This window comes from Lathyrus oleraceus, chromosome 4, assembly GCF_024323335.1.
Source record: "Lathyrus oleraceus cultivar Zhongwan6 chromosome 4, CAAS_Psat_ZW6_1.0, whole genome shotgun sequence".
NCBI lineage: Eukaryota > Viridiplantae > Streptophyta > Magnoliopsida > Fabales > Fabaceae > Lathyrus > Lathyrus oleraceus.
Genome location: NC_066582.1, coordinates 132,519,740 through 132,591,828, shown reverse-complemented (window position 1 = coordinate 132,591,828; position 72,089 = coordinate 132,519,740). Strand labels below are relative to the sequence as shown.

Here is a 72,089-nt window from a genome sequence, read left to right as displayed (position 1 = left end):
GAACAGTGCGAATGGTAGCCGGTTTGACAACTGGGCTAAAAGTTTCTCCACAATCAATGCCAACCTGTTGACCTGCACCATCACCTACAAGTCGGGCTTTATGCCTCTCAAAGGAACCATCAAATTTTTCTTTATGTCTAAAAATCCACATTGATCTAATAACATTAACACCAGCCGGTCGTGGTACTAAATCCCACGTCTCATTTTTAATTAAAGCATTATATTCATCATGCATGACCATTTTCCAATTAGGGTCCTTAAGTGCAGACACTGGATTCCTAGGGATGTGGGATTTTGTGGCATGAGTGTGTAAACTGTAGTATTTTTTGTTAGGTTTAAAAATGCCATGTTGACTCCTAGTGATGGATTTTGTGTTGGCTTGGGCGGTAGGTTGATAGATAGGGGGAAGATTATTTTGCAAGGTATGATTTGATTGTGGGGAGGGGAATGATGAGTTTAGAGTAGGGGTTGAATTTGATTGGGGCCGGTTTGAGGGAGTAGTGGGCCGTATTATTTGAGGGAGTGTATTTGGCAAAGGTGTGGTGTGGGCCATGTTTAGGGAGGTGTTTGGTTTTGAAGGAGGGACCAATGAATTGTTTTGGTCTTGGGTCATGATATGGTTGATGAGATAAGAGGATAAGTCATTGTCGAGAAACATGTAGGTAGTATATTGATGGGTGTGCAGCTTTGCATAGGGAAAGGTGGACTCATCAAACAAAACATGACGACAAATGATTATTTTGTTTGTTGTCATATCGAGACACTTATAACCACGATGATTGGACGGATACCCAAGAAAGACACATGGTGTGGAGCGAGGTTGAAGTTTGTGGATGGTATTTGATGGGAATAGAGGAAAGCACAGACAACCAAAAATACGTAGATGAGAGTATGACGGGTTTTTGTTATATAACATGTAGAGAGGTGACTGAAAATTAATTTATTTACTTGGCAAAATGCTAGAAATATAGGTGGCCATTTCTAGAGTATAATGCCAAAATGAAGGAGGTAGAGATGCATAAATTAATAAAGTTCGAATAATGTTATTAATGGACCTTATTTTTCGCTCAGCTTTACCATTTTGAGAGGAGGTGTAAGGACAAGAGTAACGAAAAGATATGCCAATAAGTTCACACATTTTTCAAAAATTGTTAGACATGTATTTGCCACCATTATCACATTGAATTGTTTTGATTTCCCGTTGAAATTATGTTTTAATGTAAACTCTTAGCTTTTGGAAAATAAACTTGAGATTTTTGTGAAATAGGGAATGTCCACAAAAAAATTGAATAGTTATCCAGGAATAAAACATAATATTTGTGACCTATTGAGCTTAAAACGGGAGATGTCCATACATCACTATGCAGAATATCAAATGACAACAAACTATTATTAAGGGAATTAGTGAAAGGCAATTTGATGTGTTTACCAAGAGGACATGAATTACAAAAATGTGAATGTAATTTGCTAGAGTTATTACATTTGACCAATTTATTTTTGCGAAGAAAAGACAAAACATGTTCGCCCGGATGTCCTGGACGATTATGTCAAATAAATGGTGACAAAGCTGCAAAGGTGGATGGATGCTTGGCTTTATTTTTGGTCATGTGGTTGGTAATGGGGTAAAGGTCACCTTGGCTTTCACATCTCATGATAAGCATCCCCGTCTGAAAGTCCTTCACAGAGAAACCAAACGGGTCAAATTCAACTGAAACATTGTTACCTGTAGTAAATTTACGAACCGACATTAAATTTTTAATTAGATTTGGAGCGTGAAGCACATTGTTTAGGACAAGAGGTGGTGGGGGTTATCTAGATGTGTACTAGCGAGACCATAAATTGGAACATAATGACCATTTCCGACAATGATTTTATTATTTTTTTCTCAATTTAAAATAAGACGAGAGATTACCTTGCGAGGATGTCATGTGAGAGGTGGCTCCGATGTCCATGTACCAAGAGGGGTCTGGCTGAGCAAGATTGAGGTGCTGAAAGCACTTTCAATGTTAGTAGGGCTGGTAGTATTAACATTGAAAGCAGCCTGTTGAGGTTTGGGCCCAAGAATTCCATTTTGTTGGGGCTTAGGACCATTATTTGGTCTATTCCAATTTGAGGTTGGGTAAGGGCAAGGTGGGTAATTCCAAGGACCCTATTGTTTCCAAGGTGGGTAATTCCATGGTTGCCACTGTTGTTGTTATTGTTGTAAGTGATTTCCTCTTCCAGAATTTCGACCACCATGATTCAGTTTCTTTCCTTTATGACCGTGATATGTCAATGGAGATAGTTTGGAGTTTGAAGCATATAATGACGATTTGGGTGCATGTTCGGTGGCCGGAGCTTTGGCCATGAGAGCGGCCGAAACAGGGGAGGCGTGTGATTCGCGAGCGATACGCTGCAACATGGTTGATTCCTCGAGTTCCAGCCGTGATCATGATGTGGCGAAGGTCGGGAGAGGGTCGTGTTGTTGTATATAGGTGACAAACCCAGCGTATGCATCAGTGAGACCGAATATCATTTTAAGCACCAGTCGTGTGTTAGTGACCGGAGAGCCGACGTTGGCGAGTTGATCAGATAGAGTTTTGAGGCGGTTGCAGTGCACTTTTGTCGATGGAAAATCTTCCAGGTTTGTGTTGCTGAATTGATTTTCTAATTGTACAGCACGTGAATGCTTGTTATCATGAAACATAACGGCGATGTGCTTCCAACATTCTTTGGCAGTGTCATCGACGATGAGGATTGATTGGAGAATATCCTGCGAGACGGTTGCGTACATCCATTGCAGTACCACCACATCAAGCCGATTCTAAAAGTTCAGAATCATTAGCCATAAGGTCTGCTGATGCTTGTCTGGCCTGTGCATCCGATGACAGGATGACGTGATCAAGTACGTTGTGAACACGTGCTTGCACCTTGAAGAGGGCAGACCATGAGAGGTAGAGATTAAAATCATTTTCCAACGTCACCAGAATTATGGTTTTGACGTTGTTGATGGCGAAGGCGGAGTGGAAGTTGGGTTTCGCCGCCTAAGGAGGATTGGTTTGAGAGGCTGATGAAGTGTCATCAGAAGTTTGGGAATGAGAGTTTGGTTATATCATGGTAAAACAGAGGATTAGCGGCGGTGAGAAGGGTTTAGGTTAGGATCGTGACAAAACCGATACCTGTCATACCCCAATTTTGTCCGGGCATATTTAAATTTTTGTAAATCTGACTTCATTTTTTTTAATTTGCATCATATGCACAGCATGACATGCATTTCATCATGAATAATACCTGAAATATCAGTCAGAATAAATTTATCGAGAATACAGACAAATTGGTTAAATCGTTTCTCAAAAACATGCAAAATCAGCGGGTAAAAAGTTTCAAATTTAAAATTGCAGACACCGGTATTATTAATCTACTGTTCACGTAGTTTAACATGGTGTGCTCGTTGTATTTTTCAGCGACTGTTTCGATTACATTTTGACCCGCCTGAGCCTTTTAACCGGTGCAAATTTATTTTGGAATTTGAAGAACGCTGTATTTTTTTTAAGTATATTTTGTGCTGATCGTTTTAATGTACCCAATTTAATTTTCTGGACATATTTATACTCGGGTCCTATTTCTAATCGGTTAATATATTTTTTTTGGTTTAGTTATTTAATTAAAGCAATTAGAATTTATTTAAATCAAATATTAATTAGATTTTTTTTAATGATTTTATTTCTTTAAATAAATAGTAATTTGTTTGCAAAAATAACATATTTTGTGCATAGGATTCTTTGTAATAAAGGGAAGCCTACAAAATGCACTCAGATCTCATTTAGATTTCTCACTCAAAATGGAGAAATCCTTCCCAATGAGAGGAGGACACGCGTCCCCCTCTCTCTCTCTGAAAGAGATAATGTCTCCCAACGGTAAAATGGAGAGAGGAGGGTTCACTAGGAACCAGCTGGCATACCACTCATTTATTATCCACTAATACCTCTCACATTCCCAGGGACTCCACCCACCAATTATTCACGCGTCCACTCTGAAGAAATCCACAGAGATTTTCTCACACTCACGAAAAAATCCAGAAAAATCTCTCTTCTTTCTCTCTGCAAACCAAAAGAGAGAAAGAGAAGAAACCTTCCTCGCACCCTACCTTCACCGACGAAACCCATTTCTCTTCAACAACCAACAACCTCCTTCAACCAACCGGCGAAACCCTCCACAAAATCTCCACATGCGCCGCTAAACCACAACCTTCAGTCTCCCAACCACTGTTCTCTCTCCTTCAAACTTCACAACCGTTGGCCACGATTCACAATCGCTCCTCACCGTCAACAAACCACAAACCACCGTAGCCTTTCCGTCACCTCCGCCTTTGCTCAAACCCTTAAACCAAAGCTAAAACCCTCTTCAAATCGCCGACCACCACCAACTCGCACGACTTCCTTCACAGTGATTCACCTTTCGTTGGCGCGTGAAAGTGGTTTTAGGAGGTAGCCTTTGGTCATTTTGACGCGTTTCTGGCTCGGATTCAAGCAGCTCACAACCGCCGCCTTAAATCAATTAATCGCCTGGGAGCTGAACGGAAGGAAGCTGTAGTTTCAAAGTGGCCGCTTGCACCCCTTTCATCGACTCAACTTCTATCCAGGGCTTCAACTTTGGTTCGACATTGCGGTTATGGTAACGGTTTGCATTTCAATCGCCTTAATATTGTACTGTTTGTGGTAGTTACCGTTCCGATTTTAATTCCAAAACTGTGGCGTTGGTATTATTTGTATGCTGTATTACTTTCTTCTGGTGTTTTGGATAGATATGATTTAATCCCGTTGTTTGGTGCTGTACGTTTAAAGTCGTTGCAGTTTCATCCATAGCTTTTCACATATCATAATTTCGGTTATAATTCAGTGTCGATTGCATCCGCAAATGTTCAAATTTTCGTTTTACTTTTATTCGAAATATTGATGATTGTAAAATTAGGAACATAAGTTCGCTCCGTTGATTATATATTGTTGTGTGAATTTTGGGTGCAAGTATATGTGAATCATGAGCCAAGTATGGGGATTGTGCATGTTGTACTGCAGGTGACCATTTGTCAACGTTTTTATTCGTCTTTCATCATTATATAAGTTCTTGATTCCCTCTGAAATGAGTAAAATTGTTTATCATGCTTCATCATGCTAGGTAGACTCATGGTCTTACTGTGGTCCTTAGAGTAAATTAATGGTAATATAGCATAACAATGCCTAAACGCATCAAGAATTTTTAGAGATGATTAGTTGGACTTTTAAGCCATGGGCTCGACTTTGCTGTGTCGTGATACCACCAAATTCTCAATACATTATCAGAATATTTCACCGAGTTTCGAATTTGCGAATAATATCAATCATTGTTATTACGCTCAAACCGGTTCCGAGCACATATTCATCGCCACATACCGATTAAATCAATGTTAATACCCATTTTTCTTTCTCTTTTGATTTAATTAATTGATTAAAATATTTAATTAGTTTAATTTCTATTAATTAATTATAATTAACTTAATTATTTGATTAAATAATTTTGATAATTAATTTTAATTAATTTAATTAATCAATTTAAACAAATTTTAATAAATTAATTTTGTTAAAAAGAAATTGATTAATTTCTCCCACTCTCACAAGCTTCACATTTCAAACAAAAAAAAACTATTTCATACATCATCATTTCATAATCACTTTCAATTTCATTTCATCATCCAACACAAGCCAATTTTAAAAAAAAGGCACAAATCATACAATTCTCGATTTAAATATCGAGCCCACTTTCAAATACCCTTGTAAGTCGATTGCTTTTAGCATCGCCATCAACCTCACATAGCTTACTCTTGGGATTCCTTACAATGAAACCTACTTGGTTATTGATTAATCGAGTAGATGAAATAATACACAAAACAAAATTCATTTCACTCATAAATATGAACTCAAACTATTTTCCAAACCAATTCAATTTCAAAAGAATTTTCTCTCTTAACATAAACATTGGGATGAAAAGGAGAATAGTAAGCTTCCGCTTCACTATCTCTCGACTATTCGAATAATTGGCGTACGCCATATTGCTCGGATTTTCGTCATTCAAATCAAACCCTTTCAATCAATACACTCCTCAAAACCTTTTAATAATTAATCTTTGAATGAAAAGGAGAATAGTGAGCATCTGCTTCATTATCTCTCGATTATTCGAATAATTGGCGTACGCCATATTGCTCGGATTTTCGTCATTCAATTAAAACCTTAACAATCATACAAAATACAAATCATCTTCCTAAATTAGGGTAATACTTAAAATATATCTTTTCATAAACATGGGATGAAAAGGGGATAGTAAGCATACGCTTCACTATTTCTCAAGCACTTGAATAATTGGCATACGCCATATTGCGCGAGTTCTTGTCACCCGATTAAATCTTAAATCATAATATTTCAAATCAATATAAATTCCAAATCCTTTTAATTCCATATTTGGGATGAAAAGGAGAATAGTGAGCATCCGCTTCATTATCTCTCGATTATACGAATAATTGGCGTACGCCATATTGCTCGGATTTTCGTCATTCAAATAAAACCCTAATAATCATACACATTCAAATCACATCTTCTAAATCAACTACAAACCCTAAATCCTTTTAATTCCACATTTCAGATGAAAAGAGGATAGGAGGCGTACGCCTCACTATCTTTCGATTATTCGAATAATTGGCGTACGCCACATTGCTCGAATCTTCGTCATCAATTCAAAACCACAATAGAATAAACTCAAATCATACCAAATCCAAACCTACCAATCCAAAATACAAATCAAATACGATATCTAAAACATATCTTTTACAACTTAAACTTCGGATGATAAAAGATGAGAGGCGTACGCCTCGCCATCCCTCGATTATTTGAATAATTGGCGAACGCCGTATTGCACAAATTATCGACTTCCGACTAAAACACGCTAAATAAACTTGGATAAAGGAATAAGTGGCGTACGCCTCATTATCCTTTGAATAAGCAAGTAGGAGGCGTACGCCTCACTACCGTGCATATTCAACATCCACAAACAAACTTTCAAAATAATCTGAATGAAAAAGGAATAGAAGGCGGGCGCCTTATTACTCCTCGAAAGAATTGGACGATTGGTGAACACCACATTGCTCAATCTTTCGTCGTTCTCCAAAAAACATTTCAAAAACAAATCAAACCTAACTTCTCGCCCCCGAGCGATCGAAACCAATCAAAACCCAAACACATCAATTCAACTCGTCACCCCCGCGTGACCAAGACCTCTTCAAAAGAACACTGTCAATCCTTTCTAATGCGCACAACAAACCAGTGCTAGAGCCTCCCCCGAGAGTAGACAAGCCAGCGTTTAGCCGTTAGAACGCCGACCTACACAGTCGTTCATCAAAACAAAACACACCAAATATTCGTAGTACCCCGAACTACGAATGCTCTGATTTCCTTATTGCACCATAAGGATACGTAGGCACGAGATTGCGAGATCTTGGCGAGCACACTAATAAAAAACCTCCCCGTTCTCCTGAGGTCTTCATCCATCTCTATCCAATATTTAATTACTCGAAGAAAGCGAATAACAGTTAATTAACATTCAAATAGCAAATTGGACTAAAAGGTTCCCGTTGAGTACAACGGACGTGAGGGGTGCTAATACCTTCCCCTTACGTAATCGATTCCCGAACTCGAATATGGTTGCGACGACCATTATTCTATTTTCTAAAAGGTTTTATCGATATTTTTCTATTCCTTCATTGGGATAAATAAAGTTCGGTGGCGACTCTGTTCGAACTATTTTTTCCGCGACTATCGCGAGGAATCGTATTTTTCGAGATGCGACAGATGGCGACTCTGCTGGGGAAAATCATGCTCCAAGCTAGAGAGAGTCAAGCCTAACTTAGTCAATTTGCTATGAATGTTAAAATACTGTTTTTCTTCATTATTTACTTCTTTATATCTTGTTGTATTATTTATGCTATGTGATTTATTCTGCTATTATGTTGGGTGATCTGTGATTTCTGACACATGTTGTGAGATAAGCTCCGTACCCGAGCTTTGAGAAGAACTTAGAACCCGGAGTTGTGTAGTATTGAACCGAGGGGTGTACACCTCATTGGGACAATACGAGAACTCCACCTAGAGTAGATCTGTTCAGAATTTCCATCATAATATGGCTAGCCCATTATTGCGAGGAAACGTTGAACATGGTCCATGACTCTGGGAACCTCATCTTAAACTTAAGTCCATCTTCATGATTGGCGATCGTGTAGTATTGAACCGAAGGGTCTACACCCTGTTCGAACAATACGAGGATCCCACTTAGAGTAGACTGATTCAGAATTTCCATTTCGATGTGGCTAGCCCATTATTGCGATGGAAGACTGAACTTTGTCCATGACTCTAAGTTCTTATCCTGAAAACGAGCAACCTTAGGAGCCATCCTTTGTGTGTGGGGTAGAGAACATAGAACCTCCGTATAGGGTATACCATATGATACTCATGATATCCTGGATCCTAATTATACCTGCATTACATTTCCTTTGCATACCTAAATACAAAATTTCATGCATTTTCATCTCATCAGCATGAATTGCATATCATTTTCATTAAAAAAAGACTCATCCCATCCTTTGTCCATAACCCGCAGTTGAATTCCCGACATTCGTATCGGACTTGAAGTAGTTCTGGAAAGATTATGGATCCATTGGAGCAAAGTCATATTGCATTGAGAGGAGATGTTGACTTGATGAAAAACCAGATAGACCAACTTGTGGAGGCTATGATAGATTTAGCAAAGAGGGAGGACAACATTCAGCAGACTGCAGTGGTTGAGAATGTGGTGTTAGCTCTAGTAAAAAGTCCTACCCAACCTCAGCTTGCGCGAACCCAAGTTAATAACTCGGTTGTACAAGAACGTCATATTGTTCGAGATAAGGGTTCCTCATATCATGATGATGTTGAGTATCATAGCTTTGCATTCTTTGTGCCAGATTCCCATGGGACAAGCCTTGTGGTTAATACTGAACAACTACAAGATGATGAGATTGCTAAAAGATGTTGCGTGCTAGAGAAAAGACTCAAGGCCATAGAAGGACAAGATACTGTTGAACAGAGTGCCTTAGACATGTGTTTGGTATCTGGCCTAGTTATACCTGCAAAATTCAAAGTACCAAAATTTGAAAAATACAAAGGGGATAGTTGTCCAAAGCACCATTTGGTGATGTTTTGTCAAAAAATGACCTCTCATGCCCACAATGATAAGCTAATGATTCACTATTTTCAGGACAGTTTGACTGGGGCATCATTGAGTTGGTATATGAAGTTAGAAAGGAGTCACATTCAGTCATGGTTGGACCTAGCTAACTCCTTTTTGAAGCAGTACAAATACAATTTGGACATGGCTCCCGATCGCATGCAGTTGAAAGCCTTATATAAGGAGAGCAACGGATCCTTCAGAGGGTATGCCCAAAGATGGAGAGAATTAGCAGGTCGCGTTGAACCACCACTCTTAGACAAAGAAGTTATGGAATTATTCAGGGATACCTTACAAAGTCCTTACTTTGAAAGGATGATTAGCAGTGCAGCATCAGACTTCGCTCACTTGGTGTCAATCGGAGAACGTATCAAGTGCAGCCTCAAAAGTGGAAGAATCCAATGCGCTTTGAGTATCCAGAGTATTGAGGATGAATCTATTATCAATTCCCAAAAGGAAGAAGAGGTTGAAGTTAATGCAGTCTGGGAAATCCCACAAGCTCCATATCAGAGACCATCCTCTCCTTATGGTCAGTATCCTACAAATCAAGGACCTCCTCAGTATCAACAACAGATTCCACCTCAACAGCCATACAAACGGCAGAATACTCCGCATCAGCATCGTCAGCATGCTCAACAAAGGCCAAGGAAGCCAGAGAGACACATTGATCCGCTTCCAATGCCATACAGTCAATTACTTCCATATTTGATCAAGAGAGGATTGGTATTGCCAAAGGAGATAAAACCAGTAAGTCCTCCATATCCTCCAAGTTTTGACACCAACTCCCGATGCGACTTCCATGCTAGGGCACAGGGGCATTCAACTGAAGACTGCAAGGTGCTCAAGAGTAAGGTACAAACCCTGCTTGATTCCAAGATGTTCTTATTTACGCCTCGAAGCTTGCAAATCAATAATACTTCCTCGCCTAGCTATGTGGGTCCATCAGTCCAAACTGTGGAAGAGATTTCCGAGAATATGTCTGAAGATGATTGTCATACTAGTCTCGACGAGCAGAACTACCACCACATGAAGAAGGATAGCCCAACAGTGAACCAAACACGAGAGAGTTTCCTCTACACTGGCAACCATTTGGCTACTCCTCGCATTTCATTTGTATTTTTTTTTGCATGTTAAGTACTTATCTGCTTTCAAGTATTGTTGATTTCCTTTAATGGTAATATTAATGAAATGATTATGCATGTTTTGAACGAATCCTTTCGTATTCACTCATTTTTTCCATTGATATAAAAAATATTTCTCCCATTCACTTATCAAACTGTTGTTTTAGCAAAGATTGAAGGGAGAATGACGAAAACGAAATACTCATAATTGTTGATTGTATGCTTTCGGATAAAACCTTGCTGATGATGTACATGCATTGTTTCAAATCCCTAAACACCAGAGAGATAAGGAGTTAATCCCTAGTCAACCACTTCGAGCCTAGAAGTAGAAGTTTCTTTCAGATCTACGAATCCTTACATTTAACCTGGGGAAGGGTAGTGTTCAGTTAATCTGACTACGCATTAAAATTAAAATTAACCCGGGGAAGGATCAACTACATGCCATTCTTCGCACACATCCTGAAGTGTCGAAGGAACCTCGAAAAATACAAAAGTTATGTAAGGTTGTTCTTCAATAACCAATGACTTGGCAGTCATAATATCCCCCAAAAAAAAATCAAAGAAAGAGCCCGCTAAGTCGAACACCCAAAGAGGCGATTTAAGCAAAAATAGGGGCAATCCCGGTGGACCAAAGCTTAAAAAAGTGGTCCAGGCAAAAGTTAGGGATCAAAACAAAGATCAAAAGAGGTCACGAAAACCCTCAACAAAACAAAACAAGATTCGGTGACCATCATACCAAAATCAAAGGGTCACCAACATCCATGAAGAGCAAAATAAGATGACTGCCATTTCAAGAGATCTTACACTTCCAAACTCTCTTAAAAGTTGAGTGTGTGTGTTGACTTAACTGAATGTAGGATTGGAGATCATCATGAAGAAGGGGTGGGTTAAAATAAACTTTGAGCCTTATATCCTTTTGTTCAAAAACCGTGAACCATGCCACGTTACAACCTTCAAAAGACCTAATTGAAGTAAGGTTTATTCCGAAAGCATACCACGTCAGGGTTGCGTAAACTGACTCCTAAATATTTGCTAATCACCTGTATTGTCATCATATTCTCACTGTATCTTTCACACACTAGCCAAATCAGCAATGCGTTTGAACTAATGGTTCATTCGTCACACACTATCACATCACCTCAATAAATGATTTTTCAAACCTGCATGAATGTCGCATTAAAATTACCATTGATTGAATAAACAATTTTTACTGCAAGTAAGTACTTGACATCAAGGAGCTTCGAAGAAGCAATCAGAGAAGAACTTGATCATTCGTCAATGCTGACCCAAATCAAGACTATTTCCTAACCTTATGGATTAGGGGCATGGTATCCAATGAATATGAATTGGTCAGTCAAAAGACAAACTCCAAGCATCAGTTGATCAAGGAGGCAAATTATTACAACATACTCAGTCAATCTGGGGCAAGTCTTTCAAAATCTCAATCAAGGGAAAATTACAGAAAGACTCGTACACTGGGGAAAATTGGTTCAAGCCATGGTATAATCGTTCCCAGGATTTCCTTTCAAAATTTAAACCCTGCACACTGGGGCAGACAAGTTCCAAAGAGCCTTGGGGCAGAGCAAAAGCACAATCATTATGCATTAATTACGTCGCTACGCTCACAAAATTATTTGTAAACCGTCATGGCATACCAGTCAAAGAAGTTGAGGTTCTCTCAAGAACAAATACACAGTCAATCAGCAAATGATCAAACTTGGGGCACCAAAAGCATCCACATCTATCTTCTGATTATCGCATCGTCAAAATACAGAATGTCGGGAAGTCAAAACCTTTCACCAACCAAAGTCCAATCCAAATTGGCAATTACCAAAAAAAACAAAGTCCAATCCATATTGGCAGCTACCAAAAATAAAAGTCCACTTTGTTGCTATCTCTAAAATCAAAGTCCAAGCCCTATTGGCATCTCCTAAACCAAAGTCCAATCCATATTGGCAACCACTGAAAGTCCACTTTGCTGGCATCTTCATAAACTCAAATCCAATCAACATTGGTACCCAGAAAGTCTCACCTTCAAAAAGGGAGATCAGTCTAGAAACAACCAATAATCCTCTTGCATTACCACATGCACTGCATACAATAAACACGCATAACTTTCCTACCAAATAAGGAAGTTGCATATCAAAGATCTCTCTCACAAAAATAAGAAATTGTCATTAACATGCATCATACGCATACACAACGTCATAATTCTTTCCCATCAACCCTTTGATGGACATAACCTGATCCCTCTTTTCCATCAGCCCTCTGATGGTGACATTTCACAACAAATTTTTCCACCAATCCTTTGGTGATGCCACTCCATAGTGAAGTCTCTTTTCCGTCAACCCTTTGACGATGACCAAAATTTTCCACCAACCCTTTGGTGATGCCACTCCATAGTGAAGTCTCCTTTCCATCAACCCTTTGACGATGACCAAAATTTTCCACCAACCCTTTGGTGATGCCACTCCATAGTGAAGTCTCTTTTCCGTCAACCCTTTGACGATGACCAAAATTTTCCACCAACCCTTTGGTGATGCCACTCCATAGTGAAGTCTCTTTTCCGTCAACCCTTTGACGATGACCATACTTTTCCACCAACCCTTTGGTGATGCCACTCCATAGTGAAGTCTCTTTTCCGTCAACCCTTTGACGATGACCATACTTTTCCACCAACCCTTTGGTGATGCCACTCCATAGTGAAGTTTCTTTCCGTCAACCCTTTGACGATGATACTACATATACAATCTTTTCCACCAACCCTTTGGTGATGCCACTCTATAGTGAAGTTTCTTTCCGTCAACCCATTGACGATGACAACTACCTTTCCATCAGCCCTCTGATGATGACAATCTTTTCCGTCAACCCTTTGACGATGACGAATTATTTTCCACCAACCCTTTGGTGATGACTTCTTTTAATTACTTCCATCAACCCTTTGATGATGCCACTCCATAGTGAAGTTTTTTCATCAACTCTTTGATGATGTCACTCCATAGTGAAGTTTTGTTTCCATCAGCCCTCTGATGATGACGGTTACCTTTCCGTCAACCCTTTGACGATGACAGTTGCCTTTCCATCAACTCTTTGGTGATGATATTCCCCAATAATCTCAAAAAATAAAACCCTACAAAAACATCAAATTACCCAATTGCATTCCCACATGCATCACATGCATCATTCCATGCATAATTTTCCTGCCAATTAGGAAGATTCATCAAACACAATCCTATCAATCATCAGCATACCCATGCATAAGCACTCCCGTCAAAACGGAAATTTCATAAAAAATGAATAAAATTACTCGCATTCATACATACACATCCTAAATATCCCCAACAATTGCATCCCTTCATGCATCTAATGCATCATCCCATGCATGGCATTGCCACCCAAAGTGAAACATCATACAAACATAAAATATCAAGATCCAGGGTCGTCCATATGTATCCCGGACTTTCCTCATTTAATTCAATAAAGTTATTATCTTGCATGTACTCGTGGAATTATTTCCCAGCCAGTCATTCTTCAAATTTGTGATTAATAATGATATTCCCCAACATCTTTGCTATCATTGCTCCCCAAGCAGAGGTTACCTTAAAAAGTCTCTTATGAGCTTTTCCATTGCAGAGCATTTATAGTAAATCTCCTCCAAAAAGAGTCTTGTCTAAAATACTTCCCCCAACAGATAAACATCTGAGATACTGCTTCATTTATATGGAGAATCTCAGTTGTTTGTTTGAGATGCTGCTTCATCAATATGAAGAGTCTCATTCAGTTTTTAGAGATATTGCTCTTGTATCCTCGAAGAGTCTTAAATTTAATTAAGGTATCATTCCCTTGTTCGGAATATCTTAATTCTATAAGATAAGATGCTGTTTCGACTCGATACAGAGAATCTCATTTCTGCTGTTTGAGATGCTGCTTCATCAATATGAAGAGTCTCATTCATTTTTAGAGATACTGCTCTAGGTATCCTCGGAGAATCTTAGATACGGTTGAGGTATCATTCCCCTATCGGAATATCTCAATTATATCATATAAGGTACTGCTCCGTTGATCCTCAGAGAATCTCGTGCGTTCAAATTGAGACATTGTTCTGTTAATTATCAGAAAGTCTTAGATACGGTTGAGGTATCATTCCATTATTGGAATATCTCGATTATGACATCCAAGATACTGTTCTGACGATTCTCAGAAAGTCTTAACTCTTTCATTTTACCTAATAATAACTTTTCTTACTGTATTTCTCATTGCATTTTCTTTCTGCATTTCTTCCTTACATTTCAAAGGACAAAATTTGGGTCTTTTCGTATTTAATCATCTTCCACCACGAATGTATGAAGACTGTCGTCATTCCTACTTTCTAGTTCAAGATAATTAAATAGGGGCAGCTGTGATACCCCAATTTTGTCCGGGCATATTTAAATTTTTGTAAATCTGACTTCATTTTTTTAATTTGCATCATATGCACAACATGACATGCATTTCATCATGAATAATACCTGAAATATCAGTCAGAATAAATTTATCGAGAATACAGACAAATTGGTTAAATCGTTTCTCAAAAACATGCAAAATCAGCGGGTAAAAATTTTCAAATTTAAAATTGCAGACACCGGTATTATTAATCTACTGTTCACGTAGTTTAACATGGTGTGCTCGTTGTATTTTTCAGCGACTGTTTCGATTACATTTTGACCCGCCTGAGCCTTTTAACCGGTGCAAATTTATTTTGGAATTTGAAGAACGCTGTATTTTGTTTAAGTATATTTTGTGCTGATCGTTTTAATGTACCCAATTTAATTTTCTGGGCATATTTATACTCGGGTCCTATTTCTAATCGGTTAATATATTTTTTTTGGTTTAGTTATTTAATTAAAGCAATTAGAATTTATTTAAATCAAATATTAATTAGATTTTTTTTTAATGATTTTATTTCTTTAAATAAATAGTAATTTGTTTGCAAAAATAACATATTTTGTGCATAGGATTCTTTGTAATAAAGGGAAGCCTGCAAAATGCACTCAGATCTCATTTAGATTTCTCACTCAAAATGGAGAAATCCTTCCCAATGAGAGGAGGACACACGTCCCCCCTCTCTCTCTGAAAGAGATAATGTCTCCCAACGGTAAAATGGAGAGAGGAGGGTTCACTAGGAACCAGCTGGCATACCACTCATTTATTATCCACTAATACCTCTCACATTCCCAGGGACTCCACCCACCAATTATTCACGCGTCCACTCTGAAGAAATCCACAGAGATTTTCTCACACTCACGAAAAAATCCAGAAAAATCTCTCTTATTTCTCTCTGCAAACCAAAAGAGAGAAAGAGAAGAAACCTTCCTCACACCCTACCTTCACCGACGAAACCCATTTCTCTTCAACAACCAACAACCTCCTTCAACCAACCGGCGAAACCCTCCACAAAATCTCCACATGCGCCGCTAAACCACAACCTTCAGTCTCCCAACCACCGTTCTCTCTCCTTCAAACTTCACAACCGTTGGCCACGATTCACAATCGCTCCTCACCGTCAACAAACCACAAACCACCGTAGCCTTTCCGTCACCTCCGCCTTTGCTCAAACCCTTAAACCAAAGCTAAAACCCTCTTCAAATCGCCGACCACCACCAACTCGCACGACTTCCTTCACAGTGATTCACCTTTCGTTGGCGCGTGAAAGTGGTTTTAGGAGGTAGCCTTTGGTCATTTTGACGCGTTTCTGGCTCGGATTCAAGCAGCTCACAACCGCCGCCTTAAATCAATTAATCGCCTGGGAGCTGAACGGAAGGAAGCTGTAGTTTCAAAGTGGCCGCTTGCACCCCTTTCATCGACTCAACTTCTATCCAGGGCTTCAACTTTGGTTCGACATTGCGGTTACGGTAACGGTTTGCATTTCAATCGCCTTAATATTGTACTGTTTGTGGTAGTTACCGTTCCGATTTTAATTCCAAAACTGTGGCGTTGGTATTATTTGTATGCTGTATTACTTTCTTCTGGTGTTTTGGATAAATATGATTTAATCTCGCTGTTTGGTGTTGTACGTTTAAAGTCGTTGCAGTTTCATCCATAGCTTTTCATATATCATAATTTCGGTTATAATTCAGTGTCGATTGCATCCGCAAATGTTCAAATTTTCGTTTTACTTTTATTCGAAATATTGATGATTGTAAAATTAGGAACATAAGTTCGCTCCGTTGATTATATATTGTTGTGTGAATTTTGGGTGCAAGTATATGTGAATCATGAGCCAAGTATGGGGATTGTGCATGTTGTACTGCAGGTGACCATTTGTCAACGTTTTTATTCGTCTTTCATCATTATATAAGTTCTTGATTCCCTCTGAAATGAGTAAAATTGTTTATCATGCTTCATCATGCTAGGTAGACTCATGGTCTTACTGTGGTCCTTAGAGTAAATTAATGGTAATATAGCATAACAATGCCTAAACGCATCAAGAATTTTTAGAGATGATTAGTTGGACTTTTAAGCCATGGGCTCGACTTTGCTGTGTCGTGATACCACCAAATTCTCAATACATTATCAGAATATTTCACCGAGTTTCGAATTTGCGAATAATATCAATCATTGTTATTACGCTCAAACCGGTTCCGAGCACATATTCATCGCCACATACCGATTAAATCAATGTTAATACCCATTTTTCTTTCTCTTTTGATTTAATTAATTGATTAAAATATTTAATTAGTTTAATTTCTATTAATTAATTGTAATTAACTTAATTATTTGATTAAATAATTTTGATAATTAATTTTAATTAATTTAATTAATCAATTTAAACAAATTTTAATAAATTAATTTTGTTAAAAAGAAATTGATTAATTTCTCCCACTCTCACAAGCTTCACATTTCAAACAAAAAAAAACTATTTCATACATCATCATTTCATAATCACTTTCAATTTCATTTCATCATCCAACACAAGCCAATTTTAAAAAAAAGGCACAAATCATACAATTCTCGACTTAAATATCGAGCCCACTTTCAAATACCCTTGTAAGTCGATTGCTTTTAGCATCGCCATCAACCTCACATAGCTTACTCTTGGGATTCCTTACAATGAAACCTACTTGGTTATTGATTAATCGAGTAGATGAAATAATACACAAAACAAAATTCATTTCACTCATAAATATGAACTCAAACTATTTTCCAAACCAATTCAATTTCAAAAGAATTTTCCCTCTTAACATAAACATTGGGATGAAAAGGAGAATAGTAAGCTTCCGCTTCACTATCTCTCGACTATTCGAATAATTGGCGTACGCCATATTGCTCGGATTTTCGTCATTCAAATCAAACCCTTTCAATCAATACACTCCTCAAAACCTTTTAATAATTAATCTTTGAATGAAAAGGAGAATAGTGAGCATCCGCTTCATTATCTCTCGATTATTCGAATAATTGGCGTACGCCATATTGCTCGGATTTTTGTCATTCAATTAAAACCTTAACAATCATACAAAATACAAATCATCTTCCTAAATTAGGGTAATACTCAAAATATATCTTTTCATAAACATGGGATGAAAAAGAGATAGTAAGCATACGCTTCACTATTTCTCAAGCACTTGAATAATTGGCGTACGCCATATTGCGCGAGTTCTTGTCACCCGATTAAATCTTAAATCATAATATTTCAAATCAATATAAATTCCAAATCCTTTTAATTCCATATTTGGGATGAAAAGGAGAATAGTGAGCATCCGCTTCATTATCTCTCGATTATACGAATAATTGGCGTACGCCATATTGCTCGGATTTTCGTCATTCAAATAAAACCCTAATAATCATACACATTCAAATCACATCTTCTAAATCAACTACAAACCCTAAATCCTTTTAATTCCACATTTCAGATGAAAAGAGGATAGGAGGCGTACGCCTCACTATCTTTCGATTATTCGAATAATTGGCGTACGCCACATTGCTCGAATCTTCGTCATCAATTCAAAACCACAATAGAATAAACTCAAATCATACCAAATCCAGACCTACCAATCCAAAATACAAATCAAATACGATATCTAAAACATATCTTTTACAACTTAAACTTCGGATGATAAAAGATGAGAGGCGTACGCCTCGCCATCCCTCGATTATTTGAATAATTGGCGAACGCCGTATTGCACAAATTATCGACTTCCGACTAAAACACGCTAAATAAACTTGGATAAAGGAATAAGTGGCGTACGCCTCATTATCCTTTGAATAAGCAAGTAGGAGGCGTACGCCTCACTACCGTGCATATTCAACATCCACAAACAAACTTTCAAAATAATCTGAATGAAAAAGGAATAGAAGGCGGACGCCTTATTACTCCTCGAAAGAATTGGACGATTGGTGAACACCACATTGCTCAATCTTTCGTCGTTCTCCAAAAAACATTTCAAAAACAAATCAAACCTAACTTCTCGCCCCCGAGCGATCGAAACCAATCAAAACCCAAACACATCAATTCAACTCGTCACCCCCGCGTGACCAAGACCTCTTCAAAAGAACACTGTCAATCCTTTCTAATGCGCACAACAAACCAGTGCTAGAGCCTCCCCCGAGAGTAGACAAGCCAGCGTTTAGCCGTTAGAACGCCTACCTACACAGTCGTTCATCAAAACAAAACACACCAAATATTCGTAGTACCCCGAACTACGAATGCTCTGATTTCCTTATTGCACCATAAGGATACGTAGGCACGAGATTGCGAGATCTTGGCGAGCACACTAATAAAAAACCTCCCCGTTCTCCTGAGGTCTTCATCCATCTCTATCCAATATTTAATTACTCGAAGAAAGCGAATAACAGTTAATTAACATTCAAATAGCAAATTGGACTAAAAGGTTCCCGTTGAGTACAACGGACGTGAGGGGTGCTAATACCTTCCCCTTACGTAATCGACTCCCGAACCCGAATATGGTTGCGACGACCATTATTCTATTTTCTAAAAGGTTTTATCGATATTTTCCTATTCCTTCATTGGGATAAATAAAGTTCGGTGGCGACTCTGCTCGAACTATTTTTTCCGCGACTATCGCGAGGAATCGTATTTTTCGAGATGCGACAATACCATGTAAGTAATTTAATCCCTGCCTTTTCATTGATAATAATACTCATTATATACAAGTATGACAATATCTATATTTGGAAGCTAATAATATACAATTATGATATATACCAATTATAGAAATATCCTAATAATTATACTAATTATAGAGATATTCTAATAAATATCGCTCCCCTGAAACACGAAGGAAACATGTGATTCAGCAAGAGAACGACAAAAAACACTAAACTAGATAGAAGAACACAAGTAGGAGTTAAAACAATAAATATAAAAAGAAGATCAAAATGAAAAAAACCAGTACATGGAAAAAAATCATATACAAAGTCTTATTTAAAAATACCAATACAATGATATACACGAGTTACCTCACTATTAATCAATATCATCTCGAAGTGTTCTTTGTGTTAGAAATGACAGTCTATTTGTGGTGTATTTTTGCGACAATCCTTTTCAGAGTTCTTTTTCATCATTAATGTCTTTAATAAGCTCAAGTGGTCTAGCCATATGGAGGATTTGAGGAGAGAAGATGAAGAAGTTAACACATAAATGATGAAAGTATAAGGTGATTAAACTTTGAGGTGATATTGTAAAACAATGGAAAAGATGAAGAAGAAATACATTATCGATTTTGTGAACTTCGACAATAAAGATAGAAGTGAACGAGTTTCAGCGATGAGGAAGATGAAGTAATGAAAGAAGAAAACTAAAGGTTGGAGTATAATGAAATGCAAAAGATTGTAAGAAAACGTGTAATCGTTTACACTAAGTATGGGAAAAAGTGACATAGACTTGACGTGTTAGGTTGTAATAGGTTAGAATGGTAACATGACAAATTAAAAGTTAGCAAATTTTATGGATTAAATTATCAAAATGAGGAAAAAACGAAACCTCACATATTCAATTGATTAAAAATAAACCATAAATATAATTGATTAGATAAAATAATTTTTGAACATCAAAAATCCTCGTGATAATAAACCAGACGAGGGATTAATCTTTTTTATATTATAGGTGTCACCCTTATTGGCTTCTAATAAGATGATACATCCTTGCTATTCCTACACCACTTCCTACACCAAATATTTACACCGTATACACTGTTCACCGTATTTATACGGTGAACAATGTATTTTAAAAATAAAATAATATTTTTATGAACAGTATTTTGAACAGTAAATGAATCGTACGTGAACAATACATGAACAATACACGTGAACAATGTCTATGAACAGTGCACATGAACAGTGACTTAAAATAGTGAAAAAAGTTGGTTAATTAAATGTAAAAAATTAGTTAATGAAGTGACGAAGTTGGTTAATAAAAGTTCAGATATTAAAAATATTTTTTAGTGATAAATCAAAGTTGGTTAATGAAAAGTAAAAAGTTGGCCAATGAAATAATGAAATTGGTTAATGAACGTCCAGACATTAAAAATAATTTTGAATAGCCACAAAAATTGGTTAATACAAGTTATGAAGTTGGTTAAAAAAATTATAAAATTGATTAATAAACATTCAGATATTAAAAAATAATATATTTTTATATTTTTAAAAAAAATAATATATTATTATAATATTCCACTGTTTACCGTATATGTGAATAGTAGAATACGTTGTAGGTGTAAAAAGTAGCGTAATAATAACATTTTTCTAAGATGATAAATACTTACTAATAATAATATAATTTTTTTTAACAAACCTTCTTTTGTTCGAAAAGTTTTATAAAAATAAAAATAATAATCTAATATATTTAACTACAAGTTTGACGAGACCTTTTTGTTTCATAAACAACATAATTATAAAGTAATGTTCATTCACCAACCCAAACAAGAATAAAAATAAAAATATTATTAAACAAAACACTCACCTAACACATGTAGCTAACGAAAGGGTAACGAAAGCAAGTGATTACGAAGACTTGAGTTAGAAGCGTTGAAGGATTCGAAGCCCAACCTAACGCAGGTAGATACAAAAAGACAAAATTACCCCCGTCTCCTTTTTCTTTTCTCTTATACATAAACATAAGAATTCTCGTCGTTGTTTTGTTTCTGCAACGCGTGTTTGTTTATCTGTGTGCTCTCTGCCACACCACCACAGGCATAACGTTTACAGAGAAAACTCTAATGGCGAACGCTACCTTGGAAGATGTTCCCTCCGTCGATCTCATGACCGAGCTACTTCGTCGGCTCAAGTGTTCCTCCAAACCTGACAAGCGTCTTATTCTCGTTGGTAATTCATTCATCTTTCTCTCTCTGTGCGTCGTTTTATTCTATCGACATTTTGGTTTTTTTCGTTTGTTATTCAGATCCGGAAATTCGAAATGGTCGATGTTTTGTTCCGGAACATGATGTTTGTTGCTTAGGAATGTTGATGCGGTTTTTAGGGTTTTTTTTGTCACTTCACGGTGTTCTTAATTGTCTGTTTTTTTATTTAATGAAGGGAATTTTTTTTTGATTTTTTTGTATAATAGGGATTTCAGTGACAGGTTGGAGTAGTTTCAGTTAATGCAATCCGGCATGATGAACTTTAATATTCAGTTACCGTAGAAGATTATTAAATAGGTTTTCCTTTGTTGTTTTATGTTTTTCTTTGTCTTAACCCTACTGTTCTTGTCTCAGTAATCTGGAGTTCTCCCACAAGATTTGTTTTGTATTGTTGTTTTTTATTCTGTTTTTCAGGTTTTTTTTTTCACTTTTATTAGTTTTTTCATTTTACCGTTACAGTTTTAAGGAGTATCAGTTTGGGATTTGGCTCCTCTATAGCGAGGATAAAATAAGTGATCTCAAAATAGTTAATGAATCAATCAATGATTGATGTTAAGTACTTATGCGTAAACAATCGCACACGTGTTGTGTTGGAATATCAACTGTTGACTTATTTGTGAATGGTTGAGATCATGTTTGTCAGGATCGTGCTATAACTGCTGCGATCGTATGATCTTGCGTGCATGCAACTGTTCTCTGTGTTGGAGCGTTTCAAAGAACGTGGAAGATGGTGGCGCGGTTGATGCTTAGAGGAAAAGCGGTGGATCATGAGATCTGCGCGACCCAATTCCAACCCTTATCTGTCTTAGAGTCTAGTGTTTTGAATTTTCAAATTGTGCCTGTTTACATTGCAACACAAGAGTTAAAATGAAAATTTTAATGTGTTCATAGTTCGTTCCTATATTTTCAAATCGTGCTTATAGCGTCATTTTACTTTAATATTCATGCTTTGAGAATTCATTTATTAATACATATTTGAAATAGATTCGAAAATCCAAGTAGAGTATAACATATAAATGTTAATGCAGGCCCACCTGGATCTGGAAAAGGCACCCAGTCGCCAATCATCAAGGATGAGTACTGCTTATGCCACTTAGCTACTGGTGATATGTTGAGAGCCGCTGTAGTAGCTAAGACCCCTCTTGGTATTAAGGCAAAAGAAGCTATGGAAAAGGTGACGTCTTTTTGTATACAATATTGCCCGTGCTTCCATTGCTTCACAGCGTGTTTCGATAGAATTTCTAATCTGACATTATGCTATAATTTTTCAGGGAGAACTTGTTTCTGATGACTTGGTTGTTGGCATTATTGATGAAGCAATTAAGAGACCATCATGTCAGAAAGGTTTCATTCTCGATGGTTTTCCAAGAACTGTGGTCCAAGCACAGAAGGTATTGCATTGTTTGACATCTGAGCTACTCAGTGAGTTTCTTTTGTTTGAAATATTGGGATTGTGCGTACAAAAGCAGAATGACTTGAATTGCATGCTGTTCTACTACTTACTATAAACCTTCCTTTTTTTCCTTCGTTGCAGCTTGATGAGATGCTGGAAAAACAGGGTGCTAAAATTGACAAAGTGCTCAATTTTGCGATCGACGATGCAATTCTCGAGGAGAGAATTACTGGACGCTGGATACACCCTCCCAGTGGCAGAACCTACCATACAAAGTTTGCTCCTCCCAAGTCTCCTGGTGTTGATGATGTAAGACTGCATCTATACTTAAGCCCTCCTAAATGTTAATTGCCTTATATCAGAAACTTTTCAATAAGCACTTGTACAATTATAAAAGTTGAAATGATCTTATAATTGCTGGGAGTCTTTTAAAATAAGCTTGTGCACCTTGACTTCTATCATACCTCCCTTATCTAACTTCTTCATGAACATCTACTATTATGTATGGACTTTTTTGTAAGGTAGAAATCAAATACTTATATCAGTTGTACGAGCTAGAAGCTTATCCAAGCTCGATCTAAGTATGATTTTTGCTTCTAGAGACTTAAGCATTTGCAAAATTTCTTTAAAAGCTTTTAAAAGTGTCTTTCAGATTTGATTGTAAATGATGAATGAAATGAGGTGCAAAAATATATTGTTATTAATTTTTGTTGGGAAATGGACTTAGTTTCGAGGGAAATGTTGGTTTTAGTTGCTGTCAGTAAGTACTTTAGTTGAAGTGGTTTCCCTATTTAAATGGTTAAGTCATACTACAAGCGGGTTATTTTAAGTTAAGTTCCCGCGACTACTTTCATACTCAAATATGTGTTTTTCAGGTTACTGGTCAACCTCTTATTCAGCGCAAGGATGACACTGCAGCTGTTCTTAAGTCAAGACTGGAGGCATTTCACAAGCAAACTGAACCGGTATGATTCTGAATCCATAAATATGAAACATTTGATGCCACTAAAACATCAAGATTAACTTCTTAAATGCTTTAATTAAATGACGTTAGATTAGTCTGAAAAATATTGATTGAGTTCGGGTGTTCTAGACCGGTTAAACAGTTTTCTTTTTGATTTGTAATGTTTTATGAGTAGATTTGAAACATGTATGGATAGTTTTTCCAGTCTAATTTCCTTTTCCTATATTTTTTAGAATCTTCTTTGTAACTTGTTTTCATGGTCTTAAATAAAAAATGTGCATTGGACACGCAGGTTATTGATTACTATTCAAAGAAGGGCATTGTTGCTAGTCTCCCTGCTGAAAAACCTCCCAAAGAGGTGACTGTGGAGGTGGAGAAAGTGCTCTCGCAATAGAGTTGGATCCTCGGGTTCGAACTGTTGTTGATTTTTTAGGTAGTCTGCAAATTTCTAGTAATACATTCTGAAATTTACATACCCTTTCAACTTTGCTGCAAATGCCGGGTTTTCTCAAACTAAGATTTGAAGAGTTATTTAAATAAATTTTTGCTGAATGTAGCATGTTTACTTCTCAATGAATTGTCTATTCACCAGTACTTCTTTCATTCGATTCGATGTTGAATCTGTTCCATTTTATTTCTTGGGGTTTATCATGATAGGCATATTGATTAGGAATACAAATGCTACTACTCAGCATTTGGTCATTAAAGTCCACAACCACGTCTGATTCCAATATTAGAGAACTAATAAGACCATTTGATTTTTTTCCTAGTCATTTCTCTATGAAAAATAACGTGGTTGCTATTTGATTTGAAGTAATAGTGAACTAACCTTTTGCCATATCCAACCAATTTCCAACCAATATGATCGTGACTCTTTTTATTTCTAATATTAGTTTTCATGCATATGAACTCGCCACAAGAAAGCTCAAAGCAATTTCCACTATCTCCAAATATCTGAAACTTGTGAAATACCTTATTATAAGATTTGGGATCCCTGCAGTAAATTGATTTGTGTTTTATATGAATTTACTCCGTAAGAAGTCTTGAAAATAAAACATGGTACATGTTAGCTCATAATTTCGATGCCCACTTTAGAATTATCAAAATGGAAATTCCATGTGAAGATGTTTCGACCGAATTTGGTATTAGGGGGATTCAGTCGAAAGTCCTTGGATGAGAAGGGCTAGCATGCAGTTAGGACTTAGAAGCATCTTTTTAAATTTTTTTGAAGACGGTTTCGACTGGAGATTCGAAATCCAAATAAAGGAGGGAACTTTGCTCTTATCTGAATCTGTTGAAAGTACCCGTGGAGCATAATAGACAACTACATTCATGCAAAGTGCCATGTGTCTCGACGTGATTGAAGAGTCTTTAGAAACAGTTATTTAGATTAAGTATAAATATAGGGTCTTAGTGTTAGGATCAATGTGTGTCAAAGTGTGTATAAAGTCTGTTAAATTTACCAAGTACCCGTGCGAAGAGGAACCGTAAATTAGGAAATGTAAGTTTATTTACACCATTGTCAGTTATTTTGAAGCAATACAATTTATCTTTATTTTTCCAGAAATACTTCTTCATTTCAAACATTCTCAATACTTCTTTATTTCAAACATTTTTCTTTACTGCTAGTTATCATCATCTCTTTTACAATCCTTCTCTTTAATTTGTATTAGTCTTTTATTGTATGAGTTTTTAATCATCATTACCACAGACACTGTTGAAGTGTTCATATTTACTAGAATTTACTTTAAAACAATTAACAGATGTCTTAGGATCAATCTGATCGATTTTGTAAATAACCAAATTTAGTAATTTGGAAGATCAACGGTTGTTTACCAATTTTCACGGTAAACAAATTGGCACACCCAGTGGGACAGTGCTAACGTTAATTTTTTTTTGAAATTGTTTTTATTTCTGGTTGTTCATACGTTTTCTCCTTTTTCGGGAAAAAATTTGTTGTATGTTATTAAGGAGTGGTAAAGTAGCCATAACCAACAAACATAGACCAAGGAGAGAACCCACTACGAGGATGGCGAATTAAAATGCGTCAGATAACCAAAATTCTCAAAATCCATCAACCAGCAACATACCACCGCCTCTTCTCCAATAGGGACGAACACGACCACAATGCACGTGTCTGAAACGGTTCCACCTATGACGAGTTCGATGCCAACACATTCGATCCCCCATACTGAACTGATTTTAACTTACATTGGGCCTAGGGGGCCTCCATAAACTCCCCCACCAATTGGAAATGTTCCAAACATGCCTTTAGTAACCCCTGGTTTCTCTATACCATTTCGTGGTCGAGAAAAACCATATGGAATGCCAACTTCAGTGATGGTAAGTTTACACAATGCTGGTTCGACTTTCTCAGAACCAGTAGTTAACATAAGTTCTCCAGTACAAGGGTTTGGGGTTAACATGGGTCGAAATAACCAATCTTCAAGTTTGAGACACCAGACACAAATACCTAGCCTTACCAATAACTCCACAACAGTGTGGCGACAACAGATGGCCGAAAGCAACCATGAGATGGTCAAAATGCTGACCCAAACGTTGACCACCGTATTAAATCCTCTGATTCAAAATACGGCTCAGCCGAATCAACAGATGACAGCGCAGGTGGCGCGAATGTCTGAAATTTTTGGGTGTACCACAGCCTCATCGACACCCTCCAAGGGATTGAGTAAGGGAAAACCAGGGGGCAACCTTCGAAGAAGACCTTACTATCAACCAGATCCCACAAAATCAACTGCAACCAGAGATGGTGAATCAGGAAGTAGGAGTCGGACCCCCTAGGATCGAACTACAAATCCCCAGAGAAAGGGATCCAAGGGTAGTAATGGTAAATAGAAACCAAAACGTCGATAATGTCATACGGAAAATTCGACAAGACGATATGGCAGTAGATAATAATCTAGCAGTCATGGTCGAGAGGATTATGGTTCGAAATGGGGTAAACTTTGGCATTCGAAGGCCAAATTATACATCACCTTTGTCGGAATATATCTTACAGGCAGAAGCACCCCTTAGAAAAAAAAATCCCCAAATTCACTAAGTTTTCTGGGGATACTACTGAATCCACTGTCGAACATGTGGCTAGATATTTAATTGAGGCAAGAGACATTTCGAACAACGAGAACCTTAGGATAAAGTTTTGCCCAAGTTCTCTCACAAAGAATGCCTTTACATGGTTCACCACCTTGCCACAAAGTTCGATTCATACTTGGAATCAACTAGAGAGAATGTTCCATGAGCAGTTTTACATGGGACAAACTAAGATAAGTCTGAAGGAATTGGCCAGTATTAAACAATGAGCCAATTGATGACTATCTGAATAGGTTTCGATTACTCAAAGCTAGGCGTTTTACGCAAGTCCCAGAGCATGAACTGGTCGAAATGACCGCTGGGGACATTGACTATTCGATCAGGAAGAAGCTAGGTACCCAGTATTTGAGAGATATGGCCCAACTGGATGATAGGGTTTGATAGTTAGAATGCTTGAAGGAAGAAAAGGCTAGAGCAAATAAGAATAAAAGGGTAGCCTATGTCGATTTCAGCAATGATGATGAAGGGTCCTGTAACGGACCTTCAGACTTCGACGAAAATGAGATCGACCTTTCTGAATTAAAGCAAGGGCCACCTTACACATGTAAGGTTTTGGCTCCGTCAAATGGAAAAAACCCTATTGAAGTAGAAAAGAATGATAAATTTGATGTTACAAAATGTGACGAAATCTTCGATTTGTTAATTAAGGATGGTCAAATGATAGTACCCCCGAGTGCTAAAGTGCCTCCTTTAGAACAAAGAAAGAAAAGAGGGTTTTGCAAATACCATAGTTTTCTGGGTCATAAAACATCTCAATTTTTTCTTTTCAGGGATCTTGTGCAGAATGTCATCCAAGAAGGGAGACTCAAATTTGGAGACAAAACTCGGAGCCAGATGAAGATCGACTCCGATTCTCTGCAAGTGTCTGATGCCCACTATACGGTGCCAGAGGAAGTGAACCTAGTCGAAGTCACTGACGATTACGACATGGCTGAAGTCACTGAAGACTTCATCAATGAACCTGGCATGGCTAAGATTTCTAAACATCTTGATCAAGAATCTTTTAATGATTTCATGCAAAAAGATGTGGGAGATGCCACCGACAAGAGCGTTGATGTCTTCGACGCTGGAATGATTGAAGATTCCGATTTGGTGATAGTCACCAAGGAAGAAATCGGAAGTCATGTTGTGCCCCCGGTGTAGTGATGTGTTCGATAAGAAGGCGGCCCAAAATCTCGAGGGAGTAAGGAGGGCGAAACACCAAGAGGGTCACAAAGCTTTTCAAGATCAATAGGTTGTTCAGCCCATAAGGGCTTTCGATCCAAGGAGATACTATGATCCAAGACGGCCGATGGTGAAACTTGGTGAAGCAAAGCGAAAAGGTTCTGCTACTAAACTCATTTCTTTCAAACCTAGTGCTAAAGCTTCAAATGGGAAGTGGGTAAAGCCAGTAGACGGTAGGAAACACGGCCAAGGGAAATGGCAGAGCTTCAAAGTCGATAGAGGTTCATCATTAGCTTACCGTAGGGAATTTCAGGCTGACAAGAGAACCTCTCATGTCTCTGAAAGTTATAAAGGAAAAAACCCTATGACAAGGTCTCAATGGAGAAGGGAGTATAGGAGAAGGAAAACCCAAAGGGATACTAGTGAAAAAGACAAAGTTGAGTCTAGTACAAACGTGCATGCGATACAAAAGGAAGACTTAGGCTTCGATAAAAGAAAATTCAATGATCCAGCAGAGGCGGCCAGAGAAAGAGATAATCAAATGGCTGTTGAAGACGAAATGTTGACAGATAATTTCGACTCAGAATCTGAGGCTTCTTCGGATATTTTAGTCGGTGTGATGTCTGTGATGCCTAGGGAGTTCGACCGGATCACAGAGGTCGAAGAATCGACAATATTATGGAAAGAGAAATGGTTGCTCATAAGCCAGTATGCTACTACGTGATGAATAATGGTTGCGTCGAAGATCAAAATGCCTTCTTTGAGAGACCCAACGAGGCTATGTAGATCCATCTTAAGCTCCTTTTCATTATTGGGAAGGTCGAAGATGTTTCTATTAGTAAAATCTTGGTGGACTGCATTGCGACCGTGAATTTGATTCCTCATCACATGCTGGGGGAAATTGGTAAGTACGACACTGATGCCAAACCTCACAACATGGTGCTTACCAATTACGAGGGTAAAGTGGGCTCCACCCTTGGTGTCATCAAGGTCGAGTTAACCGTAGGAACAGTCACAAGATCCACAATGTTTATGATTGTGGAAACGAAGGCCAACTATAATTTGTTACTTGGAAGGGAGTGGATACATGGGGTCGGGGTTGTCCCATCCTTAATGCACCAACGAATCATTATATGGCGTCCAAATGCTATTGTGGAGAATATAAAGGCAGATCAATGGTACTTCAAAATCCCTATCAACCATACCGATAAACGCCAGTTCGACAAGCATTTGGCCAATATCGCTCCATATGATTCGGCCGATTTTGCATTCACCCCTGATGACAACGCTTACTGTTCTCTGTCGTTGCACCCTTACAATGGCTTTCGTTGGGACAGAGAAGTAGTGGGCGAAGATGACTTTGGATACTTATGAGCGTCTGGAATTGAACCCACAAGTTGGGGGAGCAAATTCAGTGTTGATGACTGAGTTTGAAGCACTAAAAAGGATTTCGGCTTACATAGTCGAAAACAAGCAACAATTGGCCTTAGAGGCCGGAGTAAAAAACATGGTTGTCGAAGCCAGTGAAGTTTCTCATCAAATAGGTCCTAGGAAGGACTTTGATCCAATGCCACCTGACAAGGGTCTAAACGAAGAGCAAGGCCAGAGGCTCGACGCTATCTACGATGATGAGCCTTTGGGTTTTGAGAAGGATCCGCTGGCAACAAATGTTAAAATGTCGGGTCAAGATCCACCTGAGGAAATAGACTTGGGAGAGGGATTGATAAAGAGGCTAACTTACATTAGCGCCAATATCAACCCTCAACTAAAAGTCGAAGTAGTTCGGTTGTTGAAAGAGTTCAAATACTGTTTCGCGTGGGACTATGATGAGATGCCTGGTTTGAGCAAATATTTAGTCGAGTTGAAGCTGCCAATCAAGCCTAAAAAGAAGCCCATCAAGCAGAACCCAAGGTGATTTGCACCAGTAATACTCTCGAAGACCAAAGAAGAGGTCGAAAGGCTTCTTTGATGTAACTTCATTCGCACAACCAGGTATGTCGAGTGGTTAACTAATATTGTGCCTGTTATTAAAAAGAATGGTACTTTGAGGGTTTACATAAATTTTAGAGATTTGAATACTACAATCCCCAAAGGATGAATATTCAATGCCAATGGTAGAAATGCTAGTCGACTCTGTTGCAGGCTAAGAATATCTTAGCATGCTCGATGGATATTCTAGATATAATCAAATATTTATTGCAGAAGAGGATGTCCCAAAAACAACATTTCGATGTCCTGGAGCCTTAGGCACCTACGAATGGGTGGTGATGCCTTTTGGTTTGAAAAATGCAGGGGCAACATACCAAAGAGCAATGAATTCAATCTTCCATGATTTTATAGAGACTTTTATGCAAATTTACATAGATGATATCATCATTAAGTCTATTTCAGGGAAGAGCCATATAGACCATTTTCGACGATCCTTCGAAAGGATGAGAAAACATGGTCTGAAAATGAATCCTATCAAATGCGCTTTTTGTGTGCAGGCTGGGGATTTCTTAGGCTTTGTGGTCCACAAAAAGGGAATTAAAATAAACCAGAATAAGACCAAGGCCATAATGAAGGCGAAAGCGCAATCAACAAAGAAAGAATTGCAGTCACTACTAGGCAAGATCAATTTCCTGAGGAGATTCATCTTAAACCTTAGTGGGAAGACGCAAGCTTTTTCACCATTACTTCGACTAAACAAGAAGGGTTCAAATGAGGGCAGGCTCAACAAGAAGCATTCGATAAGATTAAAGAATATTCTAGTCATCCACCAATTCTGACACCACCTTGTTGAAATAAGAGTATGAGATTGTACATATCTACATTTGACAAGACTTTAGTGAGCATGTTGGCTCAAGAGGAAGATAATGGCTTCGAAAGAGCCATCTACTATCTCAATAGGGTCTTAAATGATGCAGAAACTAGGTATAGCATAGTTGAAAAATTGTGTTTATGCTTGTATTTCTCTTGTACAAAGTTGAAGCATTATATAAAACCTATTGATGTTTATGTTTTATCTCATTTTGACATCATTAAACATATGTTGTCCAAACCAATTTTGCATAGTCGAATTGGGAAGTGGGCATTAACATTAACTGAATATTCTTTAACGTATATGCCATTAAAGGCTGTTAAAGGACAAGTGGTAGCAAATTTTATAGTCGATCACTCCATAGATGTGAATGCACTACACTATCTCAAATTAGAATCTTGGAAGTTGTACTTCGATGGGTCTAGTCACAAGGATGGAACAGGCATATGAGTTCTAATTATTTATCCTAATAAAATTCCAATAAGACTCAAGTACAAAGTGGAGGGTCTCTGCTCGAACAGTGAGGCTGAATATGAAGCCCTCATAGTCGGACTTGAAATATTGTTGGAATTGGGGGCAACTCGAGTCGAAATAACGGGTGACTCAGAGTTAGTCATAAAACATATCACAAAAGAATACAGATGTATTAAGGAGAATTTAATTATGTACTTCATAATAGCCAGTCGATTGCTAAAAAGATTCGAGATGGATAATATTCAACATATACCTCGATTGGAAAATCAAGTGGCTAATGATTTGACTCAAATTGCATTTGGGTATAAAATTTCAAAAGAAAAATTTCAAAAATTCATCGAAGTCAGAGGAAAAGTTGTATCAATCAGATTAACCTTATCAAACTTAGAAAAGACAAAGCTTGGATACGCTGATGAAGGAAACTTCGAAATATTGGCAACAAATAATCTGACAGACGGAGATTGGAGGAAACCAATAGTGGAATATCTACAAAATCCAACGACGTCTTCTGATCGAAAAACTAGGTATCGAGCGTTAAGTTATTTTCTTTTGGGATTGGATTTATTTAAGAAGTCTTTTGAGGGAGTTTTGCTTAAGTACCTCAGTGAGTCAGAGGCATATTTAGCTCTTTCGACTGTCCATAGTGGGGCACGTGGGACACACCAAGTTGGCCATAAGATGAAATGACTCTTATTTCGTCAAGGGATGTATTGGCCTACCATGTTGAAAGATTGCATCGAATTTGCAAAAGGATGCCAAGAATGTCAGGTACACGCAGACATATAACATGTTCCCGCGAGCGAATTGCACTCTATAATCAAGCCTTGGTCGTTCAGAGGTTGGGCTTTGGATTTAATTGGTGAAATTTGACCACCATTATCTAGGAGTCAGAGGTATATCCTGGTGAGCGTTGATTATTTCACGAAATGGATCAAAGTTATATCTTTACCAAACGTAAATCAGGAAGATGTGATCGATTTTATCCAGAAGCATATTATTTATAGATTTGGAATCCCAGAGACTGTCACAACAGATCAAGGGTCAGTATTCCCTGGTCGAAAGATGCAAGAATTTGCTAAAGAAATGGGTTTCAAACTATTGACTTCAACGCCAGACTATGCTCAGGCTAATGGACAGGTCGAAGCTGCTAATAATGTGATTATTAGTTTGATTAAAAAGCATGTGGGGAAAAAGCCTAGGAATTGGCACACAACTTTAAATCAGATTTTATGGGCATGTCGTACCTCTCCCAAAGAAGCCACTAATTTAACCCCTTTCCGGCTGACCTTAAGGGTCATGATGCTGTTCTACCAGTAGAGATTCACCTACAATCCATAAGAATTCAAAGGCATCATGAAATTCCATTAGAGTCATATTGGAACATGATGCTGGATGAATTAGTTGATCTAGATGAAGAAAGACTAAATGCCTTGGAGTTATTAAAACAATAATAAGAGAGTAGAGAACTCTTATAACAAGAAGGTAAAAATCAAAACTTTTTCACCTGAAGACTTGGTCTGGAAAGTGATCCTTCCAATGGATTGAAAGAATAAGACCTTGGGGAAGTGGTCTCCAAAGTGGGAAGACCCTTTTCATATTTTGCAAGTATTTTCTAATGATGCCTATGAGATTGAGGAACTTAATGAAGACAAGAGGATCTCGAGAGTAAATGGGAAATATTTGAAAAAGTATAGGCCAGTACTCCAAGAGATAAAAATAAGAAACGAGTAATTTTGTATAAGTTAATCAGAGCCAATATGGTAAAAGTGTCAAAATGGTTTGCATTTGATTTAAAGGCCCAAAGGGTTAATATTCATTACAATAAAGACTTATATTTCATTACATCAAAATAGACAAAAATGGAAAGGAGACTAAAACTATAAAGGAAGATTGTCCTTGATCTAAGGGTACTTTGCTTTAAGAAGTTCCAGACGTTTCTCACATAAAGACCTTTTCGATCAGAGAAGTTTGATTTCAGATTCCAGTTTTCGAACTTTTTCGACGAATCCATGTCAAATTCTAGTTCTTTAGCCATCAAAGCATCATCAAACTCCGAGAGTTCACTTTGGCTTCTTTTAGCTTCATAGATTTTGGCCTATAGTTCTTCTATTTGTTTTCTCCACGAAGCAATATCACGATCATGGCCTTCGACCTTCTCTTTATTCTTTTGTTTTGTTTGCTCTAATTCCATTGTCTTGTTGGTTGACTCAGTAGCGGCATCCCAGACAACTGCCTCAGAACCAATCTTCTTTTCGATCTCTCTTGTTAGTTGAGGTAGTAGCTTATGATCTTCGACAACTTAGTCGATCATAGTGCCTACCTCCAAGATAACGTTGGCCACTTCAGGAGAGGCTTCTAGCAAATTGACTTGATTAAGAAGAGCCCTAAAGGTCAAATGGGCAGAAGGATCAGCCAACAACAGTAGGAACAAGTCACCCTTAAAGATCATGTCCTTAATCTTGGAAAGCACTTCATCCGCAAGCGTACTCGAAGGCTGATCGTTAGACGTCGAAGTAGTGCTAAGGCTTTTCTCATAAGAACTTTCCCTACAACTTAACATAGTCTTCAAATACTCAAGGGGTTGGCTTCATTTCAGAATAGCCAGTTCTTTTGCAAAGAGACCCCCAATACTACTTGTCGAAACTCTGCCTGTCAGAATAGCTGCAATAGTTGGAGTGGCAAGAGTTTGGCTTTGAGCTTGTCCTTTGCCTATGCCATCCTCCCTTTCTTCGGAGCCTCCATCATCGTCACCAACAGGGATTAGGGTATGGTTACCTTCGTTCTCTTCCTCCATCACCGTATCTTCGTCGTTGCCACCCTCTTCCTGGGGATTTATTGTTCCTTCGACGTTGTGTGAATCGTCTCCAGGATTGTCTCCAGCTCGAGCTTCTTCATCCACCAACATGGTATCTTTGTTCACTCCAGTGTCGTCGTCTTCATTCGAATTAACTTCATGATTGGAACCGCTGGCGTGAGAATGTTGGGTAGTGGTCTTTGGTGGTGAAGTGTCAAGCCCACCAGAAAGAGGTTGATTTATTTCACTCATAGAGCTTTTTTCAAATGATGGTCGATAGGTGGGTTCACCAGTGCTATTTAAGACATTTGCTATAGAAGCTGGCGTGGAGGAAGTTGTGGCTTTGGTTCGAACGGTAGTACTTGCGCTATCCTGAAATCAAAACAATCGAAAAATGAGTGGTGAGAGACAGTAAATAAACTAAGTAAGATAGAGTGAAGTTTGTTTTACCTTGTCTCGTTCGACCCCAAGGCTGGAGTTATCATTTTCACTTTGAGCCGCCGCTATCTTCACCATGTCTTCAGGAGTAAGCTCTTGGATGGTAAGGGAGAAAGGCCTTTTCTTGGAGAGTTTTGTTGGAGGCTGGCTCAAAGCGTCAGTGAACTTAGTTTGTTGTTTTCTCTTCCTAGAGGTTAGGTTGCGCACGGGTGATAGATCCTCTTTTTCAAAATCTATTATGACGGGGTTTTTTGTGGGTTTATTTTGGATTTTGATGGGGGTTAGAGGAGGTTTTCGAGCAACATGAATTAAGTATTGGAGTGTCAGTACCATTAAAAAATAACAAAGAGTAAAAAAGTGCAAGACTAAGATATACCTTTATGGGCTTGCTACCTCCCCTAGTCTTTGATTCGACTGACCTTCTGATTGTTAGTTTCTTGGGTGGGACTCTGGTGGCTAAAAGAAAATAGCATAAAACAATTAGTGTAAGCTACAAGTAAATAACTTTAAAGAGGGGTATGCTTCGAGGAAAATATCATGTGTCACACCTTCATATATGTCTGATTCGATGCGAACATCTTCGATCCCTATATGAAGACGCCCTTTGAAACTGTCTAGAGTATGCTTAGTCGCAACCACCCACTAGGCTTTTTTCTGGGACTGCTGTCGAAGTATCTTAATGGAGTCCCCACAGATAAACCGGTCTGGAAATGGAGGGACAATGGCCACTCCAAAGTCATCATTAGGTAGTGGAGGAAATTTTGGGGGAAACAGTTCGAAAGCTATTTCGTAGCGATTCTCATGAGGAACGTACGAAGGGATTTTTAGAGTTTTTATTTTCTTTGAAAAAAATTCTTTGAGCGTGACAACTACTTCGCGGATGGTTCGACTAAGATCATCAGGCCTATAGACAGTTTCGAAGTAATTTTGAAAAGCTTGGATTTCTTTGATAAGCGTGTAAATACCTTTTCTAGTCTTTTCCTGCACAAGAAGAAAAGCTTTGTCAAAATGTTGGATAAAGGAAGAGACTTCATAGGACTTTTCAATATAGTATTTGTTCCACCATCTCCCAAAGTCTCGAGTGGAAAGGAAGTTAGGCTCGAAGTTAAGAGGAGTGAGTTGGGTCCTGCCAGTATATCTGGCTATCTGCTTGAGGGCAGTGGTTTCATTGTGGACCATATTGTAGAGAAGGAGGCTACCCTTTTATCATACAAGCACTTTGGGAGAGCCTGGATTAACCCAAACTGTCCTGCAACAAGGTTGGGTTGATAGGTGATCAAAGTAACCTGAACCTTCGAGGAGTTAAATCGAAGGGTTAAGATCCCAGGGGTCAAAAAGGCTTCCCAAATCAGTAGAGCTTTTGTCTCTCATTTTTTGGAGGGAGATGGGAAAGTCCTTGTAAACCATTCTGGACCATACTTTTTGGCAGCAAATGGGGCCATGCTCGAAGTAAAAACATGGCGCTTGGAGAACATCATTATATAGCCCATGAAAGTTGGTCGAAGGATTTGTCCTTCATCATTGGGAGTCAGTTGGGCCAGTCGAATGTCTTCGATCCTTCTGTTTTTAACTTCCTCATCTTCTTCATCAACGAGGCCTTTATTCGGTAGACTTGCCTCGAACGTGGCATTAAGCCAGAGTTGTAATAGCCAAAAGGGACCAGAGACGAGGAGATTCCCTTTTCACCCAAATTCTTCAATTGAGCGACTTCATCACTCAATGACTCATAGAGGATTGCCAGTATCATCTCACTTAGGCAAACATCATGTCCAACATGTAGTTGATTCGCCAGGGTGAGGTATTTTTTTGGCAACTTGCAGAGACTTCGAGCATAATACAGAATGAGACAACCATAGAGCTAAGAAAGCTATGTGCTCCACGTCAGAGACAGTGTCCGTGTCTTTGTCATGATAATGTGCGATGCGAGTCGAATATGTTGCTCGAGAGGTCGAAAAGGCTATGGTATCTTCATAATCAATCTTAGGGTCGTACGTGTGTCTAGTGGGTTTTAGCCCTGTGATATCGGCTAAGTCGAAAAGTGTTGGTGTAGCCATATCGCATGGGAGGTGGAAAGTATAATGTGTACTATCCTAGAAGTACAATGAAGACACCAACATGGATGCAATATACTCCAATTCTATCTTCGACAACATGATCAGTTCGTAAATCCCCATGTCTTTCCAGGGAAGCGTAGATCCTATGTTGTTCCTCCGTTTTGGGTTCTGGGATATATTGTTGATTACCCATCGTTACTGGATTAGGCAATGTAGTGAAAGGAGGAAGCTTCAAAATCTTCTTGGAAGTTTTTGATTTTACAGTTATGGTCTTGATAGTTATGCTCACTTCTTTAGGGACTTTGCTTGAGGTTGCCATTTCTGTTGAAAGTTGGAAGAGGGAAAGATAATCTCGGTTTTGGTTGAAAATTGTTTGAAGATGAATAGCTAGAGCTTTTGAAAATTCATGAAGCGTAAAATGTGAAATTGGTAAGTTTGCGGATTTTATAAGCAGAATTGGGAGAAAAATGCTTCAAATCAACATTGATGGTTGGCAAGTTAGTGGGACACGTTCCTTCCTTGGATAGTGTGATGGAGAGGTGGTAATTAATGTCTGAACACACGATTTCCTAGAGTCTAGGAAACATGATGATTGAAAAGATCCGGTTGTGGGATGAAGAGACGTGGTTAGGAAAAAGGTAATGATGAATTTGACGTCACCAGATAGATGGAGAAACTGAAAAGTTTTGCAACATTGGAACATTTGGCAAAATGTCAAAGTTGTTCAAGGCGTCGAAACATGTTCTAAAAAAATGTCATTTTCTTCTATATGTCGAAAATAACATTTTTTGGAGGCAATTTGTCAGCTCATAATTTCAACGTCCACTTTAGAATTACCAAAATGGAAATCCCATGTGAAGATGTTTTCGACCAATGAAGATGTTTCGACCGAATCTGGTATTAGGGAGATCCAGTTGAAAGTCCCTGGGTGAGAAGGGTCAGCGTGCAGTTAGGACTTAGAAACATCTCTTTAAATGTTTTGAAGAAGGTTTCAACTAGAGATTCAAAATTCAAATAAAGGAGGGAACTTTGCTCTTATCTGAAACTGTTGAAGGTACACATGGATCATAATGGACAACTACATCCATGCAAAGTGCCACGTGTCTCGACGTGATTGAAGGGCCGTTAGAAATGGTTATTAGAGAGTCTTAGTGTTAGGATCAGTGTGTGCCAAAGTGTGTACAAAGTCTATAAAGTTTACCAAGTACCCGTGCGAAGAGGAACCATAAATTAAGAAATGTACGTTTGTTTACACCATTGTTAGTTATTTTGAAGCAATACAATTTATCTTTACTTTTCCAAAAATACTGCTTCATTTCAAACATTATCAATCCTTCTTTATTTCAAACATTCTTCTTTGCTGATAGTTATCATCATCTCTTTTACAATCCTTCCCTTTAATTCGTATTAGTCTTTTACTGTTTGAGTTTTTAATCATCATTACCACAGACATTGTCGAAGTGTTCATATTTACTAGAATTTACTTTAAAATAATTAGCACATGTCCTAGGATCAATCTGATCAATCATGTAAGTAACAAAATCCAGTAATTTGGAAGATCAACGGTTGTTTACCAATTTTTACGGTAAACACTATCGTGTTAGAATTTCATCAAACTGTTGGAGGATAGGAAATGGTAATTTGTTGGCAACACTACTTGAGTATTGGGTTGTTGTGAAACACTCAGTGGTGGTAATAGATAGAAATAGGTTGTGTAATAACATCAGAATGTAAACCAATCAGATGGTTCCGACGACAGCTATGAGATCTCATTAGTGCTCCTCAGATGTTGGAATAATTGTCTTTTTAAAGATGCTTATCTTTTTGTAGAGAGAACAAAGTTTAACAATGGTTGGTTGAGTGAAATGAACTGTGATGACACTTTTGTTGCTAATCCAATTCACACAACCTCATAAAACTGAAACAAAATCGAAATTGAACATCTTGGTAGAAATGAGCATTTATTGAACAAAATCAAAATTGAACGTCTCGGTAGAAATGAGCATTGTATCGACCCTCCGAGATCAAAAAATTTGAGATTGCCAGGCTTTTATGAATTGATTGTGCAAATATATCGAATGTGTTAGATGAGAGTGTGAAAATTTACGCCAATCAAAAACGTTGAAGATAGGACAATGATAATTGCTTTTGTGAAGAAGTACTCGATTCAATTGGAAGAGGAAATGGAATTTCATGGCATGCAATTGAATAAACAAACCTTTGAATTTGTTGTTTACAAATGAAAATTTACTTGCAATCTCGAACAATTTTGGGAACTTCTAGTTTTGGTGCTTCGTTGTTGACCACTGAAGGACAACTCAATATAGGTATGAAATTATGGGTAGAGACCAAATTACAAATTAGGGATGATGGTTTTTGAAAAATATCTCTATCATCTTCGTTATCAATCTCTATCACTAAGAATCATAGATCCTTATGTTTCTTTTCATGATTTAGGGTAAGAGGTTCATCGCATAACAAACACAAACCCAATTCCATATTGTCTTCCATTTTAAGGGCACTCAAATTTTATTTTGATTGTATTTGACAGCCAAAATTGGTCCAACATCGAAGAATGTAGATACCACTTGAGACAAGAAAAATAGAGTTTAAGGATTTTAATGATTTAGAATAGAATCCGATACAATAGAGAGAATATTCTTGAAAGATAATTTTAAAAAGAAAAAATATTTGTTACGAGTTAATATAATATATTATATATATATATAATATATATATATATATTAATATAATATATATATATATATTAATATATATTATATATATATATATAATATATATATATATATATATATATATATATATATTATATATATATATATAAAAATTAATTACTATATACTGTCAGTGTAAAAGTTTTACATCGTCGATTCATCACCATTTTCTGTTTGTATTACTTTATAGATTTTTAAAATAAAAGTTAAACTTCTTTTAATATTCGACGTCTATGATTAACTGACGGTGTAAAATCTTTTTATAATGTCAGTGTATTTCAATTAAACTCTCTTTCTATATATTGGTAACAAATCCTACCAATTATTACATAGCAATAGAGAAACTAGTAATTAAATTTATTAAGATAATAAAATCCGACGTCTATGATTAACTGACGGTGTAAAATCTTTTTACATTGTCAGTTTATTTTAATTAAACTCTCTCTCTATATATTGGTAACAAACCCTACCAATTATTACATAGAAATAGAGAAACTACTAATTAAATTTATTAAGATAATAAAATCATCGTATAAAAATAAAAAAATAGAAAAAATAACAAATAACTAAAATTAAAATAACTAATTAACTAATACTTGATTCCTGTAACAATACAAAGATTTTAAAATTAAAATAACTAATTAACTAATGAACACGAACGAAGGAACTATCAAATCCGTTTTTGGTGGCAGGAGATTTCTTATCTTTTTTATTAAAACAAAGTTTTTAAAATATTACCAAACATTTTGTTAGTTTAAAAGAAAAAATTAAGGTTTCAAATGAAAATTGATTTAAATAATTTTTTATTAAAAATATTATTTTAAGTATTTATATATTTTATATGAAATTTTTTAGATATTAAAATTTCAAAATATCAACAAATTTAAAATTATTTAAAATATTTTTTTATAATTTTTGTGAGATATATATTTCTTTGAAAAATTATATAATTCTTAATATATTAAAATATTTAATAATGCATAAAATCAATTTACTTAATAATGTTGGTGCAAAGGTAGAATAAATGATGAATGGAAATATTCTATTAAGAGAATGACGGCTACAAAAACATGATAAAAGTTACAATGATTGTCACCCTATTTATAAGCTAAAACTAGGGTTACTAGAATATGATAAAATACTAAAATACCCTCTAACAAACTTAGGGGCTAAGAAAATAGTACAACTAAATATGAATTACTTCTAATACCATCCCTTAATTCATATTCCATCAAAACTTGTAACACCAATTCCATCCCTTAATCTGAGAAATTGATCAGTCTTGATAGCTTTCGTCAGAACATCTGCCAGCTGTTTCTGAGTGCTGCAGTGTACAACTTCTAACACTCCCCTCTGAACTTGATGTCTCAGAAAATGATATTTGGTCTCAATGTGCTTGCTTCTCCCATGCAACACTGGATTTCTGGCAAGATTGATTGCAGACTTGTTGTCAATCATCAGCTTCAGAGGTCTGTTTACTTTAATCTTCAGATCCTACAATAAATTCAGAATCCACACAGCTTGGCATGCAGTAACAACACCTGCAATGTATTCAGCTTCACAAGTTGACAACGCCACAACAGGTTGCTTCTTGGAACACCAAGAAATGGGACCTCCCAGAAATTTGAATAAGTACCCAGACGTACTTCTTCTGTCAACTCTGTCTCCACACCAATCAGAATCTGAATAACTCAGAAGTTCTGACTCATCCTTTCTTCCAGAAGGAAATAATACTCCATACTTCAGAGTTCCCTTGATATACCTCAGAATCCTGACAGCAGCTTGGTAATGGGACCACTTAGGTTTACTCATGAACCTACTAACCATCCCAACTGAATAGCAAATATCAGGTCTGGTATTGCACAAATACCTCAGAGAACCAACCAACTGTTTGAAGGTTGTAGCGTCCACATCCTTTCCATCAGAGTCAGAATCCAGTTTCTGATTTGTATCAGAAGGTGTGACAGCAATCTTACAATTCTTCAGTTCAAATCTCTTCAGAAGTTCTAATTCATACTTGAGCTGATGCAAAATAATACCTTTCTTAGAGTATCTGAACTCCATCCCTAGAAAGTATGTCATTTTGCCTAGATCAGTCATTTCGAATTCATTCATCAGAACTTTCTTGAACTTGGTTATCTCCTGTTCAGAACCTCCAGTCAGCAGTATATCATCAACATATAAACATACCAGAGTCATATTTCCTTCAGAAGTATGCTGAACATAGACACCGTACTCCATCTCACATTTCTGAAAGCTTTGCTTCTTGAAAAATGAATCAATCTTCTGATTCCAAGCTCTGGGTGCTTGTTTCAATCCATATAGAGCTTTGTATAATCTGTACACCATCCCTTCCTGATTCTTTTTCACAAATCCAGGAGGTTGTGACACGTAAACTTCTTCTTCTAATGGACCGTTCAGAAATGCAGATTTTACATCTAAATGCATCAGAGGCCAATTCCTGTTAGCAGCTATTGCAATCACCATTCTGATTGTTTCATGTCTTGCTACAGGTGCAAACACTTCAGAGTAATCCAACCCAGGTTTCTGTAGAAATCCTCTGGCTACCAACCTTGCTTTATGTTTGCCAATTGAACCATCTGGCTTTAACTTCTGCTTGAAAACCCATCTGACGCTGATGGCTTTCTTGTCTTTTGGAAGTTCTGTCAGCTTCCAAGTCTTATTTCTCTCTATAGCATCAAGTTCTTCTTTCATGGCCTTCAGCCAGAGCTTCTGCTTAAGAGCCTCTTCTGTACTTATGGATTCAGAGTCTACTAACATGGCACACTGAATAACTTCTCCTTCAGAGTCTACTTCAGTGTCTTGCAGCATGTCAAATTCTGCATATCTTCTGGGAATGTTTCTGATTCTTTGTGGTCTCTAAACTTGTTCAGAGTCTTGAGCTTCAGATGGTTGACTTCCTCCAGAGCTTTGACCATCTTCAGGGGCTGGCATATTTCCAGAGTCTGAATTGCCACCAGAATCTGGATTACCATCAGAGTCTGGGTCATCAGAGTCTGGATCATCAGAGTCACCTTCATCTTCTGAGTCTTCTCTAGAGTCAGAATCACTATCAGAATCAGAATCAACGTCAGAGTTTACTCCAACTTCAGAAATTCTTAACTCTGACCTTTCTTCAGAGGTTCTGACATCAGAATCAGATTGAGACTTATCCCAATTCCAAAATTCTGATTCCTTCACAATCACATCTCTGCTGAATTCAATTTCGTTGGTTTCTGGACAATAGAGCTTGTATGCACTTGTACTGTGGTACCCTATCAGAATCATCACTTTGCTTCTATCATCCAGCTTCTGTCTTCTGGCTTCTGGAACATGTTTATAGCAAACAGAACCAAACACCTTCAGATGACTAACACTTTGCTTATCTCCAGTCCACTTCTGTATTGGAACTATTTCCTTCAACTTCTTCGTAGGACATCGGTTGAGTACATACGTTACAGTGGCAACAGCTTCTCCCCAGAGCTTCTGAGGAAGTTTCTTCTCCTTTAGCATGCTTCTCACCATATCAAGCAAAGTGCGGTTTCTTCTTTCAACAAGACCATTGTGTTGAGGGGTATAAGGAGCAGTAACCTCATGCTCAATTCCATTCTCCTCACAGAACTTCTGGAACTCTTTGGAGTTATACTCACCTCCACCGTCAGTTCTAAGAATCTTCAACTTCTGACCACTCTGATTCTCAGCCTTCATTCTGAACTTCTTGAATTCATCAAACACCTCGTGTTTAAACTTAATAAGGGATACCCATGTCATTCTTGTGAATTCATCAACAAATAACACAAAGTATTTATTCCCTCCAATCGATGCTACTGGAAATGGACCACACACATCAGAATGTACAACTCCCAAGGCATGTTTTGCTCTTGGAGCAGTTTCTGACGCAAATGGCAATCGTGGTTGTTTTCCTTCCATGCAAACTTTGCATGACTTTTCAGGCTTCTTAATTGCAGGAATTCCATGTACCAACTTCTTTGAATTCAGATGTTTTAAGCTTCTAAAATTCAAATGACCAAATCTTCTGTGCCACAGCTCACTCTCCTTCTCAGCACTTGTTGCACTAAGACATTCTGAGTCTGCAGTTCTGACATTCACCTTGAATGTTCTATTCCTTCCCTGTTCTGACTCCATAATCAACTTCTGATTGCAGTCATACAGCTTCAGAAGATTGTCCTTCATGGTAACTGAAAAACCTTTCTCAATTAATTGTCCCACACTCATCAGATTGCTTCTGATGCCAGGTACATACCACACGTTCTGAATCAATGTTGTTTTCCCATTGTTCAGAATCACTCTGACGTTTTCCATACCTTCTGCATTAAGATATTTGTCATCAGCACATCTGATCTTTGTCCTCTTTTCAGAGTCAAAGTCAACCAGCCATTTCTTGTTTCCAGTAAGATGATTTGAACATCCAGTGTCCATATACCACCAGTCTATCAGACCCATATCATCAGATTCAGAGGCCATCAATAGCACAAATTCGTCATCAGAGCTTCTGGCTATATTTGCTTCTTCTGATTTTCTCTCCTTGTTTGACCAACAGTCTCTAGCAAAGTGACCAAACTTCTTACAACAGTAACATTGGATCTTCTTCTTGTCATACTTCTCTTTTCCCTTCTGAGAATTCTTTTGTCTATCAGAGGTTGAGCTTTCTGACTTCTGACCACCATCAAATCTTCTCCTGGCTTCTGACTACTTCTGATACTTCCTATCAGAAATTGCTTTCAGAGCCTGCTGCTCTACTTCCCTTTCAGAAGTTCTCTCAGTCAAACGCAACTCTTGCGCTTCAAGACTGCTCTGCAGCTCTTCAATTCTCATGGTGCTCAGATCTTTGGAATGTTCTATTGCTACCACAATGTAATCAAATTGAGAGGTAAGGGATCTCAATACCTTCTCCATGATTGTTTCTTCAGAAAGAGTTTCTCCACACGCTTTCATCTCATTAGTGATCAGAATCACTCTGGAGATGTATTCAGAAACTTTCTCATTATTCTTCATGTTGAGATTCTCATATTGCTTTCTCAAGGACTGAAGCTTCACCTTCTTCACTGATGTGTCACCACCATAACATCTAACCAGTGTGTCCCACGCAGCCTTTGCTGTCGTTGAATCTGCAATCTTCTCAAACACATTTACATCAACACATTGATGAATGAAGAACAATGCTTTCTGATCCTTCTTCCTTACTTCCTTCTGCGCGTTTTTCTGTTCATCCGTTGCATCTGCTGCTACCGGAACATAACCATCAGTGACAAGATCTAGAACATCTTGAGCACCGAACAATACACGCATTTGGATCATCCAATGATTCCAGTTTTTACCGTCAAATACTGGAAGTTTGGTGTTCATGTTGCCGTTTCCGTTCATCTTTCTACCTTGCACAGTACACTCAGATTTCTCACACAGTGTTTCCCAACCCACAGAATTAAAATTCTGATCAGATTTTGTTCAAGATTCAACATGAATCTAAGAATCAAAATCAAACACACAAGACCTCACGTTCACTCGTGTTTCCCGTGTTTCCCAATGAATCTGAACCGGAGCTCTAGATACCAATTGTTGGTGCAAAGGTAGAATAAATGATGAATGGAAATATTCTATTAAGAGAATGACGGCTACAAAAACATGATAAAAGTTACAATGATTGTCACCCTATTTATAAGTTAAAACTAGGGTTACTAGAATATGATAAAATACTAAAATACCCTCTAACAAACTTAGGGGCTAAGAAAATAGTACAACTAAATATGAATTACTTCTAATAAATAATTCATTATCAGCATTATATATTATAAATTTAGTCGTTGGATTAACAACTTTTATAGAGTATATCATCTATATAGTTTTTTTATAAAATTTTAAAACTATACTTCATCTAATAATGTAAATTAAATATTTAGTTTTTAAAAAAATATTAATATATGTTTTGATTACTTAGCTATAATCGTCAATTTTTATTTTATTTTAATTTTAAGTTGATCTATTTAATAAGAACTTTTAATTCAACAATTAGATTGATAATATGTAATGTTTATACTGAGTTATTAAAGATAGTAACTCTATGTAATACTCATACCTAAAAAAAATTATGTAATAACTACTCCTAAAATAAGTTGATCATTGTATTATTGGAGTGTAATCCAATATTTAGTTAGCATTTCATTTAAGTGTCATTTAAATTTAATTTGAGATGTATTTAGTTTTACAACTAAGTCTTAATGTGTGTATAAATACCGAACCTCTGTTCAGTTAGAGGAGTGTAATAAATTTTTTATTATAATCAATTTCTCTTTCAAAGTTAGTTACGATTCATTTCTCTCTTTCTCTCTTCCATCTTCATCATCCTTATCTTCTTCCTCTTGTGCACTAACAATTGGTACCTAGAGCTCCGATTTAGATCCACGGGAAACACCAAGGGAAACACGAATGAATGTGAGGCGTGTGTGTTTGATTTTGTTTCTTGAATTCGCGTTGAACTTACGATCAAAATTGTAACAGAATCACATATTCTGCGGGATTGGGAAACGTGAGGGTTTGGTGAGATATGAGTGAATTGTTGCACAAGATCGAAGATGAATGGTGGAAACAATAACTTGAATACGAAACATCCAGTATTTGATAGAAAGAACTGGAATCGATGGACGATTCAGATGTGTGTGTTGTTTGGCGCTCAAGATGTTCTTGATCTCGTCAATGACGGTTATTCAGCAGTTGCAACAGATGCAACCGAAGCATAAAGGAACACGTATAGAAAGTTAAGGAAGAAAGGTCAGAAAGCTCTGTTCTACATTCATCAGTGTGTGGATGTGAATGTGTTTGAAAAGATCGTTGATTCGACAACGGTGAAAAGATTGCCGTTTGTCCCTCTTTTGAAAAGGAGAGGTTCGTCCCAATAAAAATACCTTACATCACTAAAGAATTTCTTCTTCTGTTGGTAGTTAAGGTCGGGGGTATGATATCAGCAGCTAGGTAATTAACAAGGTCAGCGTACCAAGGTACGTTGGTCACTGCTAGAGTTCTTTCAATGTTCCAATCCATTGGAAAATCAGAGTTATCTTCCTGAATGGTTTCGATTTTTGCCATGAGTCTATCATAGGTAAAATCGTCATTTATTGGCACTAGGTCTGGTTTTAAATATTCAAGTCTAGAAAGGTGGTCAGCAACTACATTTTCCGTGCCCTTCTTGTCTCGAATATCCAGGTCAAACTCTTGCAGTAAAAGAACCCATTGAAGTAACCTAGGTTTAGAGTCCTTCTTGCTTATTAGGTATCGAATAAGTGCATGATCTGTATAAACTATAATTTTAGCTCCGACCAGATAAGATCGAAATTTATCAATAGCAAAGACAACGGCGAGGAGTTCTTTCTCGGTTGTTGCATAGTTAAGTTGGGTGGCATCCATGGTTCTACTGGCATAGTAAATTACATGTAATTTCTTGTCCTTTCTTTGTCCTAGGACAACACCAACAGCGTAATCGCTAGCATCACACATAATTTCAAAGGCTTGGTTCCAATCTGGAGGTTTCCTAATAGGCGCAGAGATCAGTGCTTGTTTCAAAAGGTTGAATGCTTCTATACATTTTTCGTCAAAAATAAACTCGACATCTTTCATTAGAAGGCTAGTTAGAGGTTTTGTTATTTTAGAGAAGTTTTTAATAAAGCGTCGGTAAAAACCGGCGTGTCCAAGAAAGCTACGGACTTCCCTAATGGTCTTAGGTGGTTTGAGATTTTCTATGACCTCTATTTTGGATTTATCAACCTCAATTCCCTTTTCAGAGACTATGTGTCCTAATATTATTCCTTCGGTAACCATAAAGTGACATTTTTCCTAGTTTAGCACAAGGTTTGTTTCCACACATCTTCCTAGAATTTTCTCAAGGTTGGCTAGACAGTTTTCAAAACTGAATCCGCATACTGAGAAATCATCCATAAAAACTTCCATAATCTCATCGAGGAAGTCTACGAAGACTGACATCATACAGTGTTGGAAGGTGGCTGGGGCATTGCAAAGTCCGAAAGGCATTCGTCTATAGGCAAACGTTCCGTAAGGGTATGTAAAGGTTATTTTCTCTTGATCTTCGGGGTGGATGGGAATTTGGAAAAATCCCAAGTATCCATCTAAATAAGAAAAGTAAGAGTGTCTAGCTAGACGCTCAAGCATTTGATCTATGAATGGGAGAGGGAATTGATCTTTCCTAGTTACCTTATTTAGTTTTCTGTAGTCGATGCACATACGTCAACCGTTTTCTACACGTTTAGCTAGATGCTCGCCTTTCTCGTTTTCCACAACTGTGACACCTCCTTTTTTAGGTACCACATGTACAGGGCTCACCCACTTACTATTTGAAATTTGATAAATTATACCAGCGTCTAGTAGTTTCAGTACTTCTTTCTTAACCATATCGCTCATTATAGGGTTTAGCTTTCATTGATGTTCACTGGAAGGTTTAGAGTCTTCCTCCAGCAAGATCTGATGCATGCACACGGATGGGCTTATCCCTTTGAGATCAGATATGTTATATCCTAAAGCTGAGGGATACTTTCCCAAGATATCTAAAAGTTAGTTTGTTTCATCTCTATTCAAGGTGGCACTTACTATAACTGGGCAATTTAGTTCTTGATCTAAAAACTCATATCTTAGATTCTTGGGTAGTTCCTTAAGTTCTATAGATGGTTTCTTAGGACATGGCATATGGTTCGGAGTAGTGCTAAGCATTCATAAAGGTTGTCATCCATGTGAGGATCCAGTCTAAATCCATTGTCTTCTCTTATGGAAGTCAAGGAATATTTCATTGTCTCGGGAGGTCTTTCTTGATCTAGCTCCCTTATGCATTCATCAATGATATCGATGGCATAACAAGAGTCTTCTATGACTTGTTCCATTAGGAATTCGGAAAGTATAAATTCTATCTTTTCATCACCCACTTTGAAAGTTAGTTTTCCTCTTTTAACATCTATTATGACTCCCGTTGTTGATAAGAAGGGTCTACCAAGGAGGATCGAGATTTCGTCGTCTTCTTTAATGTCCATTACCACGAAATCTGTTGGGATATAAAGTTGTCCAATTCTAATTGGAATGTCTTCTAATATGCCTACTGGATATTTTACAGATCTATCGACTAATTGAAGAGACATCTTAGTCGGTTGTAATTCTCATAGGTTTAGCCTTCTACAAACTGCTAAAGGCACCAGGCTTACGCTTGCTCCCAAGTCTAGGAACGCTTTGTCTATAACATGATTCCCTAAAATACAAGGTATGGAAAAGCTCCCGGGATCTTTCTCCTTCTTAGCAAGTTTATTCTCAGTAATGGAGTTGCATTCTAAAGGTTTGGGATCATCCAGCCTACGTTTGTTGGTTAAGATGTCCTTAAGGAATTTAACATAAGATGGTATCTGGGTGATGGCTTCGGTGAAAGGGATTTCTATGTGGAGTTTCTCAATCACTTTTATAAACGTTTTATATTGGTTATCAATTTTTTTCTGTTTAAGTCTTTGCGGGTATGGAATTGGTGGTTTATAAGGAGAGGGTGGAACATAAACTTTATCTTTATCTTCTCCCTTATCCTTCATTTTCTGGTCTTTTTGCCTCTCTACTTCATCTATAAACACAACGTTTTTCTTAGAAGCCTTTGGTTCACTCATGACTGGTTTTACAGGTTCGTCATAGGTGGTCACACTTTGTAGGGTAACAGCGTTAGCTTGCCCTCGGGGGTTTGATTGAGGTTATCCAGGAAATTGCCCTCCAAGTGTGGTCTGGGGGGCTTGTTGTTGTGCTATTTGTGAGATTTGGGTTTCAAGCCTCTTATTGTGAGTGATTATCGAATCAACCTTAGTTCCTAATTGTGTGATAAGTTCATTTATGTGAATATCTTGGTTTAGGAACTCTTTGTTTAGCTGAGTTTGGGCCGAAATGAAACTTTCCATAATTTTCTCTAGGTTTAGCTTTTGAGGAACGACTTACATAGGTTGGATTTGTCTTTGAGCTTGAAAACCTGGTGGTCTTTGAGGGGTAGAGTTTTAAATAGGGTTATTGTTTTTATAAGAGAAGTTTGGATGATTCCTCAATCCCGGGTTGTAAGTGTTTGAAAACGGGTTTCCTTGGGCATAATTTACCTGGTCTGAGTTTGATTCAGTTAACAGATTGCATTCTGGTGCAAGATGTCCTTTGGTTCCACAGATTTCACAATCTACAGCTACTGCGGCTGTAGGATTTGCAGACATGTGTTTGACCTTCAGGGCTAAAGCGTCCATTTTAGCTTTCATCATGTCCATACAATTGACCTCATGTATTCCTCCTTTAGTCTCCCTTTTCTCCATTGATGCTCGTTTCGACTCCCATTGGTAATGGTTTTGTGCCATATCTTCGATTAGAGTGCAAGTGTCGGGGTAAGGTTTATTCATCAGAGCACCACCGACGACAGCGCCGATGGACATCTTTGTGTTATAGTGAAGTCTATTATAGAAGGTGTGAATAATCAGCCATTGTTCTAGGCCATGGTGTGGACAAGATCTTAGTAGTTCTTTATATCTTTCCCAAGCTTCAAAAAGTGATTCACCTTGATTTTGAGTGAATCGGGTTATTTGGTTTCGAAGGACAGCGGTCTTACTTGGGAGAAAATATCTTGCAAGGAACACTCTCCTGAGGTCTTCCCAAGTAGTTATCGAGTTATCCGGAAGGGAATCTAACCAAGACCGTGCTCTATCTCTGAGGGAAAATGGGAATAGTCTTAGACACCGTTGGTCTTGAATGTATCATCTAGTTGGATAAAAACTTTTAAATATTGATTTGGGTTCTCTGTAGTGAGACCCACGTATTGATTTTGTTGTACTAGTTGTAATAAATAGGGTTTTAATTCGAAATTGTTAGCAGGAATAATCGGGTTTACTATATGGGTTTTAATTCATCAACTGGATGCCATGTGAACAAATTTCCACAGAAACTTCGATTTCTTGCTCGTTTGGCTTCGTTTCTTTACAAAAGGCTCCTGTAGGGAAAAATATCTGAAAATAGGACAAAAGGAAAACATAACACAAGAAAATGACAATAAAAACCTAATAAGCATGTGCATTTCGATTCAAATACGCAGCGTGTTTCAATGTTATCAGAAGCTTCAGTCTCTGCGTAATCAGTATGAGAACCTCAATATGAAAAATAATGAGAAGATACCAGATTACATCTTCATAGTGATTCTGATCACGAATGAGATGAAATCTTGTGGGGAGTCTATTTTTGAACAAGTAATCATTGAGAAGGTATTGAGATCACTTACTCCTCAATTTAATTACATTGTTGTAGCAATTGAACATTCTAAGGATCTGAGCACCATGAGAATTGAAGAGTTGCAGAGCAGTCTAGAGGCACAAGAGTTACGTATGACTGAGAGAACCTCTAAAAGAGAGGTAGAGAAGACTCTAAAGGCGTCTTATGGTAAGAAGAATCATAAGAAGTTTTGGTCTGAGGCCAAGAAAAGACAAGGTGGTGGTTATCAGGAGTCAGAAGTCTCAAATTCTGATGAGAAGAAATATCAGAAGGGAAAGGAGAAGTTTGATAAGAAGAAGATTCAATGTTATTGTTGTAAGAAGTTTGGTCACTTTGCTGCTGACTGTTGGTCATACAAGAAAAGGAAATCAGAAGAAGCAAACATAGCAGAGGAGAATCTGATGATGAGCCCGTGCTATTGATGGCTTCTGAATATGATGGTGGATATTTGGTAGACTGGTGGTATATGGACATTGGATGCTGAAATCACCTAATTAGAAACAAATAATGGCTGATTAATTTTGACTCTAGAAAGAGGGGAAAAATCAAATATGTTGATGATAAGCAACCTAGATTGCCATTTGCAACTAAAGTAGCTTCATACTGATAAGCAACCTAGATTGCCATTTGCAACTAAAGTAGCTCCAAGAGAAAAATATGCTTTTGGAGTAGTGCATTTTGATGTATGTGGACCATTTGAAGTACCTTCACTTGGAGGAAACAAGTATTTTGTGTCATTTGTGGATGAGTTCACAAGAATGACATGAGTAGCTGATAACACAAAAATGTATCGTATATTTGCCTTGATTTGCATTCGAAATCGTACCGTTTTCATTTATATTCTGATTATTCCGCAAGGGTTCGAGTTATTTTTGCAGGTATTTCAATTCCCATGCTTAAATGAGCAAAGTATAGAAAAGGAAGGAAAAGAAGAAGAAACAGAAGAGAAACAACAGAAAAACCAGAATATATGAATTTTGTGCATGTGACGCTCGTCACACAGCCCATCACGATCGTCACGCCTTGATTGTGACGAACACCACAAATCCACCACGACTGTCACGTATGCAAAGTCAGTGTGGGTTCCAAACAAAAGTGATCCACGTCGCTCCAGTTTTCGCTCATGCAACCACCTTCCCGTGAATCCCTCCCGCAACTAAGTCCTCCTTATTTTTCTCAAGCACGAAGACCAAAGGGTACTATAAAAGAATGGAAGTTGGAAATTTCCAGGACTCTCTAAGATCTCTCACCCTAGCACTCTGCATTTTTCCGCTCCTGCAATTTTGTTTTGACGTATTTTTTTTCAACAATCATTATTTTCTTTTACTGCAATTTGTTTACCTTTCCGTTCCGAGCTTTGATTTTTCCCTTTCCTTTCCGTTTTTCACTTAGCCAAAAGCAGTAGTTTCCTACATTGGAGAACTGCTGCAACTTAGTTAGTTTAGTTTAAGCATTTATTTCGAAGAAGCAGAATTCTACCGACCTGTGGAGGACTGCTCAAGTACTTCAAGATTCAACATATTCAATTAATCAAAGTTCCAGATTTTTATTCAATTATTATTATTGCTTTATTATTAAATAATCATGTTTGATTTTATTGTTAAATTGTTTCTGTTCGTCTGTATTTGCATTATTTAACATGTCCGGCTAAACTACCGGTAGCGGTATGTAAACAATTTAATTAGACGGGATTTAATAATAATCGGTGTAAACTTCTTTTCTCAAATAATCTTTCTGGCTGTGGTTTTTAATTTGAATTTAATTAACTTTGTCATGAGAGTGAGAAGCTATTTAATACGATTTTTCCACGAGAGTGGGAAATTAACTAAGGTTAGAACCGACAATCGCGAGAGGTGAGGGTCGAATTGGGTAGTAAAAACTAGGCATTGATTTTAAAAACAGTGAGAGCACTTTAAAAGCAATTAGAACTTATTTATTTTCAAAAAGTATTTTTAACTTCAAATGGGACAGCGAGAGCGTACATTATGACTTAAAAGTATAGTCCGAGTCAACAATCACAAGAGTGTGAGATAAAGCCTTTTAAATGAGTATTTTCTACTGAAAGGTATTTGGTAATTAAAATATACATCGGTGACTTATCGAATCCCTGACAATTAATGCGTTGCATACTGATATCCCTTCATTAATATTTTCTTAAAAACTTAATTTCCTTTAGATTTAATTTTTGTTGAACTAAATCTCTAAAAATCATCGCCTTAGCTAAACATACTAACATCGATAGCATTAGTTTGACCATCGGTCCCTGTGGGTTCGATATCTTTTAAAACTAAACGACTAGACTGTGCACTTACAGTCAAGTATCCGATAGACTATATTTTATATACAGTCACGAGACGTATCAAGTTTTTAACGTCGTTGCCGGGGATTTATTTAGTTAAATAGTGCGATTCTTTCATTGCGCAGTATAGAATGAGGCAAAAACTAATTTCCTTTCCCTTATTTCTCGATTGTATGCCAAGTACTCGCTCACAAGGCGAAAACTTAGTACCACCAATCACAGAATTAGAGTGTTTCTTATATTTAAGTCACCGAATACTAGAGTACCAACGAAGGTACAATATTCCCGATATCTTCTTTTCTACTACTGAACCAGTTGAAAAACCAACCATGGCTGCAGTAGGACCCCAAAATCGTCCTCTTAAGTTCTATGCTACCCCGTCCCAACAAGAACCTCACAACAACATTGCTGCCCCTGCTATCGATCGAAACGATTTCAAGTTGAAACCCCCAATGTTATCAGCTGTCCAACAACATCAATTTGCTGGAAATCCTACAGACGACCCTAATGAACATTTGACCAAGTTTGTGCAGTATGCAGACACTATGAAGGTGAATGGTGTATCTCAAGATGCGATAAGACTACACCTTTTTCCTTTCTCTCTAAGAGACATAGCTTGGGCTTGGTTTCAATCCTTGTCATCCAACTCAGCCAATACATGGGAAGAACTGAAGAATGTTTTCTTATCCAGATATTTTCCGCCAGGTAAAAATGTTATGCTAAGAGCTCAAATCAACGAATTTCGACAAAAAGATGTGGAATCTCTCTACGACGCGTGGGAGAGATACAAAGACATGATGAGGATGTGTCCATATCACGGTCTCGAAGACTGGGCGATCATTCACACATTTTACAATGGGCTCCTGTATAACACAAGAGTGACAGTAGATGCTGTCGCGGGTGGTGCACTTATGGACAAGCCATACAACGAAGCCTATCAACTCATTGAAAACATGGCCCAAAACCATTGCCATTGGGGAGGTGAAAGAACTTCAGTAGAAAAGTCCCAAAAAAAAGGTGGAATGTACGAAATCAGTAGCCTTGACCATGTCCATGCAAAGGTAGACGCCCTTGTTCAAAAGTTAGACAACTTGACCATACCACCCGCAGCCACCGTGGTTGCCGTAACTCCAAACTGCGAGTTATGTGGAATTCCTGGACACACTGCACCAAAATGTCAGATATTAGCAGGAGTCTCCACTGATCAAGTAAATTATGCATAAGGAAACCCTTATTCGAATACCTACAACCTAGGTTGGAAAATCATCCTAATTTTTCGTACAAGAACAACAGCGCCTTGTATGCACTTGGCCAAGCACCTGCTGCTCCACCTGGATATCAAAAGTCATCTACTAATGCTCATAACATTCCTAGGAAGTCAAACCTTGAATTAATGATGGAAAGTTTCATAGCTACCCAAGCTCAAACGAACAAAGACTTCTTGAACCAAAACATACACACTAGCGAGCAACTTAAATAATTAGCAAGCAAAGTAGAGGCTTTAGCCACCCATAACAAAATGCTTGAAACACAGATTTCACAAGTGGCCCAACAACAAGCATCTACTGCTGCTCCTGCTGGCACATTTCCTGGACAGCCACAACCTAATCCAAAAGGACATGCAAATGCCGTTATATTGAGAAGTGGAAAAGAACTAGACGGACCCGTAGATCCAAGACTTCAAAATCCTGCCATGTACCAAAAACCTGACAAAACAACAACTGAGAAGGTAAGTGAACCGAAGGAGAAGGAAGATAAAACCCAAGAGGCCGAAGAGAAATAAAAACCTTATGTGCCTCCACCACCTTATAAACCACTTATTTCGTATCCTCAAAGACTCGCAAATTCTTCACCCGATGCAATCCGTTTAAGATTATTTCCTTTCTCCCTCAGGATAGAGCATGTTCATGGTTAGATTCACTTCCAGCTAATTCAATAACTACCTGGGAAGACCTTAGGAGAGTATTCCTTGCTAGATATTTCCCCCTAGTAAGACTGTTGTTCTTCGAAACTAAATAACTAGATTTGCTCAAAACCAAGGAGAATCGCTTTTCGAAGCTTAGGAGAGATATAAAGAGCTATTAAGAGTCTGCCCACACCATGGCCTAGAACAATGGCTGATCGTTCATACCTTCTACAATGGACTCCATTATAACACCAAGATGAGCATCGACGCTGCCGAAGGTGGCGCGCTGATGAACAAACCTTATCCAGAAGCTTGTGACCTAATTGAGGATATGGCCCAAAACCATTACCAATGGGGAACTAAACGAGCATCAATAGAGAAAAAGGAGACCCAAGGTGGAATACATGAGGTAAGCTCTCTAGACATAATGCAGGCGAAAATGGACGCTTTAGCCCTTAGGATCGAACATATGTCTACAAACACTAACACCGTAGCAGTAGTCCACACAGAGTGTGAACTCTGTGGATCTAAAGGACACGAATCGGCAGAGTGTAACCTTTTGAACGGACTGAATACCGACCAAGTGAGTTACACCCAAGGTAACCCATTTTCAAACACTTACAACCCTGGATGGAAGAATCATCCGAATTTCTCCTATAAAAACCAGAATCCTATCCAAAATCATGCACCTCAGAGACCGCAAGGTTATCAAGCCCAAAAACCAAACCAACCTATGCAAGTTGTGCCCCAGAAGTCTAACCTTGAGAAGATCATGAAGAACTTTATATCGGGCCAGACTCAGCAAAATAAAGAATTCCTAAACCAGAACATTCACGTAAACGAACTTATAACGCAATTAGGAACCAAGGTTGATCAGATAATCACTCACAACAAGATGCTTGAAACCCAGATCTCACAGGTAGCACAAACTACACTTGGAGGCCAATTTCCTGGACAACCTCAACCAAACCCTCGAGGGCAAGCTAATGCTATCTCATTAAGAAGTGGGACCGCTTACGAAGGGCCTCAGAACCCAGCAATGAGTGAGTCCAAAACTTCTAAAGAAAATGTGCCTACCAACCAAGAAGAGGAACCAGAGGAACCTGAGAAACAAACCAACCAAGAAGGTGAAGCCAAGGATAAAACTTACAAACCACCACCCCCGTACAAACCACCAATCCCATATCCACAAAGACTTAAATAAACCAAAGTCAATAACCAATACCAAAAATTTATAAAAGTGAAGCTTCATGTAGAGATTCCTTTCACCGAAGCTATCACCCAAATTCCTTCTTACGCAAAATTTCTCAAAGACATCTTAACTAACAAGCGTAGGCTCGACGATCCGAAACCCTTGGAATGCAACTTTATTTCTGAGGATAAACTTGCTAAGAAGGAGAAAGACCCTGATAGTTTTTCTATACCTTGCATTTTAGGAAGTCATGTGATCGACAAAGCTTTCCTAGACTTAGGCGCTAATGTAAGTTTAATGCCCTTAGCTGTATGTAAAAGGTTAAACTTAGGAGAATTGCAACCAACTAAGATGTCCCTACAATTAGCCGATAGGTCCGTTAAGTATCCTGTAGGCATTTTAGAAGACATCCCAGTTATGATCGGTTAATTTTATATCCCAACAGACTTTGTGGTCATGGATATCAAAGAAGACGAAGATATCCCTATTCTTTTAGGTAGACCATCCTTATCAACAGCCGGAGCTATAATAGATGTCAAAAGAGGGAAATTAACCTTCGAAGTAGGGGATGAAAAGATCGAGTTCATTCTTTCGAAATTCCTGATGGCACCAATTCTAGGAGATGCATGTTATGCGATTGATATCATAGATGAGTACATAAGAGAATTTGATCAGGGAGAACCTAAGATCGAACCATTTTCAAACCCGAATGAAAAGGATGACGAGTTAGAGGAAACGGAACCTCGCACTAACGAATGTTTGGATCTTACTCCAGACCCTTCACCTAATTCTCAAAACCCAGCCTAAGAACTTAAGGAACTACCCAAGAACCTAAGATATGAGTTCTTAGATTAAGAGATGAACCGCCCAGTAATAGTTAGTGCCACCTTAAACAAAGAAGAGACGAATCGACTCTTGAATGTTTTAAGAAGATACCCATCTGCCCTAGGGTACAACATCTCTGATCTAAAAGGTATAAGCCCATCCGTGTGTATGCATAGGATCTCACTAGAGGAGGATTCAAAACCTTCCAGAGAACATCAGAGAAGGATCAACCCTGTGATGAGCGAGGTAGTGAAGAAGGAAGTCCTTAAACTACTGGAAGCTGGTATAGTCTATCAAATTTCTGATAGTAAGTGGGTAAGTCCTGTACATATGGTACCCAAGAAGGGAGGCATCACAGTCGTGCAGAACGAAAAGGGAGAGCATGTTGCTAAACACATAGAAGGCGGATGGCGTATGTGCATGGATTATAGGAAGCTCAATAAGGCAACTAGGAAAGACCATTTCCCCCTTCCATTCATAGATCAAATGCTTGAGCATATTTCCAGACACTCTTAATTTTGCTATCTTGATGGATATTATGGATTTTTCCAAATACCCATACACCCCGAGGATCAAGAGAAAACAACCTTTACTTGTCCTTACGGAATGTTTGCTTACAAACGAATGTCGTTTGGACTCTGTAATACGCCAGCTACTTTCCAATGTTGTATGATGTCAATCTTCGCAGATTATCTCAACGGAATCATGGAAGTATTTATGGCCGACTTCTCAATGTGTGGATTAGACTTTGAAGACTGCCTTATTAACCTTGAGAAAATCCTAGAGAGATGCATAGAAGTTAACCTTGTGTTAAACTGGGACAAGTGCCACTTTATGGTTAAGGAAGGCATAGTGTTAGGACATATAATATCTGAAAGAGGCATTGAGGTCGATAAAGCAAAAATAGAAGTTATAGAAAACCTTAAACCTCCTAAGATAGTTAGAGAAGTCCGTAGTTTCCTTGGACACGCCGGTTTCTACCGATGCTTCATAAAAGACTTCTCTAAAATAACAAAACCCCTGACCGGCCTTCTGATGAAAGACATCGAATTCATTTTCGATGAAAAATGCATCGAAGCCTTTAATCGTTTAAAACAGGCATTAATTTCAGCACCCATTCTACAAACCCCGGATTGGACTAAACCCTTCGAAATAATGTGTGATGCTAGCGATTTCGCTAAAGGAGCTGTTTTAGGGCAAAGAAAAGATAAGAAACTACACGTAATATATTACGCTAGTAGAACCCTAGATGCCGCTCAATTAAATTATACAACAACAGAGAAGGAACTCCTAGCTGTAGTTTTCGCAATCGATAAATTTAGGTCTTATCTTATAGGATCAAAGATTATAGTCTATACAGACCATGTAGCTATTTGTTACCTTCTGAGAAAAAAGGATGCAAAACCTAGATTACTCAGGTGGATCCTTTTGCTACAAGAATTCGAATTAGACATTAGAGACTAAAAAGGAACAGAAAATGTAGTTATTGACCATCTTTCCAGATTAGAGCATTTAAAGCCAGATTATTTACCTATAAATGATGACTTCACCTATGACAGACTAGTAGCTAAGATAGATACCGCTCCCCTTAAACCTGATAGAGACAACCTTGGGACGATTTCAGAAATTAGCAGAGTACCATGGTACGCTGATTTTGTGAACTATCTAGCCGTTGATATCGTACCACCTGACCTCAACTATCAACAGAAGAAGAAGTTCTTTAAAGATGTAAGACACTTCTATTGGGACGAACCACTCCTTTTCAAAGAAGGAACTGATAACCTATTTCAACGTTGCGTTCTGGAAGAAGTCAGAAACATCATAGAGCATTGTCATTCTTCACCCTATGGTGGACATCCAAGACATACGCTAAGATCCTTCAAGCTGGACTTTATTGGTTGACGTTATGGCGTGATGTCCATGCTTATATTTTCCGATGTGACCGGTGCCAGCGCGCTGGGAACATCTCAAGACGTGACGAAATGCCTTTGAAGAACATCCAAGAAGTAGAACTTTTGACGTTTGGGGTATTGATTTCATGGGACCTTTTACATCTTCATTGGGAAACAAGTACATTTTGGTGGCAGTTGACAATGTGTCCAAGTGGATAGAAGTTACAGCCGCACCCACCAACGACACAAGAGTGGTCATCAAGATGTTCAATAATAATATCTTTCCCAGATTTGGAGTGCCACGACTTGTCATAAGTGATGGTGGATCACATTTTATATCCAGGATATTTAATAAACTCCTAAGGAAATATGGAGTGAAACACAGAGTAGCAACACCATATCACCCCCAGACTAATGGTCAAGTGGAAGTATCTAACAGAGAGATTAAGCCGGTCTTGGAGAAAGTTGTATCAATATCTAGAAAAGATTGGTCTGAAAAGCTAACAGAAGCACTGTGGGCCTACGTAACTGCTTACAAAACCCCTATTGGAACTACACTGTACCAGTTGGTCTACGGGAAGTCATGCCACTTACCTTTTGAACTCAAGCACAAGGCATATTGGGCCATCAAGACCCTGAATTTGGATTACCTAACATCTGGCAAGAAGCGAATCCTTGATATTCACAAATTGGAGGAACTCCGCTAGAACGCTTACGAGAATGTCGTTATATACAAAGAAAGAACCAAAGCTTGGCACAACAAAAGGATCGTGAAAAAGGAATTTAATATAGGAGACTTTGTTCTCCTCTTCAATTCGAGATTACGACTTTTTCCAGGTAAGTTGCGTTCGAGATGGACAGGGCCCTTTGAGGTGTCCAAAATTCTGAAATCTGGAGCAATTGAAATCCGGAACAACTCCTGTAATCCATTCGTGGTAAATGGACAAAGACTGAAGCAATACCAAGGAGGTGGCATACCCACAGAATGTCATGACCAAACTCTGACCGACCCTCAAGCTCCTACCTCTAACATATAAAGTTCGAATTGTCAAGCTAACGACGTTAAACAAGAGCTGCATGGGAGGCAACCCATGATCTCTTTTCCTTTACTTTTACTATTTTCAATTTATAATTATAATATATATATATATATATATATATATATATATATATATATATATGTGTGTGTGTGTGTGTGTGTGTGTGTGTGTGTGTGTGTGTATATCTATGTGGAGACTAACAGTTATAATATTTGTGATTTCAGGTGTCCTCTGTTTCTAATCTAACTTTTCAGGAATGGAGAATATTGACACTATGCCAATAATCTTTCGTGACCCAGTTCAAGAGCAGCGCTACGCCATTCTTTCCCAGCGCCCAATGCTGCCCACCAGATATCCCGACTCGAGCTGCATGGAGGAATTAGGCATTGAGCCTAGTGTTAGGTACTTGTGCAATCAGTTACAGTGTGTCATACCCCAAAATTTACCCATCATTTTTCCTGAAAAAAAAAAAAAAAAAAAAAAAACGAAAAAAACGAAAAAAAATAAAATAATTAATTAATTAATTAATTAATTAATTAATTAATTAATTAATTAATTAATTAATTAATTAATTAATTAAATAATTAAAATAAATAAATAAATAAAATATAACAAATTATTTTGGACTTGGGTCTCCCTCATTCCAAGCCCATTACCCACAAAATTAGTCTATAAATACTGAAGTTTCAGTAGGGGAGTTAGACTTGGAGTTTACACTGGGAGATTCACTGGAGAAAGAAGGAAGAGAAGCAAAACACTCTGAGGTTTCCTTGGAACAAAACCTTGAGGAAAAAGAAAGAGAGAGAACAGAGAAGGACGGATAGAAACTTTGGCATAGGAACCCTGCCAACCCGGAGAATTCAGAATAAAGAAACCCTGAAGGCAGCTCATCCGCCCCGAAGCCATCGCCGCCCAATTCCCGCCGCCTAACTCATTCCGATACCACAAGTGGTCAATCCCTTCAACCTTGAATTGGCAAACAGGTTTGCGTATCTCTATTGTTTATACTTTCAATTGGCCATATCTACACATATAATGCATCATGATTAAATGTTGATATATAATTTGCTTTCGTATGTGAATTTAAATATGCCTGAATACCCTGAATGTTTGACCATGCTGTTCCTGTGATAAAATTCCATAAAGTTCAAGGTTCCTAACATGGGGCTGTTTTTCTCAAAATTCAAAATCCGTGGCCGTTCGCCTGGCCTTCGCTAGGCGAGGCAGAGGCGAACGAGACAGTACCTGATTTTTCTAGTCTGTTTTTTTTTTATGTTTTTATCATAGCCATGCATTATTCATCCTATCCTATTTACTGTTGCGATATTTTTCCGGTGTAATCTTCGATTGCACCCTGATTTGGTATTCTGACATGTTTCTTTTTGAGCTTCGAAAAGGTTCACATATCCCAGGAAAAGGTTATTGGCTAGGTATTCCACTTTATTTGTGGGATACCCTTGTGGAGTTTTCACCCTAAATTACCTAATTAATTTTGATGTATTAATTTTAATGTATTAATTTTAATGTATTAATTTTAATGTATTAATTTTAATGTATTAACTTTAATGTATTAATTTTAATGTGGGAGAATTCCTCCTAATCACCTAATTAATTGTAAAACTTTGCCTTTGAATAAGTGATCTTGGACCTCTCTTTGTTGCCTTACGATTACGATATTACGGTCATGTCCCGCGAATGTGGGGATACCCTTAGCAAAGACCCTTCGGTTAAATCATCATAAAATAAATTATAGTCCCTCGGATGTTGCCTTCGAATATACAACTTTGTCCCTCGATGACCCTCCGATGTTGCCTACGATTAAATGATGATAGTCCCTTCGAATGCTAAGGTATCCTCATAACTGTTGCCTTCAATGACCAATCGATGACCCTACGATGACCCTTTTACATCCAAAGGATAAAACTACTTATTTCTCAATAATAAGGACAGTTTTACCCTCATAAGGATAGGAAATGCCCGTAAAGACCTTGGGTCGGTATAACTCTTAATTGCTGGCTCACAACTTAAAACACTTTTTCGCACCTCACACCTTTCAAAGTACCTTTAGAAAATCACCACTTGGTATACATTCATACTAGAATCATTACCGAGTTATATTTTTCTAAACAATTTTCAAAACTAAACGAGATAACCACTTTGTATACATTCATACAAGAATCATTACAAAGTTAAATTCTCTTTTCAAAACAATTTTCCAAACAATTCACAAACACTTTTTTTAGACAAAAATAATATAAGTGATCGAGCAATTAAGAGCCCATGGATAACCATGGATACAAAGGGTGCTAACACTTTCCCTTTGTATAATGTACCTCCCGAACCCAAAATCTAAATTAAGGTCTTTCCTGTTCTTTTCCACCTTTCCTTATTGGATAAAAGAAAAGTCGGTGGCGACTCTTGCTAACCGCGACATTGCGATTAAAACCACAAAAAGTCCAGTTCACCGTATGACAGAACTGGCGACTCTGCTGGGGAATATTTAAAAAGAGAGGTTACCTTAAAAACAAGATCACTTATTCAATTTGTCTGATTTATTTTTAAGGGATTGCTTGGGTATGTTATGCTTGAGTGAAAGATCCTACACCCGGATCTAGTGTACCTTAGGTAAGTAGCAAGAGATCATCGCGACTGTCCGGCGTATACTGGAATGGTCAAAATGATGGCTACGGTTAATGTGGCACTTTGGATGTCCTGATGTTCCTCATGTTAGTTGAGGAAATATTTGGCATTCGCGTGGTGTCATAAAAGCATTAACCAGACCTTTAGAACCCTAATTGACTCATCCTGGCCATTAGAAAGTAGTGAGATAACTGGCTTCGGTTCCGACTGGAGTTGGTTGAGACTCGATACTACACTCTTTGAGATTGGACTTTAGGGAAGCTTCGGTCAACCACTTGGTGTTGCACTGAAGTGGACTTAAGGAAAGGTCAATGATTTGAGATCCTTCTAGAACCCGGTTACTATTCTAAGACAGGTTGAACCCACCAAACTTCAGTGGGGAGGGTACTTACCTATGGAACTCATGCAAGCCTTAAAACCTAGGAATGATTGTTGTATGACTTGCTTATGCTTGTTATTTGTTTAATATCATAATATCATAACATCATAACATCATAACATCATAACATTATGACATTGCACTAATCACTTCGAGGACTTAGGGATTTAACTTGGCTCTATTTTGTAAGGCTATGGCTCCCAGGAAGACTATCCGGATAAATTTTGTAGTCATCTCTCCTCAACTCAAGGATTTAGTGTCAGAACTTCCTGATCAGGCTCAGTTCGTCAAAAAGCATGGTTCTCTCCTCGATTTGGTTACCACTGGTTTCAAAGAAGATATGATGAGAGTCCTATTCCAGTTCTTCGATCCTAAACATCATTGCTTCACATTCCCAGATTATCAGTTGGTGCCCACATTAGAAGAATTTTCCCAGCTGCTTGGGATACCTATTCTTGATCAAATACCTTTCAGTGGTTTAGAAAAGATTCCGAGGTCCGAAAAAGTTGCCGCAGCTTTACACATGACAAAGTCAGATATTGAAGCTAATTGGGTAACAAGAAGTGGAGTTAAGGTTTACTTGCCAAATTTCTGATGAATAAGGCCCGAGAATTCTTAAAAGTCATGAATGTCCATGCTTTCGAGGAGATTCTAGCATTACTAATCTATGGTTTGGTGTTATTCCCTAATCCAGATCAATTCATAGATATGAATGCTATTCAGATATTTCTCGCTCGTAACCCTGTGCCTACCTTGCTCGGCGACATTCTGCATTCCCTTCACACTCGTACTATGAAGAGGCAAGGGACTCTCATGTGCTGCATACCTTTATTATCCAGGTGGTTTATTTCGCACCTTCCTCAGTCAGTCTTGAAGAATGAGCAAAGTTTGAGATGGTCTCAAAGGATAATGTCGCTCTCCCACTCAGACATCCGTTGGTGTCCTCATTTCAAAGAAAACAATATCATCATTGACCGTTGTGGAAAATTCCCTAATGTACCACTCATGGGGATAAGAGGAGGTATTACTTATAATCCTGCTTTAGCCCTACGTCAGTTTGGTTGTGCTCGAAGAGATGGTCCACATGAAATAATTATACAAGGCACGGTGTTTGACTATGATAACGATTCCCAAGGTCTCCGTCAAAGATTTGTGCGAGCTTGGGGCATGGTGAAAAGAAGTACTTTAGGACAGAAAAACTCTATTCCTATGGAACCTTATCTCAGATGGGTCCGCACAAGAGCTCGTGAACTTGTCATGCCATATCTGGCAGTCGGACCACTGATTGTTGAACCAGAAGCTGAAGGAGGTACTCCTCAGATCGTTCCTTATCCAGATATGCCTACCGATGTTGAAGAGTTAAAGAAGTCCTGGATCCAGTTGAGAGAGGAAAGGGATACTTTTGAAGCCCAGTTCTGTGCTACAAGGAAGAAGGTGTTAGAGCTCACCGGCCAGCTTAATGAGGAACGAAGACTCAATACATATCTTCGCCCAAAAAGAAGCCGTCCCTGGGAGACCTGAGCTTTTATTGTATTTTACTTCTTATTATAATGAATATTAATCAAATATTATTAATAAAAGTGGCTTTCTTTTTGGTAGTTTATGCAAAATTAAATTCCAAAAGTCCTTGAAAACATTTCATACATTGCATAGCATAACATGACATTGCATAACAGGTACTCTAAAAGGATCAGTATTCTCACGGTTTTCCTTCAAACAGAAAAATGGACCTCGAACAAACTGTCAAAGATCTCCAGGCTCAGAATGCTCAACTCCAGGAGATGATCTTGAACTTATCCAAGGGGCAGGAGGAACTAAAGACTCTCTTGCTCAAGAAGAAAAGGACAAGAAATCTGTGAGGCACATTAACCCGGGAAGAAGGCAGTTTACGAAGATCAATATGACTTTAGCACAAGCACTGCAGGGTATGCTAAAAGTAAATTTAATTACCCTCAGAGATCCTCCTGCAAAACCCAACACTACTTCTCCTCGTTATAATCCCAACGCCAGGTGTGCCTATCACTCCGATAGCCCCGGGCATGATACGAATGATTGCTGGTCGCTGAAGAACAAGATTCAGGATATGATCGACGCTGGGGAATTTGAATTTGATCCTCTGGATATTCCTAATGTCATCACTGCTCCTATGCCCGATCATGACAAGACTGTTAATGCTGTAGAAGATGTGAATAGCGATTGCAACTTGGATAATTGGAAGGCTGAAGACACTATTCCAACTTCCTTTAGTCAGGAGTAATTGTTTGTTGTTTATTCAATGTATCAAATTTGGTTAAATGTTTTGTCATTCTCATAAGCATATTCATATTCAATAAATCAATGGACTTTTTGCATTCAAATATTGCGCTCTTTATCTTTCCTGTCATTTTTCAAATAAGCTATGCTTTCTTGCACACACTCACGTAACAAATTGCGTATCCACATCCACTCTGGATCCTGTTGATAATAGTTCTGCTACTGTTCATTATGACTTCGAAAATCCGATCTACCAAGCCGAAGATGGAAGTGAGGAAGATTGTGAAGTACCTGAAGAACTTGCCAGACTGTTACTGAAAGAAGAAAGGACTATACAGCCGCATGAGGAGTCAATTGAAACTGTCGATCTGAGTACTAAAAGTAGACAAGAAAGAAGTCAGAAGCCTCTTGGGGCACTTGAATTACATTGCCCGGTTTATATCCTACTTGACTGCTACTTGCAAACCTATCTTCAAATTACTGAGGACAGTCAAGAGATGATGAATGTCAGGAAACTTTTGATAAAATCAAGAAGTGTCTCCAAGAACCTCCAATTCTGACACCACCAGTTGAAGGAAGACCTCTAATCATGTATTTGACCGTGTTAGAAAATCCAATGAGTGTGTTGGGGCAACATGACGAGTCTGGTCGAAAAGAGCATGCCATATACCGCCTTAGCAAAAGGTACCGACTGTGAAACAAGATACTCATAGCTCGAGAAAGCTTGCTGCGCTTTGGCTTGGGCTGCTCGCCGACTAAGACAGTACATGTTGAATCATACCACTTTATTGATTTCTAAGATGGGTTCTATCAAATATCTATTCGAGAAACTTGTTGTCTCCTGAAAGAGTTATCACTGATAATAGTGCTAATTTGAACAACAAGATGGTTACTGCACTCTGCACGCGGTTCAAAATAAAACACTCTAATTCTTCTCCGTACCGGCCAAGGATGAACGGCGCCGTGGAGGCTGCTAACAATGTCCAGAAGCTTATACAAAAGATGACAGTAATGTACAAAGACTGGCATGAGATGTTACCATTTGCTTTTCATGACTATCGCACTTCAGTACGCACTTCGACAGGGGCAGCTCCGTTCTCTTTAGTCTATGGAATGGAAGCCATCTTACTAGTGGAAGTTCAGATTCCCTCGCTAAGAATCACGAAAGAGGCGGGCTTAGATGAAGAGGAACGGATTCAGACTCGACTCGATCAGATAAATTTGATTGAAGAGACTCGCGGCTGTTTGTCATAGGCAGATATATCAGAAACGCATGACCCAGGCATTCAACGAAAGGGTCAAGCGACAAGTGTATCAAATTGGCGACTTGGTAATCAAGCGTATCGTGCTACCGCAAACTGATCCCAGAGGCAAATGGACTCCCACGTACAAAGGGCCATTTGTAGTTAGGAAGGTATTCTCTGGTGGAGCCATGATACTTGCTACAGTGGATGGCGAAGATTTCCCGCATCCCGTGAACGCGGACATAGTTAAAAAATACTACGCATGAAAAAGACCCGCTAGATCGACGTATCTAGGCAAAAGTAAGGGCATCCCGGCGAACCAAAAGGGTTCGGGCAAAAATTAGGGATATATAAAAAAATGTACACCCGGCAAGTCGAAAACCTGAAAAGGTGGCTTGGGCAAAAAAGGGTATCCTGGTGGACTGAAAACCTGAAAAGGCGGTCCAGGCAAAAATTAGGGATTAAAGCATATGACTATGTCCCGTTCTCAGTCAACTTTCATCCAAGTTCAAGGGACTGACCAAGCCAATCACTTTTATCCGACAGCAGGGGATGAGATGCTTGAAGACATAATGGCAGTAGTAGACTTAAAATCAATAGGACTTTTTCTGCATAGCTTTCTCTTTGTTTTTGACAATTTCCTCTTACTAGGATTTCTGTCTCCTTGTACACAATTTGCCTGTTTATAGCCCTTCTTTCAAAAATCAATACAACCCTCTTTCAAAAAGATGCTTTTGTTTTTTACTTTTCTGTTTTGGTTGCGTAAATGTCCATTGATTTAATTTGAATTAATATGTGCATTTGAATATGACCAATGTTTACCAAAATACATGCATAGAATAGCAATAGCAATTACTACCCTACTTCAGGATCAAGGAAAAGGTCTAATCATGCTTCCAATGAATCCACTACCAATTCTCTTCCCCCCAGCAAGCCTGTTTTTTCCCCAGAAGAAGTTGGCAGTATTCCCGGCACAGCCAGCTATTCCCCAACAGAGGTCGGCATCATCAGACAGATTGATCATCTCATCCATCCCCAGCCAGGCTCTGTTGAATATCTCTACCATCAGACAGAAATCAGAACCCCCAGCCGAGAGAGGGTCCTCAACACGAATATCTCCAATCAGTAGATGGGGATTTATTTTCCCCAGTAGAGTCCCCAAGCAGAACTTCTCATACGCATAACTCATTCATTGCATCATTTCACAGCATACGCATGCATACAACATTCGCATTTATTTTCGAAAGCATAAAACATCTCATGCATCATGACATGGCATAAAGCTAACTTTTCTTTGCAGGTTAATTATCCTCCTGATATAGTCAAAGTAAAAGGCTCATTCAGGCAGACGCCTTTATCAATCACAGACAAGATTCAGATACATATTCCAGATGCAATTCATGGGAACATTCATTCTGACAACACTTCGATATCCTCCTAGCGATGGCATCTTTAAGCCCATCCCAGACATTTATTGCAAGTACAACGTATACAGATACAGCCTAACATACGGTTCATTCTGATTCAGCTCAACATATGACTCCTTCAACTCAGATACGATCTAGCATACGATCCATTCTGACCTTCGACAACTCAGATACGATCTAGCGTACGATCCATTCTGACCTTCTTCAACTCAGATACGATCTAACAGACGATCCATTCTGACCCTCAACAACTCAGATACGATCTAGCGTACGATCCATTCTGACCTTCTTCAACTCAAGTACAGTCTAATGCACGACCAAGTTAGACCTTCATCTGACCAGATGCTACCTTCGGACAGGTACATTTCTGGATGGTAGTCCAGTATACGGCTACTCCCTTTCCCAGATGCTACCTTCGGACAGGTACATTTCTGGATGGTAGTCCAGTATACGGCTACTCCCTTCCCAGATGCTACCTTCGGACAGGTACATTTCTGGATGGTAGTCCAGTATACGGCTACTCCCTTTCCCAGATGCTACCTTCGGACAGGTACATTTCTGGATGGTAGTCCAGTATACAGCTACTCCCTTACTCAGATGCTACCTTCGGACAGGTACATTTCTGAATGGTAGTCTAGTATGCGGCTACTCCCTTTCCCAGATGCTACCTTCGGACAGGTACATTTCTGGATGGTAGTCCAGTATACGGCTACTCCCTTTCCCAGATGCTACCTTCGGACAGGTACATTTCTGGATGGTAGTCCTATAGTATACGGCTACTCCCTTTCCCAGATGCTACCTTCGGACAGGTACATTTCTGGATGGTAGTCCAGTATACAGCTACTCCCTTACTCAGATGCTACCTTCGGACAGGTACATTTCTGAATGGTAGTCTAGTATGCGGCTACTCCCTTTCCCAGATGCTACCTTCGGACAGGTACATTTCTGGATGGTAGTCCAGTATACGGCTACTCCCTTTCCCAGATGCTACCTTCGGACAGGTACATTTCTGGATGGTAGTCTAGTATACGGCTACTCCCTTTCCCAGATGCTACCTTCGGACAGGTACATTTATGGATGGTAGTCCAGTATACGGCTACTCCCTTTCTCAGATGCTACCTTCGGACAGGTACATTTCTGAATGGTAGTCTAGTATACGGCTACTCCCTTACTCAGATGCTACCTAGTGTACGGTACATTTCTGAAGTGTAGTCTAGTGTACGACTACTCCCTTTTACCATCAGATTCAGCCTACTGGACGGCTCATTCTGCAACTCAGATTCGATTTAATGTACGATCCATTCTGAGCTCCAGCAACTCCAATGCGGTCTAACGTACGACCCATTCGGATCCTCAACTACTCAGATGCTACCTAGTGTACGGTACATTTCTGAAGTGTAGTCTAGTGTACGACTACCCCTTTCATCATCAGATTCAAATGCCTAACGGACGGCTCTCTCTTCAACTCAGATACGATCTAGCGTATGGTCCATTCTGATCCTTTATCCCCAACAGCATATGACACACTCCGACTCCCCAGCGAAGTCGGCAGCCTAATGGATGACTCATTATTCGGTCTAATGTACGACCCAGTGTGGCACCCATGTCTTCAAATTGGCCTAATGTACGGCTCGATCTGAAGCTTTCGTCATCAAACCTCCCGGATGGCATCTTTAAGCCCATCTCCATCAAGACCAACTGTCGATCCTCAAGTGCAAATTTTTGGGGCATTCTAGTGTTCAATAATCTTCCACCTCCAGACCACGAATGGCATACACGCCATCCTAACTCTCTCGGTTCAAGAATATTGAACAGGGGCAGCTGTCATACCAAAATTTACCCATCATTTTTCCTGGAAAAAAAAAAAACAAAAAAAAAAAAAAACAAAAAAAAAAAAATTTAATTAATTAATTAAATAATTAAAATAAATAAATAAATAAAATATAACAAATTATTTTGGACTTGGGTCTCCCTCATTCCAAGCCCATTACCCACAAAATTAGTCTATAAATACTGAAGTTTCAGTAGGGGAGTTAGACTTGGAGTTTACACTGGGAGATTCACTGGAGAAAGAAGGAAGAGAAGCAAAACACTCTGAGGTTTCCTTGGAACAAAACCTTGAGGAAAAAGAAAGAGAGAGAACAGAGAAGGACGGATAGAAACTTTGGCATAGGAACCCTGCCAACCCGGAGAATTCAGAATAAAGAAACCCTGAAGGCAGCTCATCCGCCCCGAAGCCATCGCCGCCCAATTCCCGCCGCCTAACTCATTCCGATACCACAAGTGGTCAATCCCTTCAACCTTGAATTGGCAAACAGGTTTGCGTATCTCTATTGTTTATACTTTCAATTGGCCATATCTACACATATAATGCATCATGATTAAATGTTGATATATAATTTGCTTTCGTATGTGAATTTAAATATGCCTGAATACCCTGAATGTTTGACCATGTTGTTCCTGTGATAAAATGCCATAAAGTTCAAGGTTCCTAACATGGGGCTGTTTTTCTCAAAATTCAAAATCCGTGGCCGTTCGCCTGGCCTTCGCTAGGCGAGGCAGAGGCGAACGAGACAGTACCTGATTTTTCTAGTCTGTTTTTTTTTATGTTTTTATCATAGCCATGCATTATTCATCCTATCCTATTTACTGTTGCGATATTTTTCCGGTGTAATCTTCGATTGCACCCTGATTTGGTATTCTGACATGTTTCTTTTTGAGCTTCGAAAAGGTTCACATATCCCAGGAAAAGGTTATTGGCTAGGTATTCCACTTTATTTGTGGGATATCCTTGTGGAGTTTTCACCCTAAATTACCTAATTAATTTTGATGTATTAATTTTAATGTATTAATTTTAATGTATTAATTTTAATGTATTAATTTTAATGTATTAATTTTAATGTATTATTTTAATGTGGGAGAATTCCTCCTAATCACCTAATTAATTGTAAAACTTTGCCTTTGAATAAGTGATCTTGGACCTCTCTTTGTTGCCTTACGATTACGATATTACGGTCATGTCCCGCGAATGTGGGGATACCCTTAGCAAAGACCCTTCGGTTAAATCATCATAAAATAAATTATAGTCCCTCGGATGTTGCCTTCGAATATACAACTTTGTCCCTCGATGACCCTCCGATGTTGCCTACGATTAAATGATGATAGTCCCTTCGAATGCTAAGGTATCCTCATAACTGTTGCCTTCAATGACCAATCGATGACCCTACGATGACCCTTTTACATCCAAAGGATAAAACTACTTATTTCTCAATAATAAGGACAGTTTTACCCTCATAAGGATAGGAAATGCCCGTAAAGACCTTGGGTCGGTATAACTCTTAATTGCTGGCTCACAACTTAAAACACTTTTTCGCACCTCACACCTTTCAAAGTACCTTTAGAAAATCACCACTTGGTATACATTCATACTAGAATCATTACCGAGTTATATTTTTCTAAACAATTTTCAAAACTAAACGAGATAACCACTTTGTATACATTCATACAAGAATCATTACAAAGTTAAATTCTCTTTTCAAAACAATTTTCCAAACAATTCACAAACACTTTTTTTAGACAAAAATAATATAAGTGATCGAGCAATTAAGAGCCCATGGATAACCATGGATACAAAGGGTGCTAACACCTTCCCTTTGTATAATGTACCTCCCGAACCCAAAATCTAAATTAAGGTCTTTCCTGTTCTTTTCCACCTTTCCTTATTGGATAAAAGAAAAGTCGGTGGCGACTCTTGCTAACCGCGACATTGCGATTAAAACCACAAAAAGTCCAGTTCACCGTATGACACAGTGGGATGAATATATAGATGTTATGCATGTGACTTACAGGAACCTTACTTTGGAGTTCCTAAGCTCGCTTAACTACGAGCCTTATGTTGGTCACGCCAGTGATGGAGGATACATTAATTTCAGGTTGTTTGGGGCAGAATACACCTTCAACCACAAGCGTTTCGGCGACTTGCTTGGTTTTCAGACTGCCTATGATGCTTCATCTGAGCTCCCCATGAGCTACTTTCTGAGCCGAGACGT

General features: G+C 38.2%; 2 protein-coding genes and 3 non-coding genes across 6 annotated transcripts; 2 read left to right on the top strand and 3 right to left on the bottom strand.

The window, feature by feature from the left end:
- The first annotated feature begins 21,279 nt into the window (after positions 1 to 21,279).
- On the top strand, positions 21,280 to 24,699 carry LOC127074041 (adenylate kinase 4). Of its 2 annotated transcripts, XM_051015300.1 has the most exons (7): positions 21,280 to 21,437; positions 21,573 to 21,704; positions 22,768 to 22,913; positions 23,011 to 23,130; positions 23,274 to 23,441; positions 24,008 to 24,097; positions 24,389 to 24,699. In XM_051015300.1, exons 2-7 carry the CDS (start codon positions 21,599 to 21,601, stop codon positions 24,488 to 24,490), a joined length of 732 nt encoding a protein of 243 aa, XP_050871257.1. In that variant the 5' UTR covers positions 21,280 to 21,437; positions 21,573 to 21,598; the 3' UTR covers positions 24,491 to 24,699. The 2 variants fall into 2 exon arrangements, with proteins under 2 accessions (XP_050871257.1, XP_050871258.1); XM_051015301.1 differs by having other exon boundaries at positions 21,425 to 21,704.
- Positions 24,700 to 48,836: 24,137 nt separating this feature from the next.
- LOC127136382 (uncharacterized) lies at positions 48,837 to 49,325 on the bottom strand. The gene has a single exon (XM_051062942.1). It carries the CDS (start codon positions 49,323 to 49,325, stop codon positions 48,837 to 48,839), a length of 489 nt encoding a protein of 162 aa, XP_050918899.1.
- Positions 49,326 to 50,172: 847 nt separating this feature from the next.
- LOC127077055 (small nucleolar RNA R71) lies at positions 50,173 to 50,279 on the top strand. Its single transcript, XR_007787042.1, has one exon. It is a non-coding gene; the product is annotated as a small nucleolar RNA R71 (small nucleolar RNA).
- A 3,679-nt stretch (positions 50,280 to 53,958) lies between these two features.
- On the bottom strand, positions 53,959 to 54,065 carry LOC127077530 (small nucleolar RNA R71). Its single transcript, XR_007787328.1, has one exon. It is a non-coding gene; the product is annotated as a small nucleolar RNA R71 (small nucleolar RNA).
- A 1,177-nt stretch (positions 54,066 to 55,242) lies between these two features.
- Positions 55,243 to 55,349, bottom strand: LOC127076984 (small nucleolar RNA R71). Its single transcript, XR_007786984.1, has one exon. It is a non-coding gene; the product is annotated as a small nucleolar RNA R71 (small nucleolar RNA).
- Positions 55,350 to 72,089: the final 16,740 nt, after the last annotated feature.

Bases quoted from the DNA above. Each gene is read 5' to 3' on its own strand.
- LOC127074041 (XM_051015300.1), top strand. From the start codon at position 21,599: ATGGCGAACGCTACCTTGGAAGATGTTCCCTCCGTCGATCTCATGACC. The intron at 23,131-23,273 runs GTATTGCATTGT...CCTTCGTTGCAG, and splicing joins CTGTGGTCCAAGCACAGAAG to CTTGATGAGATGCTGGAAAA. The intron at 23,442-24,007 runs GTAAGACTGCAT...TGTGTTTTTCAG, and splicing joins AGTCTCCTGGTGTTGATGAT to GTTACTGGTCAACCTCTTAT.
- LOC127136382 (XM_051062942.1), bottom strand. From the start codon at position 49,325: ATGAGTGAACCAAAGGCTTCTAAGAAAAACGTTGTGTTTATAGATGAA.